Below are 62226 nucleotides of genomic sequence, written 5' to 3'. Positions count from 1 at the left end.
ACCCACCTAGCCCTGTCTCCTCCTCTGCTTCATCCAATTAATGTAGTCTCCATGTTTAATTAAACAATTATTGGGGCCCTGTGTGCATTCAGCTGACTACATTAAAGGGAAGTGCACAGTAATGCTGTATTCATTCTTCATTATTGATTACTTTTACTGTACTGTATTTCATTTTAGATTTTCTATTTATTATTTTTTTGCATTTTTGACTTATGACCTGGATTTGGGTCCCTAACCCCTCCGTAAGTCGGAGACTGCCTGTAAATGAAGTAAAATACAGTATTATACAATATAAAAGATATATATATTTTTTTTATGAACTGTACCACTATATATAAAGGAAAATGTAAAAGGAAACTCACATGGCATTTATTGCATATTAAAATGCAAATTTAAGGGTCATTTCAGGGCTGATGAGTGGCTGCTTAGTTACACAGTGGCCCCCAGAGCCCCCACTTGTTAAATGTCCAGACAATTGGCAAGTTCGGACCCCCCTTTCCCCTCAAATTGTCCAGACTTTTGAGGGTTTACTGTATTTTGAATTACCGTATTTTTCGGCTTGGAAGACGCACCCTGATTTTGGATTTTTTTTTTTTTTTTATGGGTATTAGCCCACCTGGGCACAGGTCACTGACCCACATCGGGGCCTAGGGGGCGAAAATGTAATAATAATAATAATAATAATAATAATAATAATAATATTAGAGAACCATAAAGAAATACAAAAATGAAAAAAAAATCAAGAGTGAGAAACAATATACAGTACTGTATGTATGTTGTGTTGTCAAAGTAAGAGAAACAATTGAGACCCTGCAATTGTGTGTAAATGAGGCAGAAAGTCAGATGAGCAACCTGGGACTTGGTCACAATTTTTGTGATGCCATATGGCAGCAGGGTCTACCAATATCTTCCCAGGCAGTAGTACCTCCCTGTTTGGTAGCTGCCTACTACCGACACCAGTGAAACCGTTGCTTGATATATAGCCCTTTTGGCACAAGTACACACACCTCTTTGAATATCATCACTTAGAACTGCTTATCAGTCGTCATTTTCATCAATTTAAAAAAAAAATCTGTATAAGAAGGTGAAATCTTTAATACTGTACAGCACTCATTTTATACACCTGGTCACCTCCACATCTTAGGGGCTGTAGTGTTTACATTCTTTCTCTTGTTTTTGTCGGTATGACAACGATGGGAAATATTTTCCAACAGTAGAAGGTAAGCAATTGTAAACTTGTATATCAACGTCTAAATGAAACAAAAAATCTTTATTTAAAAAAAAATAAAACTAAAAAAACAACTCATTGTTTGCAAAACCAGTGACAGATTAGTTCTACATAATTATAAAACTGAAGAAAATAAGACCCCAGTTGTAGCTGTAGTAAAATTAATGTAGAAAAATTAATATGGTTGTTTTAAGTAATGTTATCTAATGTTAATAAATAGAACAATAGAAGTAGCTAACCATTAATGGTAAAGGAAAAAGTGAGACTGCACATATGTAAGTGCGCACATGTAAAAACATTTCGTTTTTACTCTACATAAGAAAATGAAAGCAACACTCATTTACTGTTCATATATATATTTTAATTAATGTTTCTGAATTTAAAACAAAAATTCTACCCACCAGTGGTGGTAAAGTTCAAAACATAAGGACAGCCAATGTTGTTGTGTGTGTTTTTACTTGGATGACGAAGTTGTATTTATATTTGGAAGATTTTTATTTTGTGGGGTTTTTACAGTCTAAATGGGTATCCAAATATGAGAGCCTACTGTAAATAGGTGTCCAAATATGAGAGCCTACATATAAAGAAACAAACATTCCTGCATTTGGAGACCAGCAGACAACCTTTAGCATTCCTCAGTAGATGGTGCTGCCGCACCACTGCCATTAGTAAACAAACCACACAGCAGCAAGGGTTTATTTTTATTATTTTTGCAATATATCAACAATATTAGTTAAATCAATAGTTTTATGGTACTGTATAGAGAATACTTGTAATTGCTAAGTACTGTAATGAGGTAACAGTCTTTGTAAGGGGTTGATTTGAGTTGACCCTAAGAAAACCCCTGCTACAACTATCAATTCGTGTCCTGGAAGACGCATGGTGATTTTCAAGGTATATTTTTGTAAAGGTAACTTGAATATTAAATGTTCAACTATATTGGTACTTACAGGTTTCTTTTAACCTAATTATTTTATTATTGGGAGTTTACTTGTGCTCAGAATGTTGCCTGTGTCAACAATTTCAAGATTAGAAGCAGGGTGGTACATGATCTTTTCCATAATTATTATGTGTTGCTGTATGGATAACACTTTCCAGTATGAAAAAGAAGTAAAAACATTTGCATTCCAATAAGGCATATAACTTAGCTCACCTAAAATGAAAGATTATACATGTGCAGATATTTAAATGACCCCTTTGTTGTGTTCATGAATTAAACTAAAGCCATAAAGGTATACTATTGAGAATTCATACATCACCTTTAATAAGGGGGGGGGGGGTGGAAGATTCAGTTGCTAGTTATGTCAAGAGCTAAGATTCATCACTTGCTATGCTAATGTACATGCACTCTGACTCATACTGGCTAGAAAACTGGTTGCAGTGTCATAGTTAGGCAGTTTACACCGATTGAATGTCTACTACCTGACACTATGTATTTGGCAGCAAAGTGCTACCTACAGTATAGTATCATATTATGGGACACTTAAATGGGATAGATTGTTTGTCACACATTTCTTGGCATTAGTTTCATCCTTTAGGTATTGTATTGTGTTGCCAGAGTTTCTACAATTGCTTAATGACATGGTTGGAAGTTAACCAGTGAGCTGGTGGCCAGGACCCGCCACCAAGTCTCTCATCACAACACACTACTAAACTATTTTGCCAGATATATGAAATCTTGCCCAAGTCTACTACGATATTATTCAGATTCCATTAGAATGTGGGAGGTTTACCTAAAATCTACTGTAGTGTGTTGTATTTTGGGGGTTTTATCTCTAGATTGTAACATCTTAGAATTATTAAATGGTTATTTAAAGTTAAGTGAGTCAAGACATCATCCAGATGTCATCTGGTGATAATGAGCTCCAGCACAACCAGAGCCAGGTACAGTATGTACATGAATATGGAAAGAGTGTTCTTCTGCCTGAGGGGCAGACATATTTTCATACAACACATCTTTGTAGTACTGTATATGTAGTCTTTGAGATACTGGTGTCATCATCTGCATTTAATGATAGCCAGAAGTGGCACTTCCCTTACAATAACCTCATCATTTTGGGATTTCTGGGTTGTGGGAATGCCTCCCCTTTGGTTGCTAAATTTAGGCACATCATACTCTGAGTATATGATCTATACATCGATGGATATTGCCATAATTATTCATTACTGGACTGCAGTTAAGGTTGAAGGACTCATAGGGTTTTATCACTGCAGCTTGAAACACCTTGTTCACAGCGGCTTGTATCTTTTTTTTTTGCACATGAGTTTTTATATCAAATTTTTGTTTTGATCAATTTATAGGAATCTGTAACATTGTGGAATGGTTGAACATTAGTACTGTATCTTGATAAAACTATACAGGAAAAGGGAAACACTGGAGCACCATAGCTCTTCTTTCATTTGCAGTGGAGGTGGTGTGTGGATTATTGGGTCCCATGTTATTGACCTGACCTGATGTTATGTAAGGTCACCCATTGTAATTAGGCTTCTTTCAGTCCTTGCAAATTCAGTTGCCTCTGAAGATGTTTACACTTTCAGTCTTCATGCTGCTTATGATGCCTTCAATGATACCCTACAGAATATGCAGTGTAATGGAACCCAAAGACTAAGGCAGTGAAAACTGTATCCATTTCCAAACCCTATATCACAATCGAAATTAAGATAATGATAAAAGAAAACACAGACTCCAAAGGAAATTTGCAAAAAGACCCATAACTTTCGGTGATGCTTACCGAAGTATCAGAAATAGAGTAACTCAAGCACTTAGAAATGGCAGACATAACTTTTATATAAATAAGCTCCAGTCAGCATCAGGTGACAGTAAGAAAACTTGGAATGTCATAAATTCTATTCAGAACAGGAACACTCGGCCTTCGGCCCCCCACTCAGCTTTTATGATAAATGATTCAGTTGTAACGGAACCCTCCCCCATTGCCAACCACTTCAATGAATATTTTATTCATGTTGGCAAACATCTTGCTCAGCCATATTAATACAGTATTGTTATTGTTATCCACTCTGTATCTGTGTTTTTCTGGCTACATAAACTGTTTCAATTCAATTCAAAGTACAGTTTAAGGTTCTTTTCCTTTTTATTTTGCCTTTTACCTTTATAGGGAGTCTTGCTGTTTCCAGTTCAAAACTTTAAGGGAAGAAAAAAGATTCACAGAGGAACATCGAAGTCATAGGTCGTGGACAAAGGCTCCTCACTTATCTCGAGCAACTAGTATGTAAGTACCTATTGCTGCAACTCTTTATAGTTATTAGAGTAACTTTTTATTTTTATTATTTATTTATTTTTTTTTTTTTTACCTCTGATTGAGGCTGAATTGGTTTTTCTTCAGCACAGCACATTGAAGATTAGCCTTTAGTACACAAATAGAAATTGTGGCTATGACCGCACTCTACCTACTTCCTTTCACTTCCCAACTAATGGGTTAGGTACCTTTTCTGTGGATGAGTTAACTGTGAATAACCTACTCAGTGGTTGGCCACAGGACTTAAACTGGTGACCACTGGGTCAGGAGGTAAGTGCTATTACTATTCAGTTACTGTGTGGTAGCTAAGTGGATATAGCACTCTCCGCTTGAACCAAAAGTTACTGGTTCAAGTACTGTACTACAACCAACCACAAAATAAGGTGTGCCCAGCTGTGGAATGGGTACCTGGCATTACAGATCATAAAATGAAAGGCATCCAAGTGCAGTGCCAGCCACATTAGTGTACTGAAGGCTTAGTCTTCTTTGTGCTGTATCCATACTGATTCTATTGGAAAAAGTTGGTTACAAATACTTTTTCTCTATGTAGATCTTATCAGTTTTACTTGTAGGATTTTGTTGTCGCATGGTGCAATATAGAGATGCGGTGTTTATCGGGATGCGTTCCTGAAAAATAGATCACTGAACGGACAGAAATGAGAAATAATATCTTAAACAAGGGGTAATGAGGAACAATATATCCATGGAGATGGTACGTAGTTCTGTAGCTGAGTCCCCAACTCGCCACCCAGTAGCACTCAGAGTGGGTGAGGCTGAACTGTGAGCTATGTTATTGCTCAACTCGTAATTTGGCTAGATATACGTAATTTTCTTAATTTTTTGTACAGCATGCCCTTACAATTCGCTGATTTTTAATTCAATGCCTTCAATTATTTGCGAATGGCACCCTGGATGTACCCAAGAATGTCTGCTGGTAGTTTTAAAGTTGGCAGCATATCCGCGGCCAGGACGGGGAGCGCGTGAGTTTTGTAGTGTCCCACAAGATGTCTCTGTTGTCCCGGGAGGCTGGCACACGTGCTCAGTCTGCCTCAGTCTGGGATAAACACTTGTCTAGTGCATGTGCTACTCTGCTCTCTTAACAACTGTGCTCCTCGTGCTTGTGATGGCTCCCAAATGCCCTCAACCACCTTTATCCAGCCACAGGAAGCCACCCAACAATTGAAGATACAACTGCTGGACAAACTTATGAGTGGGCAAAGCTTTGCCACATGTGGCTGGCAGTATGGCATCAATGAGTCAACTGTCTGCTACATGAAGAAGAATGAGAGGGAGATTCGTAATGCCCCCTCTTCTGCCAAGGTAGCCACTAATGTGAGGGATACAGCTATGGCGAAGATGGAGAAAGCCCTTAACATCTGGACTGAGGATTTTAACCACCGCCACATCCTTCTTTGCCAGAAGTTTATCCGTGACAAAGCCAAGGTCCTGTATAATCAATTCCATGCTGAGGAAGGTGGTGAAGGGGAAGTGAGTAGTGAGGGTGTTGCTAGTGCTGGTGGCTCTGGTGATACCTGAAAGAAAGGTTTTGATGCTAGTAAGGGGTGGTTTGAGAACTTCAAGAAATACTACAACCTGCACAACTTGAGGATTACTGGTGAGTCATCCTCGGTAGACAATGTAGCAGCAAGGGAGTATCTTGTGATCTTTGCTGAGATTATCCGGGAGAAGGGCTACAAGCCGGAGCAGGTTTTCAATGCTGACGAAACTGGCTTGTGGTAGAAGAAGATGCCAGCCAAGACGTTCATTTCCAAGGAGGAAAGGAGTGCACCGGACTTCAGGGTAGCCAAAGATCATGTGTCTCTCCTGCTATGTGGCAACGCTGCAGGGCACATGATCAAGCCCATGCTGCTGTACCGTACCAAGCGTCCATGTGCACTCAAGAACAAAGACGTGCACCTCCTCCCAGTTTTCTACCGCCATAACAAGAAAGCATGAATGGATGACAGCAATGTTGTTCACTGACCAGTTTCACAATTGTTTTATGAGGGAAGTCAAGGATTACCTGCAGGAGAAACGCTGGAGTTTAAGGTCCTTCTCATGATCGACAACTGCCCTGGCCACCTCGAGGCACTCAAGGTTGCAAATAAAAATGTTGAGGTGATCTTTCTGCCCAAGAACATATCATTGCTCCAACCACTCGATCAGGGAGTCATTGCTGTCTTGAAGGCCAAGTACATGACCCACTCCTTCAGCGGGATATGGCAAGCCTTGGACGAGGACACGCGGGATGGTGCTGGGTCAGTGTGGAAAATGTGGAAGTTCTCCATTGCAGATTGCATCTCCTTCATCAAGCAGTGCCATGATGACCTGACAGCCCTCTGTGTTAACTCCTGCTGGAGGATCATGTGGCCAGAGGTGGTGAACGACTTTGCTGGCTTCCCCACAGTCGACCAGGATGAGCAGCACATCGTCCAGCTTGCCCATCAAGTGGGAGGTGAGGGGTTCGATGACCTTCAGGAGGAAGAGGTGCAAGAGGAGCTCCTGGGTCATGCTGGGGAAGAGTTGGCCAAGCTTGTCGAGGAGCAGCGTCATGAAGATGAGGAGGAAGAAGGTGAAGTAGAGGAGGTGCCCACCTTAACCGTCATGGGCCTCAACAGGTTCTTGCTTGCTAGTAGAGCACTTGGGGACATTATTCGAGACCGATCCCTTTATCAAGAGATCAGTCAACTTCAAGAGAGGGATGGAGCAGCTCCTGCTTCCTTACCGGGAAATAATGAAGGAACTCAAGTGCAAGGTTGCTCAGCCTCCAATTACCATGTTCTTCCTGCCTTTGTCCACTCTAAGCCCTTCACCTTCTACACCTGCAAGAGAGCCTCAGCCTTCTGTTTGTGCATCTCCTCCTCCTGACTGATTCCGACATGGACGACCCTCCTCCTGCCTTCCCTCAGCTCTCCTCTTCTGAGGTAGATGAGGAGCACTTGTAACTCCCCTGCCTTCATCATTTTCATCATGATATTCATCAGTGGTAGGGGAGAGAGAAAAACGGGCTCAACACGGCCAGCCAGCCAGCATGGACTGGCGTGTTAATCTATTTTTTTTATAACAGAAGTTGTCAATTTTTGTTTGTGGGAATATTAATTCATTCACTCTAGTAATGATACAATGTTTCTTATTATGTTGTCATAAGAAAATGCATGGTTTATATGATTTGTTTATCACTGATTCCATACCTTTTTCAAGTTAAATATGTATTTCTCCCATACTTACACCTGGCAAAGGGAGCAGGGGAGTGAGTGACTGCGTTTGTTATTTAGCGTGTCGTCTGCTGTTGTAGCTCTCGTTCCCTTCCATATTTCACTGGATTTACTGTCATTATTAGTGTTTACTGATAGAATAGTGCTTAACAGTGATTAATCATGGCATTGTAGCTAGGTTGGCTCATCAATGTAACCACCAGTCTACGGGGCCAAGCTGTGAGGTGTTACGGTTTTTTCAACTGGCATTTTCAGGTATATACGAGGTCTGTCCAAAAAGAAACAGAACTTTTTAAAAAACAAATTTATTGATTACTTACAACTTAATCAGACTTGTCTCCTTCAAAGTACTCCCCTCCACTGTTGATACACTGCTCCTAACGTTTTTTTCCAGTTCTGGAACGCATTTTGAGGGATGGTGTGCAGGTCTTGTAGCGAATTTTCTTCTATCTCTTCTATTGTTTGAAATCAGCGACCTTTCAGGATGGATTTCAACTTTGGGAACAAAAAAGTTCGCAGGGGCCAAATCCGGAGAGTAGAGCGGCTGGGGGACGATAGTCATCTCATGCTTCGCCAAAAAGTCACGGATAAGGAGTGACGCGTGAGCAGGTGCATTGTCATGGTGCAGCATCCAGGTCTTGTTTGTCCACGCCTCAGGCCTCTTCCTATGCACTGCCTCCCTCAAACGCTTCAGGACCTCCGAGTAAAACTCTTTATTGACTGTCTGTCCACGTAGAACAACTCATGATGAACGAAGCCCTTCCAATCCAAAAAGGCAATCAACATCACCTCCACATTTGTGCGACTCTGACGTCCAGATTTGGGATCGTCTTCGGTAGATGTTCTTCCCCTTTTGAAATGCTGGTACCACAGGTGACATTGTGTATGGCTCAAACAATCCTCCCCATAAGCCTGTTGCAACATTTGAAAAGTCTCCTTAAAAGTTTTTCCCAATTTGAAACAGAATTTCATGCAAACACGTTGCACTTCAAGATCCTTCATTGTTTAACTTGCAACAAATCGCCAAGTGCACTAAACACACGTTCACTCTAGCGCGTGTAGCTCGATGACTAATTGACGTGGCGTGATGCTGCTAGTGTTAGACTAAAGGTCAAGGTCACCGCTACACAGTGCTCCCGTCGTGAGCACGCTGTGCCAGCTCGTTGGCGTGCTATTTAAAAAGTTTGGTTTCTTTTTGGACATGACCTCGTATACGTAACCTTCTTCATTTATTTTTTCTCATTTACTTGCACACACCATCCTACATACATATTGTGAAAAAAAGTACAGTATTACACTGCAATTACTGACATCCTTCATTTTGGGATGGTTAGATGGCTACGAAAGAAATTCTGTAGGTTTGATCTACGTATCAACCCAGCTGACGCTCAGATGCCATGTGTTCTAGAGACTAATTTTTACGAGGAAAGAATTGCTGTATGGCAACCTAACCAACCCAACTTTAATAACAAAACATGCAGTTGACTTGAGAGTAAACTCTCGCATTTTATCTATATTTCAATACATTTTGTTGTCTTGTTTCAGATTATTTATGAGAGGATTTTCCCATCATTATATATTTGTACAGTAAGTCCTCGCTTAATGTCGTCCCACTTAAAGTTTCGGTATTACGTCGCTGAACTTTAGAGACCAAAAATTTGTTTAACGTCCTGGTGATCCGATACTACGTTGGTTTGCGTCGTCAGACTACTTTCTACGGCGCATCACCCGCTCTTGTCTGGCCATGCTACGCTCTCTCGGCTCGGTGCGCTGCCCTCACTCGCGGAACGTCACAGCGTCCCCAAGCGAGGTCAAGCCAGTCTCTGGTACGACTTCACATCATTTGTGCGTGTTTAAGTGTTTTTGCTCTAAAACTGTAATCTAACCATTCGAAATGGTTTCCAAGTGCCCATCAAGTGTTACTGATGCTAGTGTAGTGAAGAGGCAACGTAAGACCATTACCCCTGCTACGAAAATGGATGTATTAACCCGATTTGAAAAAGGGGAGCGTGCTGTGGACATAGCCGCTGTGCTTGGTCTAACCCCCACAACAGTGCGTACTATCCGGACCAACGCTGACAAGATTAAGGTTAGTGCTGAAAGTGGTTCTTCTCTGAGTGTTACTAAGATGACTCGTACTAGAAGCACTGTGATAGAGAAGGTGGAAGAGATGCTGGCAATGTGGATGGAGGACCAGAATCAATGCAATGCCCCAGTGAGCCTTATGGTTATCCAGCATAAGGCCAGATCCCTGTTTGATGACTTAAAGGCAGAAGAGGGTGAAAGATCGAAGAAAGAGACCTTTACGGCCAGCTGAGGATGGTTTCAACGATTTAAGCATCGTTATAACTTCCACAATATTAAGATGACTGGTGAAGCTGCCAGTTCAGATACGGTTGTTGCCGAGATATTCCCGCCAGAATTCAAACGGACTGTCCAGCAAAGAGGCTACTCACCGAAGAATATCTTCAATATGAATAAGACTGGTCTCTTTTGGAAGAGGATGCATGAGAGGACCTATATCTCCAAGGAGGAGAAAAGCGCACCAGGTTTTAAAGCAGCAGAAGACCACTTCACGCTGCTGCTTGGTGCGAACGCTGCCGGTGACTTCAAGCTGAAGCCAACGCTGATTTCTCGCGCTGCCAACCCACGGGCCCTGAAAGGATACTCTAAGGATCACCTTCCTGTTATTTACAAGGCAAACAAAAAGGCATGGATAACCGGCGCCATATTTAGCCAGTGGTTAAACGTGTACGCCGTCCCTGCACTGAAAGAATACTGTGCCAAAGAAAACCTTCACTTCAAAATTCTACTGATCCTTGACAATGCTCCAGCTCATCCTCCCAATCTCGACGACTTGCATGACAGTGTAAAAGTTATATTCCTGCCTCCCAACATGACAGCACTGATGCAGCCTATGGACCAAGGCGTCATCGCCGCATTCAAAGCGGTATTATTTACGTCGTACCATGGCCCAGCTGCTCAAAGCTACAGACAGAGAAAATAAACCAAAGATCCGAGAATAGTGGCGCAGCTTCAACATTCTTCATGCAGTTAACAACATTGGCAAGGCATGGGAAGAGGTTTCAGAATGTTGTCTGAATGGTGTGTGGCATAAACTGTGGCCCGAGTGTGTCAACAGTTTTTCGGGATTCACGGACTTAGTCCCAGCTGTGAATAGGGATATCCTCAGCTAGGCTAGACAGGCAGGCTTTGATGAGCTGGAATCAGAGGATATTGAGGACGTCCTGGCATCCCATACAGAAGAGCTCACCAACGAAGATCTGCAACAATTAACAGAGCACAGTCCCATTAAAGACGACTACAACGAAGAACCTCAACGAACGCTAACTTCAAAGAGGTTGGCAGAATCGTTGAACATGTTCCAGCAAGCAATGCAAATGCTTCCAGATGACAACCCAAACAGAGAACATAGCTCAAAGGTTCAACGTAGAATTGAGGACAGTCTTGGTTGCTACACCAAGATCTATAAGGAGAAGATGATGAGTAGCACCAAGCAGTCAACACTGAATTCATTTTTTTGTCGCGGGACGGCAGGAGCTTCTTCACAACAGCCAGCAACCGAGGAGGAGCAAACAACAACAGAGAAGGAGAAACCCCAGTCAGAGCAGGAGGCAGCCGCAGTCTCAGTGACTCACCACCCTCCTTCGCTCCACTACCCACCACACACTTCCTCTACCACCTCCGCCCATCGGTGAGTACCAATACATACTTAGTACTGTAGTTCTTTATACTATGCTCTATAGAAATGGCAATAACTTTCTGTATATGTAACTTTTTTCATGGGGCAGAGGTGGGAAATATGACTGCGAACAACTTCATATTTTTCCCGCCTCTGCTAATGGTCTTGTAATATTTCAATGTGATTCTGATCTTTAAAAATTTTGTTTTTGCATAATGTAGTATTACTGATACGTAATTTGTCTTAGTATGCCTTATTGTGGGTAAAAACAAGTATATATATTAAATGCATCCTCCGAAAGCGTAAATTTGCTACCAGAGTTTAACAGTTAATTCATGTATAATACTTCTGATAAACTTCCTACATGCTTATGTTTGAAATAATGAATGTATGTATCTATATAATTTAGCCAAATATCTTTCTCGTCAGAAACGGTCATCCCAACGATTATGAATAAACTCATTTAGAAATACATCATAACTTCAGGACAAAATAGGACAGGTGTGCAACAGCCAATCAGCTGTAACTCTTGGGGAAGGGGCGGGGCATCTTTTCTCAGCTGAGAAAAAACGCACTATAGTTACCCACAGGAAACTTATTTCACTCTACCAGGGCCCAGAATACATTATTGAAATTTCCTGTTGCCATTAACAACTGAGTGACTGCCAGTGGACAATAGGGGTTGGACGTAGAAATATTTGACATAGGTATACATTGCCCAATCTTTTTAATTTTGTTTACACTTTGAGACTTTCTTGACACATTTTGTATTTTACCTTGAATTTCTTCAATTGATGGCTTATGGTACATTCAGTTCCTTTGGACCTTTTACCCTTTTGTGGTATTTCGGCACAAATTGTGTCACATAACCTCTCTCGCTCAGCTGTATCTCACACTGAGAGCACCCCTTCCATAAGCATAACACAGGAACCGTGGACCGGCCCTGTCAACCGCATAAGTTCCTCCCACTAGCCTCATGGGCTGGCAGATGCATGTCTAGGATGCAATTTGGGTCTGGATCACTCTAACCACTGTTTATTAAATTTGAAAAATGGATCCTGTTACCGACGCAAACCGAGTCAAAAAACCGCCAGAGGGTGAGATTTCCGACCGTGGCCAGGAGTGCCAGAGGGTTAACCATAAGCAGTAGGGAAAAGGAAACATGATATTGTGAAAGTTGTTTATTTTGTACTGTAGACAATATTTAAAAAGACACCAGTCCAAGTCCTAAAATCATGCTCCCCCACAATGACACTAAAGGGGAGAGCTCTGCAACTTGCACACCCTATAAAATGTATCAAAAATTATATAACTGACATTGATTGGATCTTGGCTCTCAGCTTCTGGGAGTACTAAACATAATATTCATTTTTCATTTCACATGTGAATAACAAATCACTACAAAATCTTACCAAGACCCAAAATAAAAAGACTATATATTTTAATATGGCCAAGTACCACACACACACACATACCTATCAACGGGCTTGAAGCTAGATATACATGACATTACAAGTGCTAAGTAGCAACACTCTCCATGCAGTTACTAATTATCATGTAATACAACAAAGAATTTGCTCCAACTAACATTTTCTAATACCAGTGTAATTATTGGTGTAAGTGCACTCAAGAGAATTGTATGAATGTTTTTATTTTTATAAGTCATATAACAATACCATTTGCAATTTCTATTCACCTTTTTGCTAGTTTGTACTTACATAAGTGTTGAACTTATTTTGTTTTTTTCATTTACAGTAACAATAGGAATATACTATTAATAACAATCCCAGAATCAAATATCACTTACTGCATCAACATGCATCAGTATGAGCGCCCGACTTTAGGCCTCTCGAGGCTTGAAATTGTGAATTTTAACTTTAATTGAGAGGTCCACCATTAGTAAAGGTTATTGGGTCTCCTGAGTAAAATTTGATGCTTGCAAAACCAATTATTCAAAGTGCAATAACTGTAAATGGGATGGAATTGCATAATGCACAAGAATACAATCCCATTGGTCAATTGCAAACACTGCATAAGCTTTTTTTAACTATCATTTATTTTTTTTATTTATTTTTTTCAGAAAGATTAACATTGTAGTAAGAATATGTACCTGCCATTCTGAATGACAGCTTACTGTTATAGGAAAACAATATTTTCTCATGGATCCAAAGTGTGAACAGTGGCCGTAACATTGTTAGGATTTTTTTTACATAAAAGCTACATGTCAATCCTCATATTTTTTTCCACTACATCGTCAGTCATTCTCTTTAGAAATTACTGTATCATCATCCACACTTTGCCTCTGTGAGAAAGGATATGCTGTACCATAATAGCAGAAGAAAATTAAATTACATATAATGTTGGCACTGCAATATTAATGGAAGAAGGGGCCAACACAGACTCAATGTGACTGTTAGTCATTGAAGCCATCAATGTTGTATCACTGAAAATTTCCCATATTTAGCAACCAAAAGAGGTGGCATTGTATCCAGGTACAACAAATATAGCTTCATGATAACTGTGCATAATACTTCACTTTCCAGCCAAACATGACCAATTAGCTACAAAGTATTTCCACAGGAAACATACATACAATAATCTTGCAAGCCTTACAACTTGTTAAGTTTGACTAAGTACAAGGTGTGTTCAGTGCTTTGGTTGCTGGGAAGATTAGGAGTATGCATCAGAGACCAGTCAAAGTCTCACTTGGAAAAGAGGTTCCACGTGGACTTGTGTATTGTCATTGGTTCATTTGAGGCTTTCGTTAGTCCCAGTTCTGGGGGGGGACCCCTGAGAAAAGCTCATCAAGAGGGACACACCCTCATCCAACTCAGGCTCTTCGCACAACATCTTGGCTAATGCTGCCTCATTCAGCTGTACACCATGAGCGTTTCCTGTTAAAGGAACTAAGTGTGAGTGAGTGCCTGAAGAATATATGAAATCTGTGGTAAAAAGACATTTATTACAAAGAAAATATGCAAGAATTTAAATTTTATTCTTAGAAAACAGTAAAAATTATGAAAGTTCGGTGGTATAGTCATGTTCAAAAGTCGTGCCCAAGCCATGTGCTCTGTGAATCTAAAACCAATAAATTCAAATTGGCATACAAAGATGCCCTGTCAACAGATGACAGTCACCGATGCACAGTGAGCTCTCAAAGATTCGGTCCTGGTAAATCCGGATTTCGGAAGATTTGGACAAAATTTTGGGGTTCCGGGGGCTAAGAAGCATTCCCAAAACAGAGCAAAGATCATCCTAGGCCCATATAAAGATGTCAGCGCATGGGATACAGATGCTCGAGGCGGGAAACATAAACAGAGTTGTCAATTGTTGTTTGTGGGAATATTATTTTATTCACTCTAATAATGATACATGTACAATGTTTCTTATTATGTTGTCATAAGTAAATGCATGGTTTATGTAATTTGTTTATCACTGCCTGTCACCATTTTCAAATTAGACTATAAGATATGTATTTCTCCCATACATATTTCAATTGTACACTTGGCAATGGGAGTGAGTGGCTGCTAATTAGAGCGTTGTTTGCTGTTGCAACTCTCCTAGCTCCTGCCTTACTTCACTGGATTTACTGATATAATAGTGATTAATGATGGCATTGTAGCTACTGGGCTAAGCTGTGTGGTGTTATGGTCGTTTTTCAACTCGTATTATTTTTACTCAGTTACATGCACACACCATCCCACATACATATCGTGAAAAAATGTAAAAGAAATAATTGTCCTAAGGGCAAATACACAAAGGGAATATACATTTCTTTGCACATGAGTTAGCTGACTCGGTGAGGGAGCAGGAGGAACACACAGAGTGTAGGGGGTGGGGAGCATTGCTAGGGAATCAGCGTCTCAGCTGGTCTCCGTTATTATGATGAAGCAGGGGGGTGTATACAAATAACGACTGTGTTTAACTTCCATTTGGCTTTTATTTACCAATTTGGCAATGCAGTATATAGTATTTTTTGTTGTAACATTTTTATTTATTCCTCACGTTTCCTGGTGCTACACAGTATATATATTATTTTAAGAAAACTATGGCTATAGGAGAAAAAAGTCAAATACTCTCTACTAAAATGTGGGGGGGGGGGGTTCTTATATGCCATAAAATACGGTCCTGTATTTTTATTTATCATTATTTATCGTTTTTATACATTTAGTACATTCACCAGAAGATAGGGACAATCGGCTTTTTCAGACAGGTGGTCTTTCAGTTTGGATCTTCGAGGATTCACTGTACGTTGTAAGCACGAACTTGACTGAAAACGAGATATTTATATCACAGTATTCATCAGACTCCTCTATCCAGGCATGTATGGAGATACCGAGTTATGCCATTTTCAATAAAGTTGACAGTTGCATTTAGACACATGGGTAAAGTCCACAGCAACCTGGGGTGCCTTGGAGCTTAGGGACACCCTGGAAGAAGTCTGTATCATTGGCAGTCAATGTTTTGCACTCCTCTAAGTAGCTGGTTGGCCAATCACTGCCCGGGAGAGATTTCTGGTGGGTTAAACAGCATCCAGTGTTCTTGCACCAGCTCTCAGTGTACAATTACAGCAGTTTATAAAAATACTCCAAGCATAATAATGTTAGAGGAAATCTTTACTGACTAAAATGAGTATAGAAAATAGTGATGTTGAAATTACTACTGTATGTACTCTTGAACCACATATTACTATTGTTTTACTGTTTATTTAAAAACAAATTACAATATACAGTAAACTAAGCAAATTGTGAAACTTTGCTCTCGAGCAGCTTATTTTCTGATATATCCCTGTATGAAAATATGTGTTTGGAAAAATATTAAAGATGTATATTATTTTTATTCACATCATTATGGGGAGTTTGAAATGTATAAAGTGTGAAAAAATAAAACATATATGGTTCAAAAGTTATGGTAATGTTAATATCACAGAACTTTCACTGCATTTTGTGGGTGGGGGTTCAGGTGTTAACGAGTTCTTCCACAGTAAGCCCTTCTTATTCACAGTTATGACTTCACAGCAAGCAGATGGTAGGGCAAGCTCACAAGCCTTTGCGAGAGCACTACGAGTCACTCCCTATGAGCCCACAGTATCTCCTGTCATTTGTTTGCAGTCAAACATTGCCCGTGAGGCATCATCTCTCATGTTATGCTCAAAACTTTAATGTTTTGTGCAAAATGCCCTCTATAGGAATGCCTAATGCTAGTGAAGTAAAATAAAAAAGGTAAAAGTTAGTGATGGCCTTTACCAAGTTCCAAACTTCCATATACAAATGTAAGTAGTGGTGACTTAACACACACAGTATTGGTTTTACTGTATTTGCTGTTCTACTCCTTTTAAAATTTTAATAAACTACCCTGTACTACTATGAATAACAATGACAGGAACACACAATTCATTTCATAATCTTTGTCTCAAGACTCGGGCCTCGTGGTCAGTTACCCACTAACTATCGTGATGGGTGCAAGTCCTTCGACCTATGTTCAGTATTTTATAATTTTATTGGGGAAAATACAGTAGATATATTTTGTGCTATGTAATACCTATAAGATAGACATTTGATATAAAAGAGTATTCAAGTATGAATTTTGTTGCAAGTGTGCGTCAACATCACTTGCTCTAGGCTGTGTGCAGTAGCTTCAAATTAAACATCTTTCATCACTCCACACTGCTCATCAACACTCCAGACAACTCTTCAATCATGCTACAATGACAGTTGAATGTAAACACATTCTTCTGTATTTCTTCTTTTATTGATTACCCCCCCCCCCTTTTTTTTCCAAAGTTTAGCCATGTGGGGAGTCTGGCTGGTATTATGTCACAAGGGCTTTTAAGGTTAATCTAATATCATGTGCAACCCCCCACATGCATCAATCACTTAATTTATTCTATCTGGGATGGAATTACCTGTACAGTAACTGGGTTTCAACACCCCCTGTGATTTATAGCGCATTTTCTTGCTCCCTTTTAGAGTGGTTCATAAAATTTCTGAACTGGTTTAACTCTTAAAACCAAAGGTGAACGAGTTTACATAGGTTTCATTCTGTACTTTCTTCCTATTGGTTGGATGAATGAGTGGGATGAGCATCAGCAACAAAGTGTAAACAAACATCAGCTATTCTTAAAGATGGAATTCTACAAAGATTAATGCTTTGAAATCATCAGATGAAGCCACCTATTAAAAGTATTTTACCAAAAATAAAGCCCCTGGTACATTATAGTAAAACAGTAGTGAGTATACTTTACATTAGGTTTTCTTCATAATCTACCTTAACATTTCTGAATGTCTCAGTAGGCATATAATATATAGTTACCCGGTACCCCAGTAGCCACGTCAAAATATTTGCTTCTTCGGAGGACCCAAAAAACAAGTCCTTCTTGTTTAATTTTAATAGCTTATTAGCAAATATACTATGACATTTGATGCTGAAATTACAGTTTACAACAGTGGATAAATATAATGATATTCTATTGAACATTTCATTAACTACTGTATCCCACTTTACTGTTACCGTATTAAAATTTTTTAAAAACTCTAATACAGTACTGTAATATCTCCGTTAGCCAGAATCCCTCAAACACGGAACTCTCCAATAGCCGGAATTGAAATTTTCTAAGAAAAATCATTCCCAAAGCCGTAATTTTCCGGAAAATTACGGCTTTGGGAACGATTTTCAGGGGGACACATTTTCTAGAAAATTATGAGAAGATTTTCCCGATACCCGGAAAATTCCGGAGAAAGGTGAGTTTTTTTGGGTTTCAGAGATGAAAATGAGGCACATTTTCCGGAAATTCAGAGAAATTTTTGGGGGGAACCGGAAAATTCCATGGATGGAGGATATTTTTCCAGGTTCAAGAGATGATATAATGGGCAATTTCTTGAACTTTTAAGACAATTTTCCGTTACCCAGAAAATTACAGAAAATTCCGGGGATGATGGATATTTTTCCAGGTTCAAGTCGTCTCATTACCCAGAAATCTCTCATTCCCAGAAGTGCTCTGCATTAATTGTTCCGGCTAACGGAGATATCACTGTACTGCACAGTAAAATATCACTGTACTGCACAGTAAAAGCATCAATTTGGCAGCCTTTTTTGTTTGATGTTGACAAGGGTCCTCCTTGTCTTCTTCTCTTGACTTTGCCACTGCACATCATGGACAGTACACTGGTCCAAGTGTGACGAACCCTCGAACAGGCCCCGGTTAGACTGGTAAAATTATGTGGCAGGAGAATAATGTGATGCCGGCTTGCACCAAATGAGACTGGAAAATGCAGCTTTCTTTTATATGGCATTCCAATCACGGCACTATGGACCTCAAGCACCTCGATTTAGGGATTTGCTTGGATTCAGTCCTTTGCTGTTCTTCTAGTATAAATAAGATTGTTGTCATGGACCAGTTTCATTGGAGTTGGTGCAGGAATGGCCATGGCCCTCACTGATGGACGTAAACACATTCCCCAAAATACTACTACCTGTATATCCATTTCCTGTGAAGTTTTCCCTCAATCTTTCTCAAGTCATCTTGCCCATATGCCCACATCCACCCCCCAGAGACTTATGTTGGTATTCTTAAAACGTTCTTCCCATTGACAGACACCTGCTTCTTGCCTAGGAACAGGGCTACCAAAAGAGGATTTCAACTTTCCAAAGCAAAGGATTTTTTATGCACAGTGGAGTCAAGAAATATTTCACCGAATGGAAGCAATATATTTAAGAACTCTAGAGTGACTCTCCCACTCACACCATGTTCCTGAATGTGATGCCTTGCATACCGATTGTTCAGAGGCTTCCAGCACTACTTAGACCCAGCCTCGATGGTAGTGCTGGGTTTTCCTGCTAATGTTATCCATAGTATTTCATTAAAAGTGTAAAAGGAGTAGAACAGCAAATACAGTAAAAACCCCTATCCCCTCACCCTACAACTTACATTGCTGAGTGCTATCTGTTGACAGAATGGAACATCTTTGCATGCCGATTTGAATTCACTGGTTCAAGATTCACAGCCTGGAGAAGACTTTTGGTCGTGACTGTACCTAACCCTTAAATATAAATTCAACTCATTCTACAGAATCATAATATAACAACAAACCTGCATGAGCAACAAAGAGATCCTTAAGAATGCCCAATTCTTTATTAAGAATCTTAATGTTTTCCTCCAACTCTTCATTTTCAGTACTCAGTTGAGTAACCCTATCGATCATCTGCTGGGTCTTCATTTTTGTCTTGAGACGTGACTTCTTCACTGCCTGGTTGTTGCGGTCACGACGTCTAAAAAACAATATAATTTAGGGATTAATCCTGGAAGCCCATTTCATATCTAAGCATGGATTGGACAACTGGGATTTCAAGGATTGGGATTCAACGCCAGAAAAATTCTTCTTTACAATAACAACTATAGCCTCTTAGAAAAGGAGGTACAATACAACACTTGGAAGCATAAACTGCCAATTAGATTGAAAACTGGGAATCTTCATTGCCTTCTCGCTCATCCTAGCACCTAAAGGAGGAGGCAAGGATCTCAGTCACATGTTCAATGGTTGCTTATAAAAATTGGATTTAATGGTCGATCCATTATTTATAACTTTCATATAGATCAGGTGATGTACATAAAACCATCTAATACAGAAAGGAGAACTGAGTTATTAAGTTTAAGAAGTTAAGAAAGAACTGCATCTTGAACCAGATTAACTTAATAATTAATCTTACAGGCTCCCAACTATTTCATAATCTAAAGGCTAAACACCTTCACAGATGCCCAGGCACCCCAATGGAGGAGTGACTAAGAGATATACTTTGAAGAAAAGCTAAGGATGCAGCAATTTTCATACAGTTTTGGGAATAAGACATATATCCAGTTTGTTTAATGCCAGTAATTCTGAACAGCCTTTATCTGTCTAATTCCAAGGCTGGGAATTCTTTCCTCCAGCTGAAGCTTTTTTAATAATAAAAATTTTCAGCTCAGCCTGAGGCTATCCCACTAAAGTGAGTGGATTGACTGTGTTGTCTATAACTATATCATAACCAGTGACACAATGTGGATCACATAATTTTGCATGCATGCTAGCTTGGTGGCAAGGACTTCCAGCTTTCTGCCTGACTAGCAACCAATGCCTCCCAAATAGTTGTATTGGAAAAGAATATCTAATTCTTTGGAATTAGTTACTACTCCATGTATCTTGCAACATGAGAAAACTGGCTATCAAACTACATGGATTACTTAATACAGTATAGTCTGGTTTTACGCGGTTAATTAAACCCATGGAGGTCTGCACATATAGCGAAACAAGTAAATAAAATAACAGAACCTTTGGGATTAATTGAAATAGAGACTCGGCCAACCTCCAGACTCACCTTTTTTGGCTATCGCCGACACAATACTATACATTGTAGTAAAAATGACATCTTAATTTTATGATGGTAGTTCAGGGCTTCTCGGGGGTGGTGGGGGTCCAGCGGAAGCCATTGTGGAGAAAGAAAAAAAAGCACTGGTTCCTGGTCACGAGTGAATATATACGGAGACAGTGAGACTGACGTGGCGGCGGAGAGCTGGGTGGCAAGTATGCCTAGAGTCTAGGCATACTTGCCACCCAAGCTCTCCGCTGCGCTGTGATTGGTCTAGCGTGCGGCGGAGGGGGTGCGTGGGTAGTAAGGATACGTGGCCCAATCACAGTCTGCGATGTCACCGGCTGCTTGCCGCGTGCATGATGGAATTTACCGTGTAAATAATAATTATCACTTCTGACAGGTGCTGCGTAAAAAATATTCTCGTAAAACCAGACTATACCGTATAAAAAAGTTATAAAAGGGTGTGCTACAAAATAAGAATTTGCCACTACAGTACTATTAAGAGTATTAAACATTCACCTTTAAACTGTAATTACTTTAAACATCGAAAGAATATTATTGTGGTAAAGTTTTTTTGAGAACATAAGTAAATATATAAGTACTTTCGGTACTCCTCAGTGTTCTTGACTGGCCGACGAGAACCTGAGGTCCCACTTGAGCTTCCACCTGAGGAGTCATCTCCACTCTCACTGCTTACTCCCTCAACCTTTGGTGCCATCTCCACTCCTGCAGAACAAATGAGTTTTAGTTTCTTTTGGTAATGAACTTACCATTAAATGAAAAAGTATATACAGTGCATAATTCTGTACAGTAGTCAATTACACAAAAAATTCCTAAATCACACTCACCCTGCATAAAGATGTTACCTCATTAAATCATGACCTTGGAAAAGGTAAAGGTCAGCACTGAATCAACTTTCATTTTTTCATAAAATTATATGAGTCGACAATAATTCCTCAATTTATTTATACTGTACACATTACTGCAAAGGTACCATTCAACTGGTGTACACTTTTTGAAGATTCTGCATGCACAATGGCTTTAAATTCTTAAAGGCATCAGTATGATAACAAATCTCATGTAAAAGCTCTTCATGTGGGAAGATGGGCTCAATTTACAAAACTAGGTGTTTTTTATTCTCAATAATTTTAACTACAATACCATATCTAGAAGGAACAGTTTGGAAAACAATAATGATCTTAAATTTATTGTTCAGTATGTTTTTTTTTCTGTGGAATAGAATATAAAATTAAGTTACTTTAAAGCTGGAATTAGCATAATACACCCTCTAATCAAGAGTAACTTGACTAACCTACTTCCTGGTTGCAGAGAGGTGAATATATGTCAAGACCTTTCACTTTGCCAAATAAAAAAATGTGGATGGGCTAGGTCTTCTTTTTGGCAATTATTGGTGTACGTGCTGCTTGATGTTGATCAATGATGTTATGGTACCTATTCTGAGGGCAAGTGAGCTCAATCACCAGGGGCTGTCCCCCCCCAAAGCACAAACCTGTCTCACTTGATATACCTGAAAAATATAGAAATTATTAAAGTTGAAATACATATTTACTCTTGTCAAGTTAAATCATTGATCACTGTTCATCTCTGATTATAAATCAAATGCTAAAGAGACAACAAGAAATAGCTGCCTCTTGCTTATATTATTTATAAACAAAACCCTGAAGTTGCCAATATTATCAACAGAAGTGACAATATAACCTGCAGTCTGTGATGACATTATTAAAAAAAGTTAAGAATAAATCATAGCCTGAGTGTATAAAAATGGTTGGAATGAGTAAAAATTCTTGATCTTGAGAAAGTATAACAATGATGAGGAAATTGTACAACAAAATTTATGAGGAATTACTAACAAAACAGTAATGATTTGTTGATTTACAACCTGAGACCTAACTCCCTCAAATAAATGAGAGACTTGTGATATCAAATAATTTTCCATTAACAACAACAACACCCACCACCACCAATAACAACAACACCACCACCAATAACAACAACACTCACCACCACAATAACAACAACACTCACCACACCAATAACAACAACACTCACCACACCAATAACAACAACACTCACCACCACCAATAACAACAACACTCACCACACCAATAACAACAACCTTACTCACCACACCAATAACAACAACACTCACCACACCAATAACAACAACACCCACCACCACCAATAACAACAACACCACCACCAATAACAACAACACTCACCACCACAATAACAACAACACTCACCACACCAATAACAACAACACTCACCACACCAATAACAACAACACTCACCACCACCAATAACAACAACACTCACCACACCAATAACAACAACACTCACCACCACCACCACCAATAACAACAACACTCACCACCACCAATAACCAACATCACCACACCAATAACAACAACACCACCACACCAACAACAACAACACCACCACACACCACTAACAACAACACACCAATAACAACAACACTCACCACCAATAACAACAACACTCACCATATAACACCACCACACCAATAACAACAACACAACCAAACAACAACAATGACACCACCACAATAACAACAACAACACTCACCACACAATAACAACAACACTAACACCAATAACAACAACACAATAACAACAACACTCACAATAACAACAACACAATAACAACAACACTCACCACCACACAATAACAACAACACTCCCACCACAACAATAACAACAACACTCAACACTCACCACCACAATAACAACAACACCACCACCACCAATAACAACAACACCAATAACAACAACCACCACCAACAACAACAAACACTCACACCACTCAATAACAACAACACTCACCATAACAACAACACAACCACCAATAACAACAACACACCACCACAATAACAACAACCACAACACAACACCACCACAACAACACCACACACCAATAACAACAACACCACCACACCAATAACAACAACACTCACCCAACACCACCAATTCAACAACAACACTAACAACACACCAAATAACAACAACCAAATAACACCACCACAATAACAACAACACTCCCACCACCACAATAACAACAACACTCACCACCAAGCAACAACACTCAGCACTCACCACCACCAATAACAACACAACCACCACCATCAACAACAACACAACCACCAATAACAACAACACTCCACCACCAATAACAACAACACTCCACCATCAACACCAATAACAACACAACCATCACAACAATAACAACCTTAACAACACAATAACAACAACACTCACACCATAACAACAACACTCCACCATAACAACAACACTTACCACCAATAACAACAACCACAATAACAACAACACTCACCACCAACAACAACACCCGCACCAATAACAACAACACTCCCACCACAACAATAACAACAACACTCACCACCACACCAACAACAACACTCACCACACCAATAACAACAACACCTCACACCACAATCAATAACAACAACAACACTCACCACACCAATAACAACAACACTCACCACACCAATAACAACAACACTCACTACACCAATAACAACAACACTCACCACCACCCACCAATAACAACAACACTCCCACCACAATAACAACGCTCACCACCACCAATAACAGCAACACTCCACCACCACAGCAACACTTCTCACCGCAACAACAACAACCACACCAATAACAACACCACCACCACCAATAACAGCAGCAATAACAACAACCTCTACCGCCAATAACAATAGCCTCCCCACCACAGTAACAACAACACTCCCCTACCAATAACAACACCACCAACAACAACCTCCTGCCACAATAGCAACAACACTCTTACCACCAATAACCAACACTCCCCACCACAATAACGACACTCACCACCACCAATAACAAGCACTCACCACCACCAATAGCAACAACCTCCACCACCACCAATAACAACAACGTCACCACCACGGCAACAACAACAATCACCACCACCAATATGACAACACTCACCACCACCAATAACAGCAACACTCACCACCACCAATAACAACAGCACTCCACGCCACCACCAATACTGTAGCACTCACCACCGCAATAACAGCAACTACTCACCACCACCAATAAGCAACAACACTCGACAAGCCACCACCACCAATAACAACAACACCACCACCACACCACAACCACCAATAACAACAACACTCACCACCACCAATAACAAAACAACACCACCAAACACCACACTAAACAACACCACACCCAGCACACCACAAATAACAACACCACCACCACCAATAACAACCATCCACACCACCAATAACAACCAGCACCCACCACCACAATAACAACTCCCCACCACCACCAATAACAAACACTACAATACTCACACAATAACAACAACACTACCACACACAATCACCACCACCAATAACAACCTCTCACCACCACACCAACAACCTCAATTAGCAATCACCACACCAATAACAATAACCTCACTAACAACAACCTCACCACCACCAACAACACTCACCCACACCAATAACAACAACACTACCAACACTCACCACCACCAATAACAACAACCTCACCACCACTACCCCACTCACCACCCAATAACAACAACACTACCACACCAATAACAACAACACTCCCCCAATATATAGCACTCCTGCCTGCACAATAACAACACTCTGCACCAATAACAACACTCACACACCAATATGCTCACCACCACCAATAACAACAACCTCACCACCACAATAACAACAACACTCACCACCTGTAACAACACCACCACCACCCCCACCACAATAACAACAACCTCCACCACCACCAATAACAAGGACACTCACCACCTATGCAGCAACACCCCACCACCACCAAGCAACCACCACCACCAGCCAACAACAACACTCACCACCACCCAATAACAGCAGCACTCACCACTAAATAACAACACTTACTCCCACCACAAGCCAACAACACTCACCACCACCAATAACAACAACACTCCTTACCAATCACCCAAACAATCACCACCACCAATAACAACAACACTAGAGTGGGCTGACACTCCACCACCACCAATAACAACAACACCCACACCACCAATAACCCACCACCACCAATAACAACAACACTCACCACCACCAATAACAACAACACTACCACACCAATAACAACAACACACTCACCACAATTCAATAACAACAACACCTCACCAATAACAACACTCACCACACCAATAACAACAACACTCACCACCACCAATACAACCTCACCACCACCAATAAACACCCACCACCACAAACCTACCACCACCAATAACACTCACCACCACCACCATAACAACAACACCACCACCACCAATAACAACTCAACCACCAACAACACTCACCTCACCACCACCAATAACAACAACACCCCCACCACAATAACAACAACACCACCACCACCACAACAAGTCACCACCACCAATAACAACAACACCCACCACCACCAATAACAACTCACCACCACCAATAACAACAACACCACCACACCAACACCCACCACCACCAGTGTTAACCACCACCACCAATAACAACAACACCCACCACCACCAATAACAACTCACCACCACCAATAACAACAACACTCACCACCACCAATAACAACAACGCTCACCACCACCAATAACAACAACACTCCCCACCACAATAACAACACTCACCACACCAATAACAACAACACTCACCCAAACAATGGTAGAGTAGACTGTGCTTGAGATTTTGCTGTGTACTGTACAAATAATTATCTCTTGTTACCATGTTTTCATTTATTTTTGGAATCCTCAGAATGAAGTTATTTATACTGATGATGTTTTTGTCATTTAAAATGAACAGAATGTAAAGAAAGTTTATTATAAGCATAAATGGGGAACAAAACATCTACATACTACTTGTTGCCAAAGCTCGTACATCTATTTCTGGAGCCCTCACAGAATGATATAATTTTTTTTTGGCCGACATCCTAAGGCCAGGGGACCCTCAAAATACAGGGCAACTTTTTTTTTTAAGACTGCATTATTTATTATTGGAATTATGGGAATTTCTTTGTCAAAATACAACCCTTCCCATATCATAATCCATGGTTAATTGCTTAACCCATTTGGATATACAGTACGTACCAAGCCATCTTTCCTCCCCATCCCAGCAAAAGAGAGATGGAGTAAAAAACTGCCCACTAGGGACTAGGAGGTCTTTTTAGAACCAAATTTACCCAACTAATGGTAGACCCTGCTGCCATACCGTATTACGAGAATTGTGACCAAGTCCTAGGTTGCTGATCTGACTTTCTGCCTCATTTACAGTGTGGTATGCTATAACGAACGGATCCTACTACGAATATTCCTATAACGAACGGTTTTACCTATAAAATTGAGAATGCTATAACGAACGCAACTCCTACAACGAACGCGGATGAATACGGGACTACTTCACCTGGCGCATGAATATTGTTGTACCGCGACCCACAACAAGAGCGTCAGGCGCCATCTTTGTCTCATTGTGTAGTCAGTGCACCACTGTTATTGTTGAAATTTCGTCTTTTGATGTGGAAATTTGCGTTATTTGTATAACTATTTTGTTATACAAGTATACAATTGTAACAATGAGTCGTCTAAAGCGAGTGAGAAAGCTAATAACCCTTGAAACTAAGAAAGAAATTATAAAGAAACGTGAGAATGGAAGAAGCATTGCGAAACTTAGTGATGAATATGGGATGGCTAAATCGACTATATGTACGATTTTGAAGAATAAAGAGGAGTTAAAAACTGTGCAAGTGGCTAAGGGAATCTTTAGACTTAGCAAAGCAAGGTGTAATGTGATTGAAGAGATGGAAAATTTACTCTTAGTGTGGATAAAGGAGAAAGAAATGGCAGGTGGTAACATTAGTGAAGCTATAATTTGTGAGAAGGCTAAACAATTGTTTGAGGACCTTAAAGCCAAGACTCCCAGTGGAAGTGATAGTGATGTGCCAGTGTTTAGGGGTACCTGCATGCTGAATAACACTAAGGTAAGATAAAGTACCGTATTTTTTACATTTTTCACAGAATTTTTTCAGTGTTAAGTGGTTGTATTTGGGGGCCCGGAACGGATTAATCCTATAACGAACGAATGCTATAACGAACGAGGTTCTGGAACCAATTACGTTCGTTATAGCATACCCCACTGTACACACAATTGCAGGGTCTCAGTTGTTTCTTACTTTGACAACACAATTTATATCTATCGTTTCTCACTATTGATTTTTTTTTGCATTTGTTTATGGTTCTATATTATTATTACTGTATTATATTTAATCATTTTAATTTTTATTTTATTATTATTATTATTATAATATATCTTCGCCTCCCAGGCCCTGAATGTGGGTCATTGACCTGTGCCCAGGTGGGCTAATACCCATTAAAAAAAATCAGACAGTATCTGCCAATTTAGTATCTAAAATATTGTACTTCATTGTGCTGCTTAGTGCAAACATATTGGAAACCGTACTTTTGACTGAATGATATGAAGGTTAGGTTAAAATCCATACAAACAACAAAATTCATTTCGATTCCAGAAGCAGCAAAATTTTCCCATATGGTGTGCACATAGTACGGTATACTGTAGTACTCATTCTGCCTAAAACTCAGGTTTTAATGAGCGTTCACATTCTTTTGTTATTAATAAGTCCTGCTGAGTGTTAATATAATACTGTATTATAATATACTGTCGTGAATGCGATATATATATATATATATATATATATATATATATATATATATATAGCACGTAACAAGGTTAGTAATTTCTATTCTATCCTAACAATTATGAGAGATAAGTTTAAAGTTAAACACCTGTAACGTCACTGTTTGGGCAGTTAGCCAGTGACCTTCGTTGTTGCAGTAATAACATTATAACAACTTGAAAGAACTATACATACATTAACCAAAACGACTTCCTCAACCAACTTGGGGAAGCATATAATTAAGTCGAGCAGGGGTCAGTAACAAATATCTTTTGACAATGTTCACTTTCTCAGACACCATAACGAATGTCTACATCTTCTATTTTAATGAATAACCGCTTTCATGACTGGCGAGAAAGGATAATATCTAGATAGCTCATGGTGGCGGTGTACCAACTACAACTATCGCTAATGACGCAATACACCAATGGAAGCTTCGGCTACAACCTCCTACAGGTTGTCATTATTTATACATAGCCATACTCATTTACATTAGAAATAATCACGTGTTAAAACTAATTAAATAGTCAGCAAGTGTGTGTTTAGAGTTTAATAATAAGACTGATACAAAAAATCAACAAGAACAATAAAAAACCAACATCCGCTTTCCTAACACTACTGGGTAAATCTGTTGCTATGCACAGTGACGCCATCACCCGCCACACGAGTCCAGTTTTTTTTTTTTTATCAACTACTGTACTGTACAACTATTTTCATTGTGCTTCGGAAAACTGGGCACATTCTAGTAAAATTGCATACATTCTGAAACAATGACGGTTAACTTTTTTCACACATCGGTAACTGCAGGAGGTAGCGAAGGCTGGAGCTACTTCATGTACTTGCCAAAATTATTTTCCATTTACGATAACCTAAATTCATTATTACAAGAGTTATTGCCTGAGTTTTGATCGACTGTTACTTACTGTAGATGTCAGATTTAAGTTAAATATAATTAGTTTTTATTAGATATATTGTTTGGTTCTGTTAACGTCAATACCTAACCAAGTTACAATAAGGAGGCTAACCCCCGTTATAAAAATAAACAAATAAATAAATTAACAAGACTTAATTTCCGAACCGCACAAAGAAAGTAATAAGAGTAAGCCACGATATAGCAGATACACGTTTTGAAGTTAACTATGGTGGATGTGCGAGGAATGGAGGAACCCATCCATGAACTGTAATTTCCCCAAAAAGTCAGGTCACCCGAACCTTAACATTCACCTCCTTGGCCTAAATGCAAGAATTTCTAAATACGAAAATCTAACACCTTCCCACAATATACTGTTAAAATTTTTAAATGTCATGATATCTAAAATGAGGATTTTCAGCACAACTTATGTGGATATTACCTGAAGGACTAGACTGATTTAAGGAGGTTGTCGCATTGAAGTATCGACTCAACTACCCAAACTAGCCATTGTGCATAAGTTAAAAAATACCTAATTCTGCCATTTTTCTTAAACTAAATGTTAAAAAATACCTAATTCTGATTCGTACCATATTTAATTATACGTGATCACATGCAAGAATATAATTTAAGTCATTCTGAGTGTGACACAAACAATTTTTTTTTTCAGGGTTATCATGTGTATTATGGGTAGTGGACTAGTGACACTATGGCAATGGTATTACTGTGAGAGTGGTGTTGTAGCAGTAACAAAATGACATAGTGTAGGAATGTTTAAGAATGGCACCATGACGAGGAGAGCCTTTAATGAACAAAGGCACAATAACCAATAACATTGATAGAAGGAGTTATATACAATGCTGCCGGGTGTTGGGCTACCTTCCTGCTACACTCCGTATATAAGAGTGAGGGTGTAGCAACCATTGTTACTGCAATCGAGCAGTGCCGAGGCTCTTCCTGGTGCTGCAATACATTCCCCTCCCTGTCATCCTGGGTAAATAGCATCATATTTTGCACACAACCCTTACTGAAATCTTCACGTTTCCTCTACTCTGAAGAGAATCCAGCTTCCCTGGCCTTCCCAACGCCAAAGTATAAGGTTAGCCCAAGCACAACAACCAGTTGTGGTGGGTTGCATGAGACAGGATGTGTGACCATTATCACTATTGGAGAGTGGCTGCCCGAGAGATAACACCATTATACCTCCAACCGCTTGGCCAGTCACTACAGCAGGTGAACAGTACTTTAAGCCGCGTTATTCCACTAACCCTGCCATCCACTCAGTATCGTGGAGTTATGTAGTTCAGCTTCTCCAATATTATCAAGGGTGATAACATTGGATAACTTTTGTTTCAGTGCTCTTTATCTACAATTTGATGGTGGTCGAGAAGTGCTACTTGATGTTTTCTCTAAACTACATAACTTTCCCATAATCCTGAAACTAGACCGTGTTATTTTCATAAGATTATGATGTTATAACATACTGATATAAATAGGTATCGCTTTCTGAATGACGTTTACATTATTCAAATGGAAAAACCTCTGAAATTTACCTGACACTGTATTACTCTACGTTCCAAACACAACTTGTTCACATTGTAATATTTTATCTGCATACAGGTTTACGTTTCTTATTGGATCCTGTCTAATAATGATGAGTAAATGTCAATACCAAATGGACTTAGGATGTTGAGGTTAGTGGTCGCCCTATTGGCTCTTACTAGGCAGCCCTCTTTACACCCAGCCCTTATTTGAAGCTTCCCAGCGAGTTCGAGTTAATGATGATGGTTGGTAATTTGTCCCACTCCAAAAAAAAAATAAAAAAAAATAAAAAACAGCGAAAGTGGGTCCCATAGGCATGACGCTTATTTCCAAACCAATGTTTCCATATTTCACACCAAAATCAAAACCACTGCTACGGATTCGCTCCTGGTTTGAGAGTTTAAATACCTAGTTAAATCACTTTTACTTCATCCCATCTTCCATTTATACATTTCGATCATATAGCCACTCACTACATGGCTCTCAAGAATATGCACATTCAGTTTTCTTAATCTGTCTTAATACTTAGGGTTCCTAATGCCCGATATTAGCTCTTCTGGATTATTTCTAGGGAAACTATATCCATTCTTTAGTAGTGACCAAAACCACATAAATCAAGCGTGGTCTCACGCGAGCCAACCTCTTCCTTTCCCTAGCTTTAGAATTAAGGAGTTTTCCACATTAAATTGTATCTGCCATTTTTCAGTCCATACTAAAAGTTTGAATAATCAAACCTCAATTTACGATAAGATCTTGTCTTAGAAAGTCAGTCAATTTGGAGTCGTTCACAGAGCTGCTTCCTCAAGACGAAAATTTAAGTGTTGAATAAACTTCCCCGTGCATCAGAAAAGATGAATTACCAGACAATGATTTCGGCGCATGAGCCACATGTTAAACTTTTAATGACAAACGGAAGACGATGGGACACTGAACCATCCCCAGCTGTCTCAGGCATGGTAGCGTTACAAAAGAATTCTTCCACCCACTTGGTAAATGCCCCGAGCAAATAACCGGCCAGTTTACCGACCTTGTGGAGCTAACAGAGCCAAACCCCGCCCTTGCGTCCTGTTGTATTACCCTCCATGTCTGTTAAGTGATGGACTTACGTTTTGGTTGTGAAAGCTTTCTCTTGTCTAAGTTAGTAGGCATAGGGAATATTAATTCTTCCAAAAAGATCTACATCGAAAAACAAGTTAACAACGTGTAAAATTTCCAATGTTAAATTCACGAAAATAATTTTTTTTTACCCAATGTTTACCTAAATCCAATTACAAGATATATAATTAAACTACTATAGGTCCGGGCTATTAAACTGAAATGCTAATCATGCACCAAAGCAAATTCCTCCACCTACGTATAATAGGATGAAGGACAAGTTGAATAATTTTTTTATAACCTCCCATTCTAAGAACATTTTTCATTTATGCCATGGGAGATGAATGGCACTGATCGTCTAGTGACTAGACGATCAGTTTCCCTACCCGCTTCAACAACTAAGATCTACAGTATAAGCGCGTAACAAGGTGAGCAATTACACAAGTCCATCAACAATTAAAATTTATGAGATCTAACTGTCATAAACATGACAAGCTTAATCCACCCCATAACTTTGTAGCAAATCAGAATCCTTAGGTCCTCCCTTTAAAAGAATTATCATAGTATTAATGTCAAATTTTACAGTAATACTACACATAGAACATTATATACTAATCTATTTGTGATAAATAAACACGCAAGAGTTGTTAAATGAAATGCCTCGCTAATCCGATAAACCCAGGCAAAGTTGTTGAAGAGTGCCTATGGCAAGGCCAACAGGACTCGTAAGCACTACTAGTGTCGTCAGGGTACAACACCGTCCCTTTAAGATTCATTCTTCTTTCCCACACCATTCCACGAAGGTTCGTTCTTCTTTAATTTATCAAATACAATATTCTGGCAATCACAATAAGACACTGAGATTAGGACTAGGATTTAGCGACTACATAGTTTAATTTAATGTCTTGAATATACCTTTATCAACCACCTGTTAGCTTCCAAAGTTCCCTCTTAATAATTTAGATACCTAATCTCTCGTTTGATTATATTATCCGACAATTTATTTATTTTTTATGTTTATCCATTTCAAGCAATTTGAAGCCATATTCGACCTATTGGTAAGGTACCGGTAGTTTGGTTGTCATTCGTCATAATAATAACAAATTGAAGTAACATTACCCGTTAATTCCTGGTACTGGCGAACTTGGGAACACCATCCCTACCATCCTCCCTCTGTTGCTAGGTACAGATTATTGCCACCAAGTGGTGACTTAATATTCCACTGCTAATCTTTTTGTATGATACTGTACTTCTTAAAATAATGTGCTACTCGACGACGGAATAATAACTCATTGATATTTAGCGTCAATACCATCAGCCATTTTAAGTCATCCTCTTCCTACTCACCAATGCTAGTTTGCTACTAGGAAGTGTCCATCGTGAACACACGCACCCCTGCACACCACAATTTCAACCACCCACCTCAAACATTTTTAACGCGAAGAATAAACACAGATTTTCAAACTATTGGTTGGCTTGTAAATAATTTAAAGGTACTGTATGAATGAAAGATGACAGTTGTAAGTGTAGCGTACAACTCACCTTTGTTTATAAACAGTTTTGACAGTTTTAATGCACGTTTTATTGGAAGTGCCGCTTTCTCTGCACGAGACTAAAGTCAATTATCTCATTACTCAAAGATGTAAATATTAATATACAAAATTTTCTACTTGAAATTACTATCAGGCTTTAAAACTAGTCAATTTGTGGGGGGAAAAATATGCGTTTAAGCGATCAGGATAGGATTCCAAGCCACGACGGTTCAGGTCAGGGAGAACACAGGCGTGCCAACCCTCCCGCACCTCACTTACCATCTGTGTTGTCACATGGTGAATTTTGTGATAAATTGTTATCAATCCCTACCATCCCTAGACGTGGTTATACTCAAGCAGCGGTATAACACTACATACTACTTCTGTTCATTCCCCATGCACGTTGACATTATTTCAATGTAAATTAAACGATATACCTTCAAAACAAATGTCTTGGCGATAAGTTTGCCTTAGTAACTGGTATAAATAGAAGAGGTCTAAATGTACAAGTAAATAACTTGTTCAACGGCCATCAACCTAGCCTACATCGTAATTTACTTAAAATATATGATGTTAAGTTTTCATATGAAATTCACTATATGAAATTTACCTCTTCCACAACACAAGCACGTTTGTAAACTGAACTTAACTTGGTACCACTTCCGCTAGTGCACACATAACCTTGAAACTCTAGGCAAAATGCTGTGCCAATTTTTTCATGGTTTACTGGTGTTATAATTGCCTGCATTAAAATAAGGGTAGCAGCACAATGACAGCTAACCAAGAACCACGCAGATAAAATCCATCTCTACCCTGGTGAAACCCAATAAACTCTTAACGTGAGCGCCACAGTGGGCCAGCGGAACCGCCACCCGTTGGCTGTTGCCAAGTTCGCCTGGCAACGTGTTTTGGGGTCACTCATTTTCCGGTGACAGAGAGACTGGCTGGTCTTCTGGTGTATTTGGGACGTTTGTTAATTTTTTGTAAAAATACAGTATATACACACACAATATATATATATATATATATATATATATATATATATATATATATATATATATATATATATATATATATATATATATAGCTTCAGTAGTATCCGATGATAAATGGATATGTATTGTACATTGTCTGAGTACACCATCTGGTGTTACATCCCACGCACCTTTAAACCTTATTACAGCCACTCACTATAATCCCAAGACCCAAATCCCAAGTGCATGACCTGTTTATGGACCTCCAGTCCATTCACCACTATCACCCATCTTGATTCAGTTTATTCTCAAGTAAAGTGATATACACTTCTGGTTTCTTATTAATAATGATTCCCAACTTCACACATGCTATTCATCAAATATTAAAAAAAAGGGCTTAACTCAGCATAATGTCTGAAGATGAGGCTGGAAATCTCAAGAAACACCCATCCCTAAAATCTGGGCAGTATAACACGATCTTTTCTAGGTACAGGAAGGGGCAGATAAGGTGCAAGTGCCGCTTTTTTTTTGGGGGGGTTAAATTTATTGACAAAGCTTGGAGTACAGTTTGCCTATTCTGAGTAATTCAGTCAGGTCTTGACACTGAGGGCGGTATCACTTCTCACTGCCACGCAGGAGAGGTTCATACACAAAGAAATACATCATATTCATCATATTCATTAACAGTATATATATATATATATATATATATATATATATATATATATATATATATATATATATATATATATCACATTCATGTGGGTGATGTCACTGTTCACTGTCATGCAGCAGGGCTGGTTCATCTTCTTGCATTACTTTCTCCCTTTAGGAATTATAATTACCCTTTGCATATGCAAGTTGAAATTGCGTTAACTTAAATGTAACAATGCACTGCCTTTTGTATACTATGCACGAAATATTCTCGCAAAAATATTTTTGTTATTACTACCATGTACGACAACGCATTTATTGTTTAGAAAATAAACTAAGCGTTCCATACACGAAATGACAGTTAACACCAAGAACATCAAAATCAAGTCTATCCGACGCACTCAATATTCATCACCGAAAAGTCTGCTTCGAACTAATGTTACTCATCACGATACACACCTATACGAATTACCTTATATTATTACGTAGTTAAAAAAAAATACCGTATCAGTTCACGCCAACACCTGTACAGTGGTACCGGATTTCCGGAGTTCGAGGCTATTCAGCATGCTGCAATCGACATGCTGGTTTCAACGACCGTTTATAAACTTATCTTCAAATAACGACCATGGCTAAGCAATAAGATGTGACAAGCTGCAAGTCAGGCTTTTGTGTCATTCATTTTCAACAATCAATATAATAGTAGACACGTTCCTTTGTAATCACTAGAGTTAAAATGAGAAGGATGGATGAGCTAGCGGAATATACATTTGAGAATAAATATATACGTACATACTGTATATACAATATTTTTCAAATAGGAGCATGGTCATAAGGTACCTCGCCGTATCAAGAAGCACTCTAGCCTTACGCGTATTCTCACAGAAGTGCAGGTACAGTTATTCCTACAATAGTCAATTCTTGAAAGTCACGAATAATGACAAAGCACACCGATTCAAGTCACCTTTAGGTATATTGAAGATGGCTAGGATACAGCCGAAAGTTTGGATATCTCATTTCCAATTAATTTGCGTTTTATTTGTAATATTCACGTGTGTACTGTAAATTATATATTGATTATATACATTTATACACCGAACATTACATTTATTTTCATATAGTACTAGTAAAATGAATCCTTGGGTCTTTTTGAGAAAGCAAACACTGATTTACAAAGATCTTATTTTACTTCCCCAAGAACCGCTATATTCATGCTGTATATTTCTGTAATATTAATATTGAAATTTAACTTAGTGATGTGGGGGGTGTTTCGATGATATTAAGACAGTAGCTACTGTCTGTATATCATCGAAACACCCCCCACATCATTAAGGCATACAGCTACAGTGCAAAAAAAAATGAGCGAAATATACACAAAGTTTGGGCAGGGGAATGTTAAGCCACCACACCCACTCCCAATAATAAAATTAATCGTTGTTAAACCACTTGTCCTTCGCTCTTCTAACACACACCCAAATATATATATATATATATATATATATATATATATATATATATATATATATATATATATATATATATATATATATATATATATACTAATCAGTGTAGGTCGAGGTGAGTTGTTACATGCCAACAACAGATTATACACTAGGTTTTTTCCCACCCCCTCGGCTCATCACAACTTCCGGATACAGTAATACGTACACTGTATAATGGAAATAAGTTTACTTTAGTGCGACAACACGGGTTACTGCTGTCCAACATTGGTTAATCGGAAGATAAAGACAAAAGAATTAACACAGGAAATAGCTGTATACATGAACTACAGTATAATATGCATCTGACAACCAAGCAGTGGTTTGTACGAACCAAGAATAGATGCAGCATTGACCAGAATAATCCTTCGAAAATCTCTAATTAATCTATCACTCGCTTGTCCCCTTCAGGGCGAGAAGTAGCGGGTTTTAATTAGTGCTTGATCTGTCGCAAGTTCATAACACGAACTTCTGAACACGGTAACAAGTAATAAACTATAATAGAGCACTTCTGTCACACCTTGGAATAATACAGATTTTAAAGTGATATTTGCCCAACGTGAGTGTACCAACCAATCACAACACACTTATTCCCAAGAACAGAGTACTAACTGCAGAAGGGTTCCCCCCTCGTCTCATTGTAATTAAGTTTAGGAAACAATAAGACTTCAGTCGCTACATCGTGTTGACGTCTCGCCCCACATCAGCAGATACTGTGTCAGTTCCCGCCTCGGTGTTTTATCACTTCTATTTTTGAAGCAGATCCCTCCGAAAAACATGTAGTCATATGTTTCAGAAAAATAAATGGGTGTGTGTTTATGTGGTATTAGCGCAATAATGTGTATTTAGTGGGTGGATTATGTTACCACAACGAGGACAAAGATCCATACACAACTAGACACGAACGAACGAACGCGCGCACACACACACGCCGACCTTTTAATAACTCCGTCCGAAACGTGCAATACGGCCTTGCGGGAGTTAACACAGCCCGTATAGGCACCGACTACGAACACCAAAGCAGCTGATGACGAATTTCCCATTTACACAGTATAAATACGCAACCCCCACACACAACACCGATCAACGATCCACTGCTCAAACATGTTTGAAGCCAAATACTATTCTGCATAACAACAGTATATTCATGAACATCCCGTCAGAATTTCAAGTTTAGTTGCATTATAAAATTTAACAAGCAGTACAGCCCCCCTCACCTTCCACTGAACCCGGGAGGTGAGCAGCAGGTTATACTGGAGTGTCACCTTCAGAAGGTCCTTAACCAAAGCAGTGTGTCTGACAGATGGCGGCAAGACCTCAATTCCAAACACAACGCCTCAGTATGAGTCAAATTTGAACATCTTGAGACCTCCATATGTAACACTCCGCATATCGAAAACAAAACTAGTAAATTCATGTGAAAACTCAACAATGGACGTCTGGGATACAGATAATCCCTACAGATTAACTCCAGTGATATTTTTAGCTCTGACAGTAAAGGTGAGGCAGGCTGGTAGTGGTGGGTGGTTTTTGACAGACCAGCGGTGTGGTGGTGTTGGTAACACCAGGGACAGCTGAAACCCGACTTCCCCGCCAGTCATACACAAGTGTGGGAACCTCAGTCATCAGACCGGATACTGCAAACAACATATGATACCCCCCTTGCCCACTCCACCTCCCCGGCTACAATACCACCAGTTGTCAAGTGAGTAACTGGAAGGCAAGGGAACCCGTGGGGGTGCCCAAGTCGAGTCCCCGAGGCACTCCCCACCATGACTCAACACGCATTCCTCATCATAGAGCGTTACATTCTTCTCTTCACCGAGTGTCATGGTTTTGGGTGGATCGGTAATAGTAGGAGTCAGATTATATTATATAAAGATGATAATACGTCGTATTTCTTATTTCTTACCGTAGAGTTCGATACCTTCACACTGATTACTTACAGGAGATTAAGGTGTATCTACGTAGAAGTTCACTCCACCACTCGACATTCCATGATTTATACTTGATAAATGATGATTTAATGAATTCCATTAATTTCCAACATCTATCTCAGTTATTGGTTATACTTTGTCATAACCAATCAGTCATTACCTTTAGTAATAATAAGATAGGATCACAGATACGGGCAGATAATTGCACTTACATTTATTTGTCAAGCTTCCATACAATGATTTACAATTTGCATGGATATATGATTCACTCACGTTCACTCTGTAATATAATTAATCTTCTAAAAGAGGTAATTATCAACTTGGGAACACATGTGATTACTCTACTGTAGGTATGACTTAACAGAGCCTTAATTCTTCAAGGGATACATTTACTGTCAGCCTGGATTGCTTTTGTTACAACCAGGCTTCATCACAAGAACTTCTTTCCACGGCCATAACACATAGTCTCGCGTCACTGACAGTCACTGTAGACGGTTGTCCCGGCAAGGAGAACTGGTAAGCGTGACTTGAATTAACCATTTAGGTGCAATAGACCAGCCTGGATTGCTTTTGTCGCAACCAGGCTTCCACACGTGATATTTCCACGGGGATAACAAACCTAGGTTAACACACTTAGTCCCGTGTCGATCACGGTCACTGTAGACGGGTGTCGTGCAGGAGAACTCTGTAAGCGTGAATTAATTAACCATTTACTGTAGGTTTGACAGGCCAGCCTGGACTGCTTTTGTCGCAACCAGGCTTCCACACGTGATATTTCCACGGGGATAACAAACTAGGTTAACACACTTCATCTCGTGTCGATCGCGGTTCACAGGACGGAGTGGCGGTGGAGGACTCTGTGTGGTGTGGTGTCCCGCCCCCTTTCAGGAGGGAGAGGATGGAGACGACGTCTTAACTATGCCATGGTCCAGGGGATACTACTTAAAATGAGGTTTTTGGGTGTGAAGAGATGAACAGCACAACACTGTTTCACTGCCCACCCCCCCCTAAAGGCTAGCTAACATACACTAATTGAAAAATACATGTCCCAGTTATGCCTCGCCGGGTGTCTTATCTCTAGTAAAACAAACTTTGGCGTTGGTTGCGTGAGTAAGCCTAACGCAATCCATGACACCGAGACACCCATTTACCGTAAAACCTTTCATAGTTTTATATAATCGTCAAAAAATGTCCTCCATTGTTATTCGTCGTGTTGCTAAGTGCTTTGCCACTTAAAACACGACCTTCCTTGAGATCTTGTTATCCAAGGTCATGATGGCATTTTGGTACACACACACACAATATCCGTTGAGGGTGTACTGTATACGTGTATCATATCGTTACCACAACCCTCACGTCCACGTGTTCGTAGGAGGAAGAATGGAACCAGGAAGCGGAAACGCGCCCTACAAAATTTCATAGTTTATAAAAGTTATAGAAACCTTTAGGCCCTATGGTAAACCCTTCCAACTAACCTACTCCGGTGAGGCAGTGTGTAGGATAAATAGGCAGAGGTTAGGTTAGTATGAAGAATACATCATAAGATAGTGTACGCTGTGCCACAGAAGGGTGCAGCCCACACAACTATGTCGCCAACCATCAGTCTCTGCTCGAGACATGCATCACCAAGTGAAGGTCACAACACCATGACCTATCTTATCCTCCCAGCCACAGCTCACCTCGTTAGCTGGACACCCAATTCCAAACTCCCCAAAGATGATATGACAGCTTAACCAGACTGCTAATTACGAGAAACAACGTGTCAACTATAGGCTATCCGTTAGACAACTACTTCACCTGCTCTAGTCTTTGAACACTGACCTTGTCGGCAAGACAAAGCTTCAGTTAGTTAGGGTGACCCCCCCCCCCCCGCAGCAGTCTACTGCGCAACACCATGGAGAGTGAGCAAGTGCGTGTGACCCCCAGGGTGAGTCTGAGAGGTGATGTGCCGGGGTTAACAACCTCCATCATTAATTCACATCTTCATCCCAACCCATGCAACTCTAAACCTACTGATAAAAATTATCAGTATCAGCCATCGAAACCAATGACATAATAATATAATTCATAGTTCTTGTATCTAAATATTTTTATATTGAAAGAAGTTACTTAACTTCATTTTAAAGTTTTCAAGAGTTCTCTTGGGAATAGCAATAATAAAATTCAGGCAGCACTGTCAATGAGTGCGATGTCAACACCAGGACGTACCCTTTCCTTCACCTTCAATTGTGACATCTCGACTCCTCAACAGGTGAACTCAGAAAGATCCTAGCGCCACTCTCAGCAACAGTGAGACCGCGAAGAGTAGCAGGTGAAAGAGGGCCAGAGATATGAAAGGGTTTGGGTTGTATAGGATTTACTGTTGATAAGAGAATTTGGTGGGAATAAATGGAAATGAGGGAAAGGAGATAGTGGGAAGGAGGAAGCCGGGCTGGGGTAAAGTGCGCCCGCACCCTGACATAAACACCTCAAGATTTTTTTTTTTTAGACTGCCCACAAGGGGACTACTTATTGGGCACCCCTTACATCCTGTGCAAGGTGAAGCAGAAGCGTTTACAGTGCCCATCGGAGAAGCATGCGGAGTTCATACTTGCCTTTATGACTCATGCATTAAGGGCGTAAAGGCCTGAAGGGTCATGGGTTTTGTCAGCAAGTTACATAAAGTGACAGTGATGAGTGTGTGGGGGGAAAATTCCCGGTACAATTTATCTGTTTATGGCAAAGTGTGGCAGGTCCCTAATAATGTCAAGTGCCAGGCCTGTCACTCGGAGGGATATCTGGTCAGGGAGGGAAGAGGAAACACCTCAAGGAACAAGCTGCCACGTCTCACCAGTCTCGAGGGTCACTGGCCAGCTTGCTGACATGGCGGCGTCAAGGCCACGCCACCATGCTAGCAGGGAAAACATTGCCAGAGAGTGCGTGTTGCTACATCACCAAGACTGCCAAGATTTCACTCGCTCTCCCCGACATAAATACAACATCCCACCCCTTAATACCAAGTACCGTCAACAGTCTGAGTCACCCGCGCTCTTCCCAGCACTACAGCACGCCAACCCCCAGGGCCTAACACCTACAAACGAACACTGCAATTTCCAAATACTGTACAATTGATCATGGCCCCAGCCGTATCAAAGAACTGCAAATCTTTCATATGCTTAATGTGACATCACTTGGTGAGACTCCATGATAACAGGTTATAAGGTCCGTCATATTGACCATCTGCACCTACACTGTTGAATACTCACATGCACGCGTGTCCGGGAGTCATGTTTGGGGCGTGAAGGGCAGACGGCCATTCAATTATCCCCTGGGCAAGAACCTTGGCCTGGATATGGTGCGATTTTCTACATGCACTCTCGACCTTGCACCTGTCTACGGGAAGGTCTACATTTAGTCTCGTTTCACTGACATCACCACACTAATCACATAACTAAGTACTGGACTACAAAGCACCCACCACTGGCAGAATGGGAATATAAAATCATTCACCACGTCACTACACTGCACTATTAATTCGATGAACCTCTCGCAGAGTAGTCAACAATCAAGTGCATGTATCAATATGACCTAACATCACTCATCAATAATACACCAAACATACCTTCATTCTGTATGAATTTTTCTATGTTCCCAGAGCCTTAAAGAAATGCCACAGCCTGACCCGCGGTTTTTTGTGATAAAGGCACTTGTAGAACTGCCAGCAACAGGCCACGTGCAGCAGCCAGCCACACGTTCTCACACACCAACTGTTCATAACAATGGACATCAACCATCTCCCACATGCTACTCTACCTGCCGCCACTTCTGGAGAGTGGACGTGCGGGCAGGGCGGAGGGCTGGTTGCCACTTATACTCTGTGACCCTCCACGCTCCTCCATAGCAACCATCACCTGCCAACCTATGTTCGCCATAAGCACAACCTTACAGTATACTTCAGTTTGTTTTCACGTTCCCAAATTTGGCCGTAGATTTTAAGCTGAATTTATGGATCATGCCAAAGGATCACGTAAAGATTAGCCACCCCAGCCCATTTCACCTGACATTAACGCTGTCAGGGTAGGTTAGCATTGTGGTGTTTAAATAATCTATCAGATTAAATAAGATGGGAACCTTATCTTCACGTGATCCCAAACAATTACTAATCTAATACTTACGAACAGGTGATGCATTAATCCCAATACTGACACTCCCATCACGATAGCTAAGAGCTTCATCATGACCGCTGACCAAGCTTCAATACAAAAGGCTTCAAGAACGATGTGAAAGTTTGGTGACAACTCAAGAAGATCCTCAAGTAAAACAGTAACAAATATGCAAAGAGGCAAACAAATGGTCATGTCCTTGATAGTGTACAAACAAACGGCGGGGGAGTGAGTGCTATACTGGCTTCCTGTTGCCAAGTGACAGCCTCACACCACACATAGGTATTCATGCACAAACAATGGTGTATGTGTGTTGGTGGTGGCCGGAAGCAGACGCAATATACTGTGGGGGTGGTTGGTGAGCTACACTCTTAAATGTTACAGGAAAGGGAACAAACACACACAGGTGTGTTACTAATATATCCTAAAAAAAAAAAAAAATGCTGACATTGCAACCTACCACATTAACACCTGCCGTCGAGTATCGCCCACTACCCAATTACACCTTTGAACACCTAACCTACACTATATACAACCTTAGATTCGTCCTACCGTAATGTATAAGTCAGCGAGAAACAAGAAAAACAGGTAAGTATAGGTGTTGGGGGGGGGATAATTAGAAAGATGAACCTGTACAACACTCCACCAACACCTTGACCAAGCACACCCCCCCCCCCCTCATACACCTATTTAAAGTATAAACCCCTCAAGTAAACTAATACAGATAGGAGTACCAGGGTGGGACCGGGTGGGTAAGCTGGTGACAGTGGTGAGGTGAGGTGACGCAGGGTAGTGGAGTTGGTGACAATAGAACATAAGAACATAAGGAGTCTGCAATAGACCGGTTGGCCTGTGCATGGCAGCTCCTGTCTAGAGTTACTACCACTCTCTATCATCCATGAATCTATCCAGTCTCCTTTTGAAACTTTCCAGCGCTCTAGCACTTACTGCATAGTTGCTAAGCTTGTTCCACTCGTCCACCACCCTATTTGTGAACCAGTTCCTTCCTATCTCCCTCCTAAACCTAAACTTATCCAACTTAAATCCGTTGCTTCGAGTCCTATCCTGCTCGGATATTATAAGAACTTTATCTATATCCCCTTTATTGATTCCTTTCACCCACTTAAATACTTCTATTATATCTCCCCGCACTCTTCGTCTTTCTAGGGAATGCAAGTTTAATTTCTTTAACCTATCCTGATATGGAAGGTTTCTAAGTCCCGGAATCATTTTCGTCATTCTTCGCTGCACCGACTCTAGTGAGTTGATATCCATTCTATAATAAGGGCACCAGAACTGAAACGCATAATCGAGGTGTGGCCTGACTAGCGCAAGATATAGTTGCAATAAGACCTCCGCACTCTTGTTACTTACACTTCTAGATATAAAACCCAATACTCTGTTTGCCTTATTTCGAACATTAACGCACTGTTTTCTAGGCCGTAGGTCCGGGCTTACAAGTACCCCTTGGTCTCTTTCACAAGTCGACTTCTCTAAGTTGATGTTGTAAAGGCTGTATACATTGACAGTATTTGTTCTTCCAATATTATGTACGCTGCACTTGCTGGTGTTGAATTTCATTTGCCATTTTTCAGACCACCCCTGCAGTTTATTTAGATCCTCCTGTAATGCGTTTGCATCCTGCCCTGAATTAATCTGCCGCCCTATTTTGGTGTCATCCGCAAACTTGCTTATGTCACTGCTGATCCCAATATCTAGATCGTTGATGTAGATTATGAACAAGAGTGGGCCTAGTACTGACCCCTGGGGAACCCCACTGGTTACACGGCCCCACTCAGATTTAACACCATCTACGCTGACCCTCTGCGTTCTATCGGTGAGCCATGATTTTATCCAATTTAAAACCTTCCCCTCGATACCATGAGCCTTAATTTTTCTCAGAAGCCTCTGATGCGGTACTCTGTCAAATGCTTTGCTAAAGTCTAAGTAAATAACATCGTAATTTTCGTCATTATCTGCTACCTCGAAGACTTTCCTAAAAAAACGTGGGGTACGAGCTGGTGACTTAGGTGGGGCAGGGAGAATAGGGGAACTGGTGACTGAGGTGAGGCAGGGAGAAGAGGGGAACTGGTGACTGAGGTGAGGCAGGGAGAAGAGGGGAACTGGTGACTGAGGTGAGACAGGGAGAAGAGGGGAACTGGTGACTGAGGTGAGACAGGGAGGAGAAATGGTGACAATGGGGTTCCAAGGTAGGGTAGAGCTCTGGGGGTGGGGAGAGTGGAATAGCAGAGCCGAGTCCTATCAAGGGGATACAGGCGTTACGCAACACTTCGACACGTGTCCTCCTGGGAGTTACGCAACACTTCGACACGTGTCCTCCTGGGAGTTACGCAACACTTCGACACGTGTCCTCCTGGGAGTTACGCAACACTTCGACACGTGTCCTCCTGGGAGTTACGTAACACTTCGACACGTTTCCTCCTGGGAGTTACGCAACACTTCGACACGTGTCCTCCTGGGAGTTACGCAACACTTCGACACTCTTGAGGTACACCATCGTCGGAAGGTTAATTATCGACAGTGACAGACAATGTTGGTAGTAAGCAGAGTCGAGACACAGCCCCCTTATATATTGCTATGTACGAGAGCTAAACCATTCATTTATGTTTAATCCACAGCAATTCACAATCTCTTAACGGTAATGGGAAGAGGGATGGGGGATAGAGAGGATAACGAAGAAAAACAAGATGGGAGTACAGTGTGAGTAACAAGATGAAGGTTGTAGATGACAAGGGGGGAAAGGAAGGAAGCCAACTTCAGTTCCCCAAATGAGTTGTTTGGTAAGGACGCTCCGTGGTGGGAGTTTGGAGACTAAGAGCTACTCCATCTCCCCCCACTGAACATGGTGGCGAGTGTTGGCTACGGTAGTGAGCAGTGGTGGTTGTTGCTGTGTTCATGGTGGTTCTGTTGCCAGCGTCTGTTGCAGCTCCCACTAGATCTGCAATTGGTAGTGATATGTGAGACCCGGCAGTATTGAGTGGCGTGACCTTTTGGAACAGAGGGGGGCCGAGAGGGGTAATGGGGGTTAACCATAAAATAGGTGCCGGGCCAGACTAGAGGGATGTGCCCCCTCCCCGTCTAGGGAAGCGTTTATGCTCACACCCTTACTGCACTATGTTACTATGCATGACTCGACGCCAAACAATTACTCACTGTCACTTAATATTTGGTGAATGTCTGTCATGGGCGGCCCCAGATATTTTTAGAGATTTCGAGTCCCTCCACGGTTTACGGCACGGCACAGCCATTAAAAGTGGAAGGGTCAACATCTATGCCAAATCCCCAGCTATGGCAGGTGCGATCAAAATAAATCAATATAATAGTAAGTGTACAGCAGAAAACCCATGCCTACGAAAAACACTATACCTGGACAAGGGTATTGTACTATTTATTATTTTTCCACTCATGAAAAAAATATACAGTATAAAGGGAACTAATAGTAACTAAAACTCCAAGTGTAACAGTTTCATAAAAGTCTATAGAGTAATGCTCTTAAATTTGTACAATTCTAGACCAGGTATTAATCGCCAAAATTTTATTAATTAAATAGGCCGCCAATCGCAAACCTTAGTTCGAATTATTCTTACCAAATTCATCTCTAGGGGAACGAATTTCCCTGCTAAGTTTTAAGCTGCAAAACCCTCTTAGTCATTGTGCTTACATATCGTGTAGGCCAAGGTCGCGGCGGCCTGACTGACCCCACGTTACCCCGCATATTTCATACGGTGGGGGGACTGGTCTTAAAGATCTCTAACAGTTAATACCTAAGATAAGGTTTCCTTCTACAGGGGACACACTTAAACCCTCGAGGTTCTTGACACAGATTTTTTAAGAAATTCCCTGCGTGTACTATCCCCGCAGTGGCCTTGACGAGCCGTGCCAAGAGCAAGACCCCCAAAGTAATACAGTATTTACACTGTATAGGTAAACACAAAAAACAACAACAGTTCAGTTCTGGTGCCCTTATTATAGAATGGATATCAATTCACTGGAGTCGGTGCAGCGAAGAATGACGAAAATGATTCCGGGACTCAGAAACCTTCCCTATCAAGATAGATTAAAGAAACTAAACTTGCATTCCCTAGAAAGACGAAGAGTGCGGGGAGATATAATAGAAGTATTTAAGTGGGTGAAAGGAATCAATAAAGGGGATATAGATAAAGTTCTTATAATATCCGAGCAGGATAGGACTCGTAGCAACGGATTTAAGTTGGATAAGTTTAGGTTTAGGAGGGAGATAGGAAGAAACTGGTTCACAAATAAGGTGTTAGATGAATGGAACAAGCTTAGCAACTTTGTAATAAGTGCTGGGACGCTGGAAAGTTTTAAAAGGAGGCTAGATATTCATGGACTAAAGCAAGCGGTTGACATTTTACATTGGGATTGTGAGTACGGGCGCGTTTCAGCATTATGACAATACTTTCGATACTCAGTTATATGCAGAGCCTGGTGTGCAAAAATATAGATAAAGACGAAATATTAAAAAAAATTCTTATTCTAAAATATAATTCAACTCAACTGCGTCCAAGGTATTTTTTATATTAACTTATATAATCAGTGTATATAAGAAAAATATTCCTTTCAGAGCAACTGTTGGGAATAATATCCAAGGACGCATTACACGCACGGCACGCACGCGCACACACACACACACACACACACACACACACACACACACACACGCACACATACACACACACACACACGGGCAAATGCAGTACTAGACAAAAATTACAACAGAATCCCGTTATGTCAGCCACATGAAAGACTCAATTGGCTTAAGAGTAGTAGTAATTACGGAATGTCTACAACTACTAAGTGTGAGACAAACTTCCTACAACAAAAGGAGAAAGGGGGAGGGAGGTGTAGAAGGTTACAGCGCCTCCTTCAACCAGCTCCTCTTTAAGGCATCACGTCAGGTGGCACTGTTTGTTCCTAGTGATTATTGTTCCCCCTGTTAAATGTTTCGCAATAAAGGCGATAAAAGTCCCCCAGCGAGTCTATCACAGAAACCCTCACGATGCCACCTGTTGCTATAAACACGAAATTTCTACAACGAGCACTTCCTTGGGGTGTTCCTTCCATCTAGTATTATTCTAGACCATCTGACTCCCCTACAGTGCGGGACCGAGATGGTCTGCGCAATACAGTTAAAGGATTCTGGGCCGTAGGTGTCCCGGCGAAAGAGCTACAATAGGGAAAACTGCGCACTGGGACCAGACGAACATTCACCTTGAAACCATTACGCAATCCCTTCTTACACACACACTGTTCTCTTAAGGCTGACGCTACAGTTTCTTAGCAACAATATTATTGGACTCGAGTTCTCATAGGACGATTCTCTTTTTTTTGTAATCTTAATTTCAGGGAAATAACCTTCTAGTTATTCTAAAGCTAATGAGAAGAAAAAACACGTGAACGCAGTAAAGTTAGAAATCTGCAACGGCGACTTAAAAACAAACAACAATCTGAGAGCTTAAACCACAACCGGTTTTACGTAATATTCCACCCATTACATAAAGCTCTCAACCTTCCTAGCCACGCCAACCTCTTATGTAAACTCTCAACCCCAACCTACACTACACCAAACCTAACCCCCACACCCCTGATGTACCTCTTACCCCATCTTTTCACCAGTTCAACTTTATTAACCTCAACCTGCTACAATTCAACCCCAGCTACGTTCTATGGAGTAGCCCAGTGACCCAATCCAATTCCAGCTCACCCAAGTCCAAAGACAGCTTACATCATCGGTGAAACCCGTTCCCCCCAGTCCAATTCAGCCAACTCTCAGATTAGTCGAACGAGACAAACCAATCCCGCGCCACGGTGATACTGTACACAAAGTGGGGTTTTGAGCTCTTCATGTACCTGCACTAGAGGAGGATGAAGGAGGCAAGAAACAGGTCCATGGGGCGCCAGGTGGGGTCTCTTCCAGCTGTTGGGTGGACGTGGCCGCCAAGATACCACCATCCAATCACAGCCCTTGAAACACGTTACTGGATTCTTGCAATGACCAAACAGTGGATTCCAAATGAACAACAAATCAGTTTTATCCATCCTACAGCGGTTGTTATTGTTGCTGCACCTAATTTCTTTGTTAAAATTCTGCCCTCTTAAACCGTATGGAGGACGTAAAGTCAAAACACAAAAAAAATCTCCTGAGTCATCTTTTAAAGTAACAACTCGTGAATGGCAAACTGCCTTAATCCAATATTTTATTCGTGTAATGTATATTTTCCATGGAATACAAGAGATAAGTTTCAGTACACATCCCTGATAAACACTTTCCGAGATGATGTTTACAACTAGACTAAATACTGTACACCTCTCACTCCAAGACGCCAGGATAAAAATAACGAAGATATCCGAAAGTCTAAAACCACAATATTAACATACCTGTCGCCTGTGGGGGATGACAAACGCCGAGCTTAAAAAATTAAGTAAGCATATCACTGTTGGCACATGGTTATTGTCACGGCAACATCCTCGTGGAGCACCAACCAGAAAAAAATACTCACTCAAACTAAATCTACTACTACACACGCATGCACCACTCCAGGAAGACAGGGATACCCAGGTGGGGCGGGAGACCATGGCGACAGATGAAGGCCAAGATTATTACCCATCGGTCAAGGTCTTTGGCCCAGCTAATATTACAAGATAACTCGAAGGTTCCTGGTATGAGTACGTAATCTGGTACACGCGAGGAATATATTGGATAGCTAACACCATGTTAAAGATAGAACGAGACGAGCTGTGTACTCTGGTTGCTAGGTGTACAACCCCCTCCCCACCACCCCCCAGTTCACTAGTTGCCGGGTCCCCCCTCTACCATACATTCGTCCTTCAAAGCCAGCCAAGTACCCTCACCGCCACACCTCCCAGTATTGTTTACACACGTGGCGGGGTCACGTGTAAGGCAGGGCGGCCGGAAAAACTGATTACCTGAACCAGGACGTTAACTTCCATATTCCTCCACTGGTTTCTTTCTAAGTTCCTTCAGACACCTCCCATCAACAGTGTTATTAACGTTTCTGTAATTATTGCTATTTCCTGTTTGTTATTAGTGATATCCCGTGTTCCTCATGCCCCACCCTGCATGCCATCTTTAAATCATCTGCTTCCTATCTCCCACCGCCTCACCTCGACAAGAAGGCGCCAGTCCCATTATTTGTCAGGTACTTGCTGGAGGCCGCCACTAAGTACCAACCACACCGGCACCCCCTGCAGCACACTGCACTTGTCTTACACCAAGCAGCTGCATCCCACACCAACCATGGGGAAGCGCAAGAAACAGGGGATGCACAACACGGCAAGCTAAGAAAACACACGTGGTTAGAGATATTAAATATTACATAAGTAAATAAAATTAAGGCGTTCTACAGTGAATCACAATATAAATATTTGAAACTAACAACAGTTCACAACGAAATAAAACTAGCTAGTCAAGAAAGAAAGTGACGTGACGTGACAAAAGAGGAATGATGCCTCTTGGCCGTGCCAAGGTAAACACCCTCGGAGTCACTGTACTTACACAATGACAGTTGCTACGCTGCCCGCAAACCCTAACCCCACCCCATCCCCCACCCTATACAAACCACAACTCATCTGCCAAATACCTGACGTCAGAAGTAAACAAATTAATACTCCAGTATCAGTTTGGCGGATAAGAATAAAGTAAAACAAGCTGTCAGTATCTGACGTAATTAAGTATTTCTAAGTACAGTATATTATAGCACATTACCAAAAAATTGAATTGTCGAGTAAACGAACACAATAAAACTGAATTAATTTGACACGAGCTGAACCTCTCACACACTATACACACGCAAACCTCGATTAGGATATATGAAATGAGTTGGTAAGATCATCTTACGTTACCTAATCGTCATACTCAATTCCGAGTGACAGCCAAGTAGTGACCACCCACTAGGGATGGCCATGCCGAGGGAAGGAGACCAGTGGCCTGTGTAGGATCCCCCCACATTGCTCTTGATAATGTTATCAAGGGCTATTTTGAATCCTAGACCCAGATAACACATTATCTTTGACGTACACGTGCTAGGACTAATACAGCACAATACTGTATTATAATCATTAATAGAAAACTGACATGGCATCAAAGGTTGAAACATTAACGGCAGCTACGAGACGGGGAACTATATATATACCCAAAAACCACAGCCGCCAAAGCAGTGTTAAATGCTGGCGTACTATACTTGGCAACTGTGCTTGATTATGTAACGGAGAGACGCCGGCAATACGCATGCTGCATGCTCTCTATGAACCATGTTTTACCTCTTAAAAACGTAACAATTTAACATCTACCACTCGATAACGTTAGAGTACATGGATTACATTATATCGCGACCAAATCCACACTAACATCACTGATGCTTAGTTTGCCTGACAACGCCGCAAACTTCACCAGGTTGCGTATATCGCCATTCAGCCCAACTACACTGCGATGGAAGGCGTCCATTAAGATGTTTTTCGTTAACTACATACGGAAAGCACAAACACACTCGTTGCAATTTCGAACGATTCAATCGTAATTAAAAAATCTTGATGTCGGTCCGTGACAGCCTAAATCGATACTACGAGTACAGTACTGCCAAACAAGGGACCTACCACACCCACTCCCGCGCCGCGCGTCTACTGTAGTCCCCCCGACACCCAGGACGAAATGCTAACGTTCTTACCAAGGTCTATCCTTGGTTTTTACCATCACAACCAATTTTTTCTTTGATTTCAGTAACATAATTCAATGAAAATACTCGTATGATTTATAAATCCATTATATAATGCAAAAGGGACATTAAATGGAACAGCAGCTACTGTATATGATAAAACAGACTCCACGGAATACCAACCTCGGTAGGTGCACTGGCCACCTTCAAGCTGCCCAAGTATCTAAAATGTCTGGATAAGTGAATTTACACAGAAGGCCAGTATGAACGAAAGGTCTTAAGGGTACAGCAGTACACAGAAGCATGTCACTGAAAAGCATATAGGTACCCTCTAATGGTGAACAGGGGTACCGGTTACATCCTATTAAAGCAACAGAATACTGCTCAGGTAGATTATCCCGGTCCGCATATAACCCCCTCCCAACACACATAAGACGGTGCTGCTGTATACTTAGGTTTAACCAAACCTAACCTGTCCTAATCTAACCTAAGCTAAGCTAACTTAACCTAAATATCTTGAAGACCGCACAACAATACGACCTTGGAGAGCCCTGGCGAGTCCCACAGCAAAAAGCCATCAAGGATACTACTAAAGCCTCCGTTTCGACTTTGCGTTCAAGGTTTCCAGCCTAAAAGTGAACCACAAATGTAAACTGGATAAATCAATCATTATCACCTTCAAACAATGAAATGGATAAAATATGATGGAAGCATTATTTTCTAGAATATGGAAATCAATCAAGCAATATTGCGGTCAACAATACAATACGAGTATACTGTGTCAAAACACCCGACAAGGAACAATCCTTAAAAATGCATTACGGCCTCCTACTGCTCCTAGACCCTATCTCCACCAAAAAGACCACAAAGTAAGGTTCCTCCAGCACAGCAACAACCAGGATGCAGCGAGTGCTCCACCCCCTACCCACCCTGTAGTCCTACGCCTGACCTTGAGAAACTTGTTCCGCCACAAGAACTCTTCGGGAATTTTCACCTCTGTGTTCTAAAACTCCATAGAATCAACTTCTTCAATTTGATGGTGTGTAATGACGCATTACTCAATTACTATCCTGAGAATATGTTTTCGTTATGTAAAGGGTACATGGACAGCACAAAAAATTTACTGTAAATTCGACAATATTGTTTCACCGAAAGACCTCTCAGGAGGCAGCAAACAAAAATATTGATATGATTTTAAGATTTAAATATAAAAATGGTAAGTTCGGCAATAATAAAAGAATGGAAACGTGGTTTCGTGGTGGCAGGGAAGCCTCGCTTTGTTTCGACCAAAGCCCCGTGTACACAGTGACCCCCGACAACCAGTCTCCCGCCTAAACTCGCCACGACATCCCCCTCCCCAGACTTTATTCAACCTCTCCCCCACGCGTGAAACTCCTCTCTTCACTAAACGAAACATCATGCAGAAAGAAAAAAAACTTATACTGTGTATTATTTATATACTTACATGTGAACACGCAAATTATATATATATATATATATATATATATATATATATATATATATATATATATATATATATATATATATATATATATATATATATATATAAGGGGGAAACAACGGAGCACCTTAGCCCAAAGTTAAAAATGCTTTGAAAGCATTCGAGTTAGATGTAGGATAGATGATTAGTGGGTCTCATATTTTTTACCTGACGGAACATGACTAGTTACGTCGCCCTTTCTTTTAAGTTCCTTTTGTGTTGGTGTGCGGATTAGTGGATGTCATGCACAGTGGCTGCCATGCATAGGCCAACCGGCCTATTGCAGACTCATTATTTTCTTATGTTTAGTAAGGTCACCCTGTGTACTTAAGCCCCTCTCGGTCCTTGTAATTCAGTTGCCTCTGAAGATGTCTTGAATAAAGGTGCTCCATTGTTTCCCTTTTTCACACACACATATATAATATATATATATATATATATATATATATATATATATATATATATATATATATATATATATATATATATATATATATATATATATATATATATATAGCTAGAATACAACTTGAATATAGTGCAGGGGCTAAAGGCAGAAAAATAGATTCCTGGATCTTATAGGCCAGTGGTTCTCAACCTTGTTTGCCTCATGCACCCCTTTCACCATATGTCAGAATGTCATTCCCCCCTCCTTTCCAAGATTGTCTGCCTCAAAAAGTGCATTCCAAATAATATGCATATAATACTGAAAATCCTTTATTTTTTCCATATTAGTACATATACATTTACAATTTTACATGGATTATTTTTATAGTGGAGTTTTACAAATTAAATGCCAATTGAAAATGTTGATGGATTTATAAAACTTGAATAAAAGTAAAATAGTTTTTTTTTATTTATAATGAATTACTTAACAGACCAAACTGAAGCATAATGCAATAAACAAAAAGTTCAATAGAATACCAGGATATTGTAAATTTGTAATTAATTTTATTCAGATGAAGATTACAGTCAATGAGAAACCTGTGATTGTTTTTTCTTCGCCAATTCTGGGATACGCGGAGGAGTGCTTGAAAGGGCACAACGCAGGTCATTTTCTACCTCTAATCTACTACGTTGCTTCGTTTTAATTTGCAACAGAGTTGAAAAGCCTGACTCACAAAGATATGTCGACACAAACGGAAGCAATGCACGGATAGCTCTTTCTGCCACTTTTGGGTAGGAATCGCACATCAAGAGCCAAAATTCTGTGATTGATTTCTCATCGAACATATCTCTTGCTCCCGAATCAGTTTCCCCCCCCCCCTGGGGGGAATTCCCCCCTGGTTGAGAACCCCTGTTATAAGCTTTGGTTTAGCCCTGCCCAAGCCAATCTTGGAGTGTCTGCTGACGTTTACCTAACGCATACTCGATCAGGTAAACAGAATGTAAACATCACCACTACACTTTCAGTATTTAAAACCCTTTTCCTGTGAGCGTTTAGCAGGATTTATCTTCATCACTGTATATATATATATATATATATATATATATATATATATATATATATATATATATATATATATATATAGTCATAGATATCTATATTGTATATTCAGATATACAATTACATAATAATACGTACAAAAAAAAGATAGACACTTGCAGAAGTATTCATTCAACCACAGCTGAAATGCAACTGTCGCGCAACAAAACAATTCTCGTTTGGAATCCTCCATTACCACAAGAATTCAAAAACGCTCGGCGTATTTTTATGCGAAGCGTTTTGGAAGTAACAGTCGTCTACAGTAATATACGCGTAATCTGTCATCAACAACTTTTTTTCGTGTACGTCCATGGGAAAGGTCTCAATAAACTCCATTGATTTCTAAGTCGCAAACGGGAAGTGTGAAAGAGGCCTTATACGATTACAGTGAAAGTGATTCCCATAGGCATGACTGCCCGTTTAGGGACAGTGTGGATACAGCACATTCTATATTAAGCCTTCGATACACTGTATCTGCACTCGACCGCATTCACTTCCCCAAGTTGTAAACTTAGGTACCCATTTACAGCTGGGTGAACTGGGAGCACTCGGAAATCAAGCGACTAACCCCCGGAACAGGAGGCGATCGCTATATCTACTGGACTGTCGGGCTCCTCGGGATTACAGTAAACATTAAAAAAAAATGTTTATGATCGGGCCACACAAAAACTTCTCAAAATGTTGTTCAACATGATTTGCATAGTTGGAACAGCCAATTTTGATTAATGGTTTGTTTAAGAAATTTGAAATATCCATTAAAACTAAATTTGGGTGGTTGAAATGGAATATTGTACTCAAAAGAACATTCACAGCAATTGCGGGGATACCTTCTTAACCTACCTTCGAAATCAACAACTTTCCCAATCAATACTTTTAAACAAGGAGTTACGGTTAGTACTATACTGGTAAGTAATGGCATGAGAATAGTTCACCAGTTTTGTTTCAGATTCAGTAAGGTGCACCCACCAACGTTCACTCACAACAATGGTCGCAAAGTTACGCAATGTTAAACCCACACACCAGGAATAAAACCGCGTTAAGTCATGCAGGTTTCACAACTTAAACTCAGGACACGACTGGATAGTCACGTAGGCCTTACATCCCCAGGCGAAGAAAATGTTTGTGGAATCACGTAGACTGCGCCTCACTCGGGACAATTATGAAAATCGCCGAGCTTTCTAAGCTCGCCGGCCAATACGACTTACGATGTAATGACACACCCTAAAATAACAGTCTCGTGATTCAAACTGAGTACAGCGTTCTCTTCCTGCCCTAAGGATCACAGGTTCGTGGCCAGGAATGGGTATAATCTTTAATTAACGTGAAGGCTCAAGATTTTCAGCCTTGCCCCCTCACCGTGAAGGCGATAGACTTCCAGTGGACTGCCTCCTTATTTACCGAAGGTTTAGTAATCCATGTTGTATCCCCGCTGCCCCCAATGGGACCCATTTTCACTGTACAGTATACACATTCTTCCGTCCTTGACATATTGCAGGAATACACCAAACATCACTTGTATAATCCAACTAAAATGCGATTAAAGTTTCGATAGTTGAAAAATTTGGAATCTGTGTTAAGTGCTATTTACTATCCTGGGTAATATACTACATATCAGTAATATTTCTGGACAAAATAAAATATTTCTGTTCATAATATGAGCATTTTCCTGCAAAAGGTACGATGGCTTGCTGTAGCGCACATACATATTTAAATATCTTGCTTGCTCCGATCACCATCCTTACCTTTCACAGGTGTTCGTACAAATTTTGGGCGATTACCATCACTAATGTGGGAGCGTTACGGTCTAACCAAAACCTGATGTTCAAGAAATGAGCACACAAGACTGGTCACGTAGATCGCCCCACCCAGCTTGGCATCCTCGCGCGACGAGCATAAGGCGACACTAAAATTCAGATCACTGGAACTTACACCATTACGTATATATGATCCCAATGTTTACACATCTAAGGTTTAATTTCAATTACATAAAATCAACAGCGTAAAAACTATGATAAATATTACGTAGTATCAAAATAAGCGGCTTGACAACAATTGCATGGAATAACATGTTCAAATACGTACTGCTGACATTAAATTAGTAAGCAAGGATTATTGTATTTAAAAAAAAAATATTAATGATAATAATTCTATCTGAAATGCCAACATTGTAATTATACAGTACTCTATTACCTTGCAAGAAGAATAGCGCAATAGTCTCACCTGTCACTAGGTACCCCTGCGTGTGTGTGTGTTATGTAAGTACAGTACTGTATCATCTATTTGCAATCAATATCTACCACATTTATACAAAAATTGGCTGGATACAGTCACTTAAAATATTCTACAGTAGCATCAAGTTCTTTAAAATATATATATATATATATATATATATATATATATATATATATATATATATATATATATATATATATATATATATATGCAAGTAAATCACTGTAGGTGCGCGTGATCTAGGTATATATCATTAAGGAAAGAAGAAAACACGAACTGTGTTTTCTTTCTTGTATATATATATATATATATATATATATATATATATATATATATATATATATATATATATATATATATATATATATATATATATAAACTGAAGGTTCAATGCACTCAAACCTATACTTTCTCTTGTAGCGAGCTCACAACCCGTCAGTGATAGAGCAAGCCTATTGCAAGGCCATATTCAGCTCGAGTTAAGAAACCCGTCGAAGAAGAAACTAAATGAATACGTCGAAGTCTGGGAATGCCGAATTTTGTTCAGTGGTGACCAGACTAAAGGCATTATATCTAATTATTACTTTATACAGACCTACTGTTATCGGTGTGTTGCCTACATTTGAGTATAAAAGAAGCAAACCCGGATAAAATAAAACGAGATGCCACTCAACTATATAGTGGCAATTCATCACCCAAAAAAACAGCAACACACTGATGTAACTCATTTTAACGGAAATGAACCATCTTAACATTTGAGGCAATATACAAAACACAAAGGAAACGCCTGGTCAGTGACGCAATGCATCTGGCACTGATGCAACACATACGGACAGGACCAACACACTGTAACCGGGGACAGAACACCTGCACCTGTTTAACACAATTGAGTTCCACCTTATCTATGAGGCATTTTAACATGCCACCCACACAAAACATGTACGTACGTATGAATGTATGTCAGCTACTGTGCATATATTTTATATATCATTACTATTCACACAACATATATGAACGTCTTCAGTTACTATATTGCATTAATACATATACTGTGTAATACTTTCACACAAACGGTAAACGTTTTTACATTGGCACTCTTGGGAATAATGTCCCTACTTGGGCTACTTCTATGTGAATAAAACACTTAAGATTCTATTCATATTTTTTTCTTCAATACATTATCACCATTCTAACAGGACAACTTTTCATCACTTGCTGAACACAAAAAGGTGCAATACATTTTCAGGCGAACTTTAAATTTGTACTCCCTTTTTTCGTGATACTGTACACTGCAATCAGTATATTAGTGATTCCTAGTGTCACAAACATTATCATTGGGAAGTGTTGTACACACTCCTTACATGTTGTAAGCACGAATCAGTAAAATAATATTACTAATCTCGTTTCTTACCTTCAATTGCTGGGGATTTTCTCTCTAGAAGACACTTTGAAACGGTCACTCATAATAAAAAACGCGCTCAGATCTTCACGTGTGAGTCTTGCCATGACCTCTGATAGAATGAGGGTTTCTAAACCATGACGAAATCTAGGTTCCTGTATTGCATCATGATTCAGACAGCTGCGCGCCACACTGCAACACGAAGTGAGCTGTCACACTCAACCTTACACAAAGAAAATCGCAGCGATTATGAAGTTTGGAACCATGACAACTGAGGTACTTACGTTTCTTTACTTCATTTGCGTCTCTGACAGGATTCCACACAAGAAAAATTAAACAAATGTGAGAAGAATACGAAAATTCGTAAAGCGGTGTTGCCGTACGTCCTACTCTCTCGTAGCCATAGTTGGAAATGAGATGGGACCAACAGGAAGATATCCAACAACAACAGTGATGGTGGTCTTACGCCACATTGTTTGTCCATAGTATTGAACTGCTGGTTGAATTTGAGGAGTGAAATATAATGCAGAATTAGCAATATAATTTATATTCATAATAATTTAAGCTTAAAAATCGATAAGCGGATTGCCGCCTGTTTTATTCGGTAAGGTTGGTCAGCCTGTTGAATGACGAAACCGCTTGGCTGGAGTGGTGATCGCTACACGCGTTTGTCACTGCATCATTGCGCTTGTTTTCAGGTCATTTATGAAGGATAAAACATCCTTTACAAATATATTTTCATTATATTTTTGTTTGGTAATGCTATGTTATTTGATTCTTTATAATGATGAACTGATTCTTCGTAAATAAAATTGGTAATTGGAGGCCTTTTCTTGAGGAGCTGACATTGAACGCTGCGCCAAGTATGGGAGGTTTGTTCTTGTTTTGACTTAGATTATGCAGTATTCTACGATTTTCTTATTCCCTATCCAAATGATTGTACAGGAGCGGATTCAGGTGGGGTTCCTGGGGGACCGGACCCTCCTTTTCACTAGAAATTTCCAATACTTTTTCTTCAATGCAGTATTGTACTCAGGCGTTTTTTGTATAATAAAATGGAATTACTATTGACTTCAGAATATCGCTTAATATCAAGTGCACATGGCCTCAAAATGTCCCTGTGCTCGCCATGTTCTCTCACCTACAATTTCTTGGGGCCCCCCTTTTTGCTATTCCTGGATCCTCCCCTGAAATTGTAGCTCTCGTACGCCTGAATTTTAAAAACTTCAGAAGTAAAAAAATTATATTATGAGAAAAATGAAGGCCATACCATGGTATAAGTGGTAACTAGAATTATAATTTAACGTTGGCGTTATATTATTAATGCTGCACTTATCTAAGGCAAGGTATTTTAGCGTGTAACATCAATAATTAAGATTATGAGATTTATCTGTAAACAATTATAGAAATAACTCAGGAAACACTAGTATTATAGTAACGGCACAATAAATAGAATATCATTTTAATAGTCCCTTTATAAAAAAAATGGGAGCTGTTGTTGTGACACTTCTGGTTTCATCTTCAACACGAACAAAACCATGATTTATTCTTTTTTATTTTATTCTGAAACTAAATTTTCAAAAAAAAAATCTAATTTCAATGAAACCAGTAAATATCTTCAACCCCTATTCATAGTAGTTCTACAGTTATTAATATTACGTCTATCGTAACAACGGCTATTGTTATTATTGTTACTCCTATACTATTATCACTATTAATACTACTAAAAAAATTTCATTACTACTGTACAGTTAACAGTATTACTGCCTTTGTAATTATTACTAGTATACTATGGTTATTGTTATTATTACGTTATATGACTGCAGTGTGCTACGCACACACTGAACTTTTGCTCAGACTTGTCTGCATTAAAAAATTGCACAGACAAGAGACAACCCTAAACCAAAGACGTTATCTTCTTTAACTGTGCGTTTTAACTCCACACTATACAGTTAAGTCTGCACAGACTCTCAGAGTGCTCTGCTCAGTGCCGGATTTAGACCTGTGGAGGCCCATGGGCAGCCTCTTTGTGGAGGGCCCCCTCGTTATAACTACCCAAGAGGGTGGGGTGGCGAGTGAAGCGAGCCTAAACATCTGGGAGTTCCGGGGGGCGCTATAAGCCCCCCGGGAAATTTTTGAAATTTGAACACTTCTTTGGAGAATTTTGAAGCCATATGTAGTTATGTTGAGGAAATAAGAACATTGAGAAATTTTTAATAAACTGTACAGGTATATTTATTGATAGTGTACAAATTCCCAACACACACACACACACACATAAAAGTGAGACATGACTGGAGTCATTCATGTGGTTTCAAGTTGACCAGCCCCCTGATATAGCTCCTACCGCACATGTCAAAAATTTTCAAGAGACTTCACAGAAAAGAATATATTATTAGTTATTACAGAGAGATGATTCTTTGCATTATTAATCAGATAAACCTCTACTCAAATAATGGTTCTGTCCAAGAATGCATGTATAGGCTTCTTTAAGTCCAAGTAGCCAGCCTAATTTCTATCACGCTTCTTGCTGAATATAGTTTTACGTGATGGAATAGATAAACATGAATTTTAAAGAATGAAAATTAAAATAATCCAAATGAATAAACAAATAAATAAAATATTGTAATATGTGGAGGCCCCTGGGCAGCTGCCCACTTTGCCCACTCCTGAATCCGGCCCTGGCTCTGCTTATTACGGTCATATTTCACAAGGCCTATATAGACCTTGATACTCGTATTTCTGAAGAGCGTGTTTGCCACAGTGCAAGCGCTGCAAGCTATTTGTCTTCTGTACCACACCCAGAAAATTTGGAGGTCGTCTTCACATGTTTCCCAGTCCGCTTTTGGCTCCACTTTGCTTCTGAAGAAAGTGTTTTTTCATTGTCACTATTTTTAACTTCTAATTTTCATGAGTGACGGTTCACTATGATAGATTTTGATGAATTCAACTAATCCGAATTCTTTGGAAAAGTTGCGTCATTGACACTGATGCTACAGCTGATAACGACAACTGGTGGGAAATTGGAATTAGCTGCTGGGGTGCCAGTGTCCAATGTTGGGTATGCTGGTAATAATCACTTTATATAGCTATTTAAGATGAAACCCAAGTGTGACGTTTTACTTTTTATTTCTTAAAATAGTAATGTGTGGTGTTCGCGAATATCGTCAAGAGTAATAGAGACAAAATGGTGATTTTTACTTCAAATGTCACTGTATTCTGTACATACTCTTAACTTTCTAAAGCGATCTTTCGTGGCGTGTTTGATCAGAATTAACTCCGTTGTGAATTATTTGAAATAATTATAAAAGTCACTCATTGTCACACATGTTGACACTATTGTTACTGTTGAAAACTGAGCACTGCAGTGAGCAACCAGCCAATATATACACACGCTCCGTTTTATCTGCGTAAGTTTGTGCAGACATCGTATTATCTGGCAGCACTTGATTTTGCACAAATGTCGCACACAGTTTGCACAACCCACAAGCCTACCCTACACAGCTTCGGTTTTGTTTGTGTAAACTTTGAGCGGACAAGTCTGAGCAAAAGTTTGAGTAAAATGCTTTATATTATTTTTATTTTTATTACTCCCAGTAACGTATTATCAGTGCGGTAAACTTACGATTATGTAGTTTTGCTAATATCTCATTTATAATGGCTAAAAGCACACCAACTTACACCGGTAAAATATTGAAGCATCTGAAGTAATAGTGGTGGTCGTCGCACTGAAACTAGATGAAGATATATTAACATCAGCTGTGGTAGCGCAGGTGTAGTTTAACTGGTATCAGGTGTTCATCATTCCTCCTCCCCCAGGGCTCAAGCTAGGTTTTTCTCCCGTGAATGTGATGTACATTTTTTTTTATAGATTTATTGTTGTTTGATTAGTCTCCCCAACCTCACATGAAGACCCTAATGGAAATTGCTTTCTTGGGCTATCATTTATAAAATATACCTGTACTTACTTTTAACCATTCATTGTTTGTATACCTACAGTATCGATGTACAGCTAACAAAAAAAGCTAGCTTCACCCCTGGGTACACTTGGCATGGATGATATATTTGCAAAATTGCATA

General features: G+C 40.1%; 1 protein-coding gene across 5 annotated transcripts; it reads right to left on the bottom strand.

Moving 5' to 3' along the window:
- Positions 1-12571: 12571 nt before the first annotated feature.
- Positions 12572-58570, bottom strand: LOC121866984 (CCAAT/enhancer-binding protein gamma-like). 5 transcript variants are annotated; one of them, XM_042366738.1, is made up of 6 exons: positions 58431-58565; positions 58159-58338; positions 22061-22276; positions 21351-21474; positions 19493-19671; positions 12572-14297 (listed from the first exon to the last, which is right to left on the bottom strand). In XM_042366738.1, the coding sequence occupies exons 4-6, from the start codon at positions 21464-21466 to the stop codon at positions 14152-14154; spliced, it is 441 nt and encodes a 146-aa protein (XP_042222672.1). In that variant the 5' UTR covers positions 21467-21474; positions 22061-22276; positions 58159-58338; positions 58431-58565; the 3' UTR covers positions 12572-14151. The 5 variants fall into 5 exon arrangements, with proteins under 5 accessions (XP_042222672.1, XP_042222669.1, XP_042222673.1 ...); XM_042366735.1 differs by lacking the exon at positions 58159-58338 and having other exon boundaries at positions 12572-14309; positions 58431-58570; XM_042366739.1 differs by lacking the exon at positions 58159-58338 and having other exon boundaries at positions 58431-58570.
- Between the last annotated feature and the right edge of the window lie 3656 nt (positions 58571-62226).

Source organism: Homarus americanus, unplaced genomic scaffold (genome assembly GCF_018991925.1).
Source record: "Homarus americanus isolate GMGI-L3 unplaced genomic scaffold, GMGI_Hamer_2.0 scaffold20888, whole genome shotgun sequence".
Lineage (NCBI taxonomy): Eukaryota > Metazoa > Arthropoda > Malacostraca > Decapoda > Nephropidae > Homarus > Homarus americanus.
This window is presented reverse-complemented; position numbering and strand designations above follow the sequence as displayed.

Excerpts from the sequence above, each read along its gene's own strand:
- LOC121866984 (XM_042366735.1), bottom strand. The coding sequence starts at position 21,466 with ATGGCACCAAAGGTTGAGGGAGTAAGCAGTGAGAGTGGAGATGACTCC. Across the intron at positions 19,672-21,350 it reads AACACTGAGGAGTACCGAAA|ACGTCGTGACCGCAACAACC; the intron begins GTACTTATATAT and ends ATTGTTTTTTAG. Across the intron at positions 14,310-19,492 it reads TCTCTTTGTTGCTCATGCAG|TTCCTTTAACAGGAAACGCT; the intron begins GTTTGTTGTTAT and ends ACTCACACTTAG.